This window comes from Alosa alosa, chromosome 19 (genome assembly GCF_017589495.1).
Source record: "Alosa alosa isolate M-15738 ecotype Scorff River chromosome 19, AALO_Geno_1.1, whole genome shotgun sequence".
In the NCBI taxonomy this organism is placed as follows: Eukaryota; Metazoa; Chordata; class Actinopteri; order Clupeiformes; family Clupeidae; genus Alosa; species Alosa alosa.
Window position 1 is genome coordinate 3,771,991 of NC_063207.1, and position 72,089 is coordinate 3,844,079.

At 42.1% G+C, this 72,089-nt stretch overlaps 2 protein-coding genes across 2 annotated transcripts; both read left to right on the forward strand.

Annotated features, from left to right (window-relative positions):
- The first annotated feature begins 26,588 nt into the window (after positions 1-26,588).
- LOC125284348 (olfactory receptor 6N1-like) lies at positions 26,589-36,628 on the forward strand. Its single transcript, XM_048228263.1, has 4 exons — positions 26,589-27,315; positions 31,957-32,136; positions 35,681-35,927; positions 36,391-36,628. The coding sequence occupies exons 1-4, from the start codon at positions 26,589-26,591 to the stop codon at positions 36,626-36,628; spliced, it is 1,392 nt and encodes a 463-aa protein (XP_048084220.1).
- Positions 36,629-44,420: 7,792 nt separating this feature from the next.
- Positions 44,421-45,377, forward strand: LOC125284349 (olfactory receptor 6N1-like). Its single transcript, XM_048228264.1, has one exon. The coding sequence runs from the start codon at positions 44,421-44,423 to the stop codon at positions 45,375-45,377; it is 957 nt and encodes a 318-aa protein (XP_048084221.1).
- The last annotated feature ends 26,712 nt before the right edge of the window (positions 45,378-72,089 follow it).

Sequence of the window (72,089 nt, forward strand, 5' to 3'; positions counted from 1 at the left end):
AGTGTCTTAAAATAAACACAATTAAGTGTGTGATTCCTACCGCCTTCCCCCTCCCTTCCAATGTCAAATTATCAGTTAGCAGAATAGCTGTAGTAAATAAAGCGATGTCTGTTCCATAAAGACCCGTGTTAATATGAATATTAATATTGTGTTGACATGCATACTGTCGCACATTAAAATTGCACCAATTGCAATGGCACAGGGTAATATATGGGTAAAAGTGTCGGCTAGCACATGTTCCACAGTTTGTTCCTCCCCCCACTGATTCTCTTTTAAGTGCAATGTAAATCCCATGGTTATTCTTCCTCACTTTAAACCAGCTTGTGGAGAGCTTGTTTTTTTTTTTTCATTTAGATTTTTTTTTAACCATTTAGATTAAGTGGCCAATGATTCCTGCCTCACCTTGCAGAACAAATCCCACAGAATTCAGTGGATGATCATTTAGAGGGCTGTCAGCTTGTTAACCTAATGATTAAGTTAAACTAGGCCTTTAAGACTATAGGGATGTGCTTCAGCTAAGCAGAACTGTGTAATGACTTGTAAATAAGTAGAGCTCAAAATATTATTACCATTTGCTCGGGGCAGGTCAAAAAGAATGTTGCCAATCAGACTAGAGTTACTCAAGAGACACTAAAGGACTTATAGTCTGTCCAACATAAATGTGCGATCCTGTTAATAAGGCGTGGGTGGTTGCATCACAGAACTCATTGTGTCAATATCAACCAATAGTGGCCATTACTAATCCAGCCCAAATTAAACAAGGAACAGTACAGCTCACATCACCGTGGTATGGTAAGTATGCATTTCTGTTGGCCCACTCTACAACTGAGCATGCTGTTATGATCTGATTTGATATTATATTGTTTGACATACAGTATATAAACAATTGCTTACTTGAATGTTACTACTGACTTTAAATATATGAATGTAGGGTGTATGTATAAATCAAATGTATGCAATCAAATGCAGATCCTTGGGACACGGCCCTGGGAGCGGTCGCCTGATTGAGTGGCGGCGATATAAAGGAGTTTAACCCAGGAGGCTGGGACGGGGGGGGGGGCAGGACGCTGGCACTGAGGATGATTGAAATTACAGCCGCTGGTCCTACCTGTTGCCCGGAGTTTGATACAGAAATGGGCCCTTTCACTAGGGGCGAGGTATTGACCGCTGAAGAAAGGAATACAGCATCGGAGGATGTGTGCCGGCTCAGCCAAGGCCAGGTTCCACCGCTTTGAAGTGGACAGATCAGATGCAGACGAGATTAGATTTCGTTTAAAAGCCTTTTTCCTGTGCGCTAATGGCATGAGACCAGTCGCTCGGAGGCCAGAGTGAGGTTAGTGGCGTGGAATTGAATGCCCCCCAGGATAATCTTGGATCTGAGATCCCAAACCCCCCTCCGTCCGCACCCCCTCCTCCACCCCCACGTGGAAGTGTCGCATGCTTTAAATGGAGAGAGTTGTGTATGCAAGGCGCAAGCCCCAGATTTTGCATGTGTTGTGTGGACAGCCTGTCATCTCCTGCACACTTCCGGGCCTGCGAAAAGCACTTTATCTTAAACCTAATATTATGGCGATGAATTTGATTCTGTGGTTTTTGCTGTTTATAACACTAGGGGGGAAAAAAAGAACTCCCAGTGACTGAACTCTGAAAAAGGGTCAAATTCTCTTTTGACAGTATCTAGTTTCTCATATAGTGCCCATAGTACCATGCATTGGTGTCTGTCTATACAGTCAAATCGATCTGAATGCTGCACTAGTATTGATACACGGCCTCATCATATTAGCGGATACCCGTCTGTTATGTGCACATGAAACATGCAGCAGCACAGTGATCAGTGTTGACCAAGTGTTTTAAGGTGTCAGCATAGTCGAGGTAACTAGCATATGTGGCCCTGAATGAAACTATTCAATATTCAAATGAACCTATTTAATATTATAATGTTTAATATTGTAAAATCCGGTCAGCACAATCCACAAGGTTTGTTTCCATTGTAAGGATGCATTTAACTTTAATCCCTAAAAGCGTGCAACCACTAAACTAAACTAAAAAACAAAGAAGAGCCAAATCTAGAATAAATAAATAAACGTCTGAACTTTGGACAAAGCTCATGAGACTGGCTTCTGCGGTGTGTTTCTGAACCTATGACTGTCTGGGTGAATAGAAGTAGCAATAAGATATGATTTCTGTCTAATTAAGAGAATTAAACCACTGAGTATTCTATCTTCTCGTGCCAGAGTCATCATAAGTATGGTTTGGGACACACTGGAAATTCAAATTCATCCTTAATCCAAAACAGACTGCTCAACAGAACAATTTAATTTACACTTCTTTTCACTCAAGTCTTCCTAATTTTTCCACTTGTCCCAGGTGTCAAAACCGCTTTGAAAAGATAGATATACACTCTACACAGTCTGCTGCCAGAAAAGCACTAATTTAGCTAGATTTTATCAAGCCCTTCTGAAAATCATTTAACAGAGTTAAGGTATTCTATCCCCTCCTGAGACGGGCTAATCGGTAATGAGGACTATTGTATGAGAAGCAGCTTAATTAATACCAGCGAAGAGGTGAGAACCAAGTCACCGGCTCTCTAATGGCCTGGCCTGCCAAACAGAACACTCTGCCACAGCGCAGAAGTGAATGAATGAATGAATGAATGAATGAATATATGAACAAAATAAAAATGATCATCTAAAATGATAGATTTCTATAGTACAGATTCAACAACCGCATTTGACAGTGCGGCGCAAGATCCTGAGTGTGATCGCCGGCTCCTCTTAGTCAGATTCTCTCTCTCTCTCTCTCTCTCTCTCTCTCTCTCTCTGTCTGTCTCTCTCTCTCTCTCTCTCTCTCTCTATCTCTCTCTACGGTCACCGTGTCCATATTGGCTGCGGCTCTGCTTCAGAAGGGCACCTGAAGACGTTCCAGTTAGGCCTTGGACACGCGTCAGCTCCCCCGCTCCAAGCTCACCCCTGATCCGCGCTCTAAAATAGCGCCACAGCCAGAGGCTCGGCGGGCGAGGGGCTGGGGGCACGGCTGGGCCTGGGTGCCCGTGCAGGCCTGGGCGAACACGTCAGATTGATTAGTGTGATATGTGGCCGTGCCTGACCCGTGGTTTGTGGGCAAGCTGGCTGGACTGTGTCCCCTGGCCGGAGTCCACCTGTTCTGCTGCCGAATCAAATTTCTACTCCTCTCCTCGCCTCTCCTCTCCTCTCCTCGCCTCTCCTCTCTTCTCCTTGCCTCTCCTCTCGCTTGTGGAGAAGAAGCTAGTACTGCTGAGAGGAGTGGCACCAGGCTGTTGGTCAGCGATTGCTACTTGCTACTCAAAGTGAGCAGTTTGAGATAAAAAGGAGATTTATTTGAGTTTTTTTTTTTTTAATCGGGCTTGGACTAGAAATAGATAGCTCCTTAGTTCATAAGTGCGTTCAGGGAGGTATTTGGATAGCCTACACAGAGGGGGCATTCGGTTTAGTTTTCTCTGTCTTGTCCTTGTTCTTATATGTTTTAATGTTTAAATGTTTGAATGTTTTTGTATTTATGTTTGTATTGTTATGCAGTATGCCGTTTACGGAGCGTGTAATGGTGACCACACGAGTTTCCTACTTGTGGATAATAGAGTTTACCTGGACATTGATCTCACATTGAAATTCAGAAAATAAATTGTTTTTACAACATTGTCACCACATTAAACACAATACATGATGCAATAGTGTTGAGATTGTCTTGTCTTTTAAAAAGAGAGATTTTGTAATTTAATAAGACAGATTTTGGAAATTCAGTAGCTTGAATCCAAGTAGCTTGAATTTCTCAAGAAAAGTCTGTAGACCACTTAAGAGCTCAAAAAAAAAAACAAAAAAAAAAAAAATGTTTTTTTCTTTTTTTTTTTTTCATTAAACCAGGCCTTTAACCAGCCTCTCTACCTGAGCACCTGGTCAAATGACTCAAATGGGTCCTGTGCTGTGTCACTGTGTGCTCAGGTAGGCTGGGGATGCTGTGCTCTCCTATTTCTCTCTATTACGAAATGGCACAGAAACACTCAGCAACTTCAAAAGTTTGCTCAAGTCGACAGAACTTGAGGTCCATGATGAAGCCTTCATGCTCCTGGCCAAGCTCCCCAGCGGGGGTCATAATTAAGCTGGCGGCGAGTTACAGGAGTCTACCCAAGTGGAAAAAGATGAAATGAAGGGAATCATTGGCCATCAATAACTAATTATAAGACCAGAACATCAATAGCTGTAGTTCTGCTCCCACTCCAGACCTTTTTCTCTCTCTCTCTCTCCCTCCCTCTCTCTCTCTCTCATTGAATTGCTTGACTGTGGTCAAAGTAATGGAGTAGACCGCAGATAGATCAAATTTACAGGATAATCAATAATGTGCCGGTTTGAGGAGAATTTCTCTCCTGCGTATCAATTCTGTTGAATCAACTAACTTCAGCCGTGCCTACTGGTCGGGGTTTGAACCGGCAACCCTCCAGTAACAAGTCCGAAGCGCTAACCAGTAGGCCACGGCTGCCCCAAATACATACATGTACTTAAAAAGGTTTTGTAACAACAATCATGTTTTCCATCTTATCATTTTTCCAACTTATTCAATGGACATCTTAGTTTGTAAACTATTAATCCATGAAAATTATGTTGTGTAGTTACAATGCATAAAGTATACAACATTTCTAGAGAGTCTAAAAAAATTTGCATTCTATTACAACAATATTGTTTGTTTTTTTCTTCGATCAGTGACATCACTCTTAGCTCTCATCTGTTTAAGATGAATGTTTCCGTCAGATCCACCTGGACGGAGATAACCTCATCCTTGGAGATGAGTCTCAAATGGATCCTCCACGGCCGATGCTCAGGTGAACTCAGAGATGCTTGAAATTGACATGCAATGACAGGTTATCTTTCCCTCATCACTGATGTATTCCAGAGCTACCTAACCATTGCAGTGGTTAATGAATTAGCTAAATATTCAAAGAAAAAAAAGTATGTTATCTTGCCTGACTTTTTGAGAGGGCCTTTGATGTTATGTCCCCCCCCTAAACCCTTATTGAATATGGTTCTTTGAGCTAAGTACAGTTTGTACTTGAAGAATAATCTTTTGGTACAAAGAACTTATTTTGTGACTAAGGTTTTTTTATGTTATAAAATGTAGAAACACTAAGGCAAAAAAACACTAAGGCAAAAAGACTAATCACCAGGCATACCCCCCCCCCCCCCCCACACACACACACACACACACAGACATACACACACACACACACACACAGGCATCAAAGGGAGAGAGACACATGCATCAGATAGAGGGGGAGAGAGAGAGAGAGGGAGACTACAGACAGACAGGCAGTGTGTGAGTGTGTAAGTGTGTGTAAGTGTGTGTGAGTGTGTGTGAGTGTGTGAGTATAAGCAGGGATGGATTACTGCACGGGCCTACCGGACCCAGGCCCAGGGGCCCAAGGGGTCAGGGGGCCCTGAAGCCCAAGCCTTTGCATGGAATCATTGCCTCAATATCAACAAATCAGGATGTAGGCTATGAATCTGATTGAATTTAGTATTGGCCATCCCCAAAATGCACCAGAATACAGGAAATCACATCAAACAAATAAAAAAAAATCTGGTGGAGGACCCCCAAACCCCCCTCCCACATATACGAAAATGAGTGGGGGGCCCTTAATACATCTGGGCCCAGGGGTCTGAAAGTTCATAATTCGCCCATGAGTATAAGCGAGCGGATGACAGACAGCCAGACTGGCGGGCGGAGAAGAGAGACCAGTGATCGGACCCTCAGGGCATCTCAGCCACACCACAGTCCTGACCGCTCAACAGAGGGTCACTGCCTCCGCCCTGGTGCTCCCAGTCACACACTGGTCAAAGAGATGTGCCACAGGCCACAGGGTGTGTGTGTGTGTGTGTGTGTGTGTGTGTGTGTGTGTGTGTGTGTGTATGCGTGTCTGTGCGTGTGTGTGCATGTGTGCTTGTGTGTGTGTATGAGAGAGTGAGTGTGTGCGCATGTGTGTTTGTATAATACAGTGAGTGAGTGAGTGAGTGAGTGAGTGTGTGTGTGTGTGTGTGTGTGTGTGTGTGTGTGTGTGTGTGTGTGTATGAGAGAGAGAGAGAGAGAGAGTGTGTCCGCATGCTTGCATGTGTGTGTATGAGAGAGTGAGTGAGAGAGTGAGTGAGTGAGTGTGTGTGTGTGTATGAGAGTGTGTGTATGACAGCATAGCAGTAGAAGGAAGTGTATGGTAAGTGTGACTAAGGCATGCTGGGTTTGTTAGATGGAGGTACTCTTGGGAGAGTTGGGTCTTCAAGATATGTGTGTGTGTGTGTGTGTGTGCGTGCGCCCAGAGGACTTCCTCTGCTGTGTATGAACAGAGCTCTCCTCAGAGAAGAGACCCCCCCCCAGAGTAGCCATCACCGGTGAACTAAACAAGCAGCACAGGCGAGTGTGTGTACAACAGTGGAGTTTGCTTGGCTCCATGCCTTGTTAGATTTATCATCTCTTTAATTAATAATGTTTTTACCAAGACGTCTGAACTGTGTCATTTCCATTATTGGAAAACCAAACGCGTTTAATGAATAATTTTCATTTTTGATCTATTATATCATGCTAGTTGATCTCTTTTCTGTGAGCCTGAGTGATAGCGTCGTTTTCTGCCCCTCGATCAAATTTAATTTGGCCTGCTTTTATATTACAGTGTTGCGACTGAAGTGTCAATTTTTGTTAGGCAATTAGAAGCTATAACCTGTGAAGCTAACTTTGATAGGCATTGTAATTGGATTGTTTCAGCAATAGCTTGAGACGCTTATAGCTTATTTTCTCTCCCCTTCCTCTCATTTCCATCTTCACCCCCCCCTTTCTCTTTCTCTAACTCCCTCTTTCTCTATCTGTCTGTCTATCTCACTTTGTCCCTTTCTCTCTCTCTTCCTCCCTCTCTCTCTCATTCTCTCTTTGTCCCTCTCTCTCTCTTCCCTCCCTCTCTCTCTCATTCTCTATTTGTCCCTCTCTCTCTCTCTCTTCCTCCCTCTCTCTCTCATTCTCTATTTGTCCCTTTCCCTCTTTCCCTGAAACTGTTTGGCAACAGCCACAGTGCTGTTTATTTGCAACCTCAAATGCTGTACTTATACAGATGTGTTTTACACCACAGATGGCTACAAGCAGTCTTGTCTCTCCACCCCCCCCCCCACGCCCCTCTCTCTTTCTCACTCCCTCTCATATTTCTGATAGTGAGTGTGTCTATATGTGTAACTTCAGCGCAAACAAAAGATAAGAGGGGAGAGTGACTGAGTGAGGCTGCTAGGGATGCTTGCCTATGCAGAAACCCATCCTTCTGTCACTTGACAAATTTGCATGGATTTGCAATATGCCCGTGTCAGACTTTTTTACGCTTCTGTGGCAGATGTTTGTCTATTCATCTTGACCTCAGTGTGGAAAAAGCATATTTCTATTTAAAGTTCTCAATCTCTCCATTAGAGACGCAGACTGCTTTTCCTATCCGTAGCAGATAGCGTGACGATTTTCCTTGGGTAGCATAGAATACGTCTGCTCTATATGTTGTTTACAGATGCAGTTATCTTATTCATTATCATTTATTGTGTGTGTATTCACATGTGATATTGGTTGTGGTATAAAGAGCAGAACATAATTATTTACAATGTATTTAACTGTATACGTCATGTTAGTTAAATCTATGGATGTGTGGTTTAGGCTACAGAGTTCAGCCAAATTCAATGACATAAACACGGTATTGTTCAAATACTTGATAATAAAAAATGGTACTCATAAATGTAAATGATTGTCACCTTTTCATAGGAGTCTGGTTTAGCTTGTTAAAAAGAAAAATGAGCAAAAGTAACAATAAGTGTTTAACACTGCCGATGACAAGGTGATGCTGTGAATGCATTTATGCCAGATTGTATGAGAGGAGAAACCTGCTTTTAATTCCTCGTGTCAGCCAGGGTGGAAGTACATTTTAAGTGGCGCAGACAAAGAAAAGGGGCCCTGCATTGGTAAGAAAGAAACACCACACTTGTTTGACAACCACCTATTTCTGCTGCTCGTCGACGCAGAGCAGGCTGGGTTTGGATGTCTTCCTCCCTGTGTTTTACTCAAAGTAGCGGACAGTGTGGCCTGAACACCCACTGGCAGATAAGGGGGCCCGTTCCTAAGGTGGGTGCATTAGATTAAATATGGCAAAAGCTTTCAGCTTGGCGCTTTCGGCTGGAAATCCAGGTGTCTTTGTTAAAAATGCACTCAGGTTGGAAAAGGTGCTTCTTTGCATGTAATTGCATGCATTTTTTTGGCACCCACACAAAATGAGCTTCCCCAGTCCCCACCTCCTCCCTTTTTCTGCAGGAGTTCGCAACAACTTATTTTCCCACAAGCACAGTAGGATAGGCAAAATTATGCATATGGTAGAATGCATCTGTGTTTACCAAACAGTTATGAGTACACTTTCTGTTTCCCCTTAAATTGAGCACACTTCTTTTGTCTCCTGAAAACTCTACTATGCGATATTGAGCACACTTCTTTTGTCTCCTGAAAACTCTACTATGTGATATTGAGCACACTTCTTTTGTCTCCTGAAAACTCTACTATGCGATATTGTAAGGGAGAAAAAAAAATCCAAATAAAAAACAGACCATGTCTTTTCATCATCACACCAGTGACTATTCATCTCTAAGGAATACAGTTAATACTTCTTTCATCATCATCGTTACACACACACACACACACACACACACACACACACACACACATACATGTACACACACACACACACACACACACACGCACACATGTACACACACACACACACACACACACACACACACACACACACACACACACACACACGTACACACACACACACACACACACTTAGGTGAGTGGCAGGGACAGAGAGAAGAAAGAAAGAGAGAGACAGAGAGACGAGAATGATGATGGTGGTGGTGGTGGTGGTGGGGAGCATCATTGTTTGTGCTTGATTCCCAAACTCCCTGAAGCGCCTGTGCCGTCGCTCTTGGCAACACCTGAGGTGACATGGACGCGGAGGGTTCCTCGGGGGAGACGGCGCGTCACCTCGCTGAGCTCTCCGCCACCCCGGCGCTCAGGGCCGCCTGCGAAACTACACCCCAGTAACACCGCCACTCACGGCCCGCACCCTCGCACTGGCTACGCCATACACGTGCCAAACAACTTCCTCCTAACGTGGCAACTCCACTCCTTTCTTTTTCTTTCGGTTGGAAGATGATGTATGCATGTGTAAAATAACAGACTGGGTAGCGCACTGTGTGACAAACAGCTTTGAACACAATCTTTTTTTTTTATTATTTAAAGTATTTTTGTGCAATAAGATAATTAGCACAGATACTATTCATTTCATATTTAAGTCAAAATCAAAGAAAAAAAAAATATTGAAATAAATGCTGAGGATGTCTCTAGAGGAATAAAGAAAAAAAGCCTGTCCTTCATCTTGTCAACAAAATGATGTTGAAAAAGATTATTTCTGTGCTGTACAATCCTGAGCGATCCAGTCCATTCGCCTCTACAGAGATTTGAGGAAGGAGGAGAGAAATATGGAGACTGTCTCCTCGTCGTTCCTGGGAGCACCTTTTTGTGCCAGTGGAGGGCAGAATTACATTTCTCAAAAGAAAAGCACCCCAAGTTGATTAAAACGAACCGGGGAACCATGCCTGCTAATTCTACTGATATGATTTGTCATCTCTCTTTCGCCCTATTTTTATTCCTTGTTGGAATAGTTGCCTAAGACCCCACTGCTAATATTACTCATGAGTGAAATAATAGCATCCATACACAAATACTGACCTGGCAAGGTTAAACAAATCAGAGAGAATAATTGCAGCATTTTCATCTAATTTTCATTTGTAAATTAGACAGTGAGGAGTAAGTGAGGCTCTTAAACTATGAATGAGCAGATATATCTCTCTCTCACCCACTTGTGATAAAAAGGAGGAGATTAAAAAAAAATACTACGTATCTATTTTGTTTGGATAATTCACTTTGATTCAACATTTTATCAAATTCTGACAATTCAACTTCAGAAGTCATTTTTTTAAGTCAAAATGATTTCGGTGGTTTATTCGGAGGCGAGATCTGTGTTGGGTGATTCCTCAGCACTTCCAATAGCTCTGGCGCTCGTTGCCTCCTGGCAGAATGGAGTTAGATGGATCTCAGGGAAAGATGCTGTTACGATTCCACAACCAGGTGGAACTTAAGAGCCTAGTTATATTATGCTAGCCAATATGTGCCGCTTAGATCAGCTAAATTAGGTGACACAGAAACAGGGGGTGGGGGTTCGAGAGGAAATCCCAAACCTCAAATTGTCTCCTGGCGCTGTGTATAAAAACTGACAGTCATTTTGCATTGTAAACCACATTCATTGTGCGCATTCAATCTGCATCAGTGACATCACAGAAGGATTGCTCACCCTCCCGTCTGATTGGATAATCTAGAAAAGCAAATCACGATGGGGGAGTGCAGGTTGCATGATAATAAATGGAATATGCCAATCAAATAAAGTCTCGTCCACACCTTGCTGGACACTGGACATAAGACCAGCGTCCCCTGATGGATGGAGATCAATTCAAGCCCCCACCACTGTTTCATCACATTACTTATACAATGGGCGAGCCCCAGCTGACCTCAGGCACATGTTTTCAAATAGTGTGCAGTTTATGGGTATAACCATTATCTGTCCGAACCTCCGCGTGAAGGAGGAAGCAAAAGAGTAACCTTTGGCTTGTACTTGTTTTCTTAAAACGTTCTGATGTGCTCCTGGGAAGATCCATCATGACGCCTGAAGTGAAACAATAAAATGAAGAATATCCAATGATGCTGTACGGAATATTTATATTTCAAATTCATTTGTAGTGATTGCCAATAGACTGAACACTTCAATTTGCAATATATAGTTTACGGGCTTAATTTACCCGGAAGTGTGTGTGTGTGTGTGTGCATATGTTTTCAATACTCGAGAGTATTACTGTAGATTTTGGCTCAACGAAACACAGCCAGTGGATGTGTCTGGATAACACTGCAGTAGATGGTCATTCTTGTTTTTACTCTTTCTTGTTTTTAGATCATTTATGGTATCAAAATGGCACTTGCAGTTCATCTGACATAGTCGCAGTAAAGAGGAAAAGGATTTCTGCATATTTACTTAACATATTTTGGTATTTTTTTGAAAGTCATTTTAGACTTTTTAGAGAGGCATTTTAGAGTTCTTAGGCTAAATAGATCGATGGTATGCAAAACATGATGAACTCCACCTCTCTACTGTTTTCCCTATAAGAGTTGAATCCATAATCTATGGCTGTGATATTTACAAGATTGTGACTGGTGCTCAATACATACATTCATTCATTCATTCATTCATTCATGTACATCTCATACTCACCGACTTTCTCATTTCAAGTTAATTTTTTATTGTTTATCAGATACTTTGTCTGAAACCCATTGTGGACACGTTGAAAGGCATTAATCTGAAGCTGAAATCTGTGTCGAACTTCATACATAATGCTTAAGAGCAAATTATATAACATTCACTTGTGTCTGGAACACAATATAGGAACGTATGAGAACATGAACAAGAAGATGTATTTTTTTTGTGCGTGCATGACGGCATCAGATAAGATTTTTGGTGGCTGGGAAGCAAGCAGAGATATGATCTTCAGACGCAAGCGCCTCGGAACAGTAACTGGGGCAGCGTTGTCACAGCATCTGTGAGATGCCACTGAAGTGTTTCTTCCCAGAGAGAGAGAGTGGGAGAGAGAGAGAGAGAAAGAAAGAAAGAGAGAGAAAGAGAGAGAGTTTGTGTTAATGTGCATGTATGTGTTACATACACCTGCATGCATGTAAATATATGTTTATGTAAGCCAGTGCGCATGTGTACAGTATGTGGGTGTTTACCTTTGCATCAGGAAGTTTGCATATGTGTACGTTGTGTCTGTAATATACAGTATGTTTAAGTCAGTGTGTGTGTGTGTGTGTTAGTGCATGCATGTATGTTAGTCTGTGCGTGTTGCATGAGTGTGTGTGTGTGTGTGTGTGTGTGTGTGTGTGTGTGTGTGTTTGTGTTTATGTGTATCTGTGTCGTGTGTGTGTGTGTGTGTATGGGGGAGTTGAGGGTTGCAGAGAGCGCAAAGCAGAGACTTGGAGACCGACTGCGGCCTACCCTGTGGCTTCCTTCCCTTCTTCCTGCCCCCCTCCCACTTGCCCCCCTCCCGCTGTTCCCCTGTGCCACCCCCCCCCCCCCCGCCTGTGCCCGCTGCTACCCGCCCCCTGCCTCTGCTGCTCCGAGGGTGCGGAGGTGTGCCCACCTGCAGGAACACTAGCGAGGACCACGCCAATGGCAGCGATGGCAGCCACGGTAACGTCTCCGGTGCACCTCGCGTGTCAGGAGCATTCCTGCGTCGTCGTCTCCTCCTCCTCCTCCTCCTCCTCCTCCTCCTGCACTCTCTCCTCCGCGCTCCGTCAGGCCAGGTGGGCTTCCGCACACACAGCTGTTCAGACACAAACAAACAAACAAAAGCCTCCGTGACACGCTGCTCAGCAGCAGAACCAAGTCCAGCGTCATCGACTAAAGAATGCAAAAATATTACATACGGAAAAAAAAAGAAAGATTTATTAAGAAAGTTCTATTAAGTGTTGCACGATGTTGTGTAAATCATGGTGAGCTACATAAAGATACAAATTCACTAGATTTGTATTTTTATTTTATTCAGTAAAAACTTATGGTCATGACCATTATACCAATAAGTGTTATCTAACTCCTAACTTTCTCTAAATCCTTTATTTCCACTTGATACAGAATGAGTTAATTAAAAAAGTGGGCAGATTTTTGTGGTACAGGTATGTGTGTTATTTCAAAATGATTCAAAAACATGTTATTCTTCAACTTTTACCTGCATGACAATAGCAACATTAAGGAAAACATTTAAATTAATTAATTTGATGCAGAAGTTTGGGGATTTTCTGGGAATTGTATAAACCTCTACATAATAGCTAAACACTTTGATTACCTCCAGAGAGCCTGGTGCAGCAACAAACAGATATTCAAATGAACTACCACCACCACATTAACTACCAATACAGTGTACAACACCAACTACCAAACTAGAATAGATAACCAGGTCAAGCTCAGATCCTTTAAAGTGTCAGCAAGTATCTAGACTGGGATGCAGACCCAAATGACTTGGAGGAACAGACACATCAATATGATGCTCTCATGATGCATAAGCATGATGCGTACAGTATATACTCTATACTTATTCTATGTGGCATCTCTAGTTCTAATTGCCTCTGTAACAAAGATAATTTTTGTTTGTTATGTTAACAATCCGTAATGATAATTTGATTCAGTCATTACTTTTTATGACATGACGATTAATAAAACACATCATTATATGGATCATATCTTTTGTACTGTGAACATTGTTCTGCTTCTGTAGTTTCTTTTTGTTTTGTTTGGTTTGGTTTGTGACATGTTATGGCACAGGCTATGAAGTGGGGAAGTACAAAGCAGGGGAAAAAGTGAATTTGAAAAAAAAAGAGTGAGGTTGAACTACAAGTAATTAATCAAAGATCTCTGAGGAGCACACAGTGAAAGAGAGGGACTAGCAGACCACTCTTGGGGTGGCAATGTACCAATTAACATTCTGTAAACAAGGGTAACAAAGACCAGATCTGAACAACAGAGTGGGCCATACATGGAACTTACCAATTATTCTTGCATAAGCAGTTTGCAGATCTCTCTTTCCCTCTCCCTCTCTTGGTCTCTCTCTCTCTCTCTCTCTCAATCTCTTCTCTCTGTATTTAGCATCAAAAACGCTTCTCTGAAGCTCTGCAAACAGTCCTGCCTTCAGCACGGAGCATTCTTTGTTTTCCCTGATTTAAAAAAAAAAAAAAACATATTGTAATCCCAGCAGCGCTAAATAATTTATAATGTGTGTTTTATTTTTCTGAACAAAAAATGAGTTGCCTCTATCTATGACGATTGATTCTATTCTATTCTACTCATCTGCATAAAATCGGGGTTTGTGAGGGAGGTGGAGTTGGGGGATTGGGACACAACATGAGTGACACAAAATAAGATTTGAATTGATTTCTTTAAAAGTACTAGTGGAATTAGCAGGCAATCTACTGTAAAAAACAAACAAAAAAAACAAGAAAAACACTGCTGAACGGGAATCAAATTCTCATTGCTGTGAAACATTTTTCGGAATTGAGCTTCTTAGAATTATACCCAGCAAAGACAGGAAAACAAAAGGCATTCTCTTGCATACACACATACAGACACAGACACACACACATAGACACACACATCCCCCCTTCCAACACACACACACACGCAAATGCACACACGCACGCACACACACACGCACGCACGCAACGCACGCACGCACACACACACACACACACACACACAGACATACAAACTCACACCTCCACATGCATCCACGCCCATTCACACTCATATACACAAATGCAAAAACAACTGCAACAAAGGCAGATCCACGCAGAGCACAGCAGAGCAGATCTTTGCTTTAAAGGAGGCGGCTCAGTCGCAAGCTCAAACAGAAGAGTGCAATCACACTTACTCCCAACTGCCGTTCTGTTTTTTGTCGTCGTTGTTAATTCCCTAACAGTGTCTTACCATGTTTACACAGCATTACATATTAATTGATTCTAGTTGACATCAGTTTACGTGATAATGTAATAATGTCACTTTCAATGTCAATGATGATTTGCATATTAATATAATGATTGACTAGTTGACTGTGTGACAGTGTATTCAGACTTTTAAAACTGAACTGTATGTTCAAAAAGGAACTGCAGCACAAATATACTGTATAATGTACAATGTATATTATAGAGTAATGTTTACTGTAGTTTACTGTATAATATACTGTATGTAAAAATGATAAAAGGTCCACTTCCAATTGTTCGTGGAGTAAGAAATGACAAGTAATTTAAAGTTCACTAAATATTTGTACTTATTTTACCCAGCATGCACAAGACAGTAATATAATCTGGAGAAGACAACTGCAGATTTGTTTTCAAAAAACATAAACTTCCCATGAGCACTGCATGTACATCTACCCTCTTATAAGTGATGACTATGGGCACATGACCGTAATACACAACTTCCCATGAGCACTGCATGTACATCAACCCTCTTATAAGTGATGACTATGGGCACATGACCGTAATACACAACTTTACAACTATAAGGTTTCAAACACAAATTCATAAAGCGCCAGGTTGGATTATATAATGTCCATCTTTGGAAGTAGCGTTTGATGGCCTCTTACTGTTTTACTTACACTCTGGTGCTCCTCTTACAATCTATTAACTTTAATTTTGCAAAGCATTCCTCCTTTATTTATAGCCATCCCATGCAACCCAGAGGCTCGATGGCCATGCATTGTTAATTGTTAATGCAAAATGCTTGTATCAAACAACACTAATGAATCAACTGAAACCCTGCACGTCAACCTAGCTGACGGTTTGTATTTTCATGTCATGCCCAAATAATGAAGGACTCGGTTGAATAAGGCAGAGTCTGCTCGGTGATGCTCTGAAATCATCCAACATGGAGGAAATCTCGTTTTGATGAGAGGATAAGCACTGTGTTTAGGATTTGGACGATTGTCATAAAGAGACTGACAGGCGGAACACCTGCCACTGTGAAATCTAGCAATTTGTATACTCCAGGGGAATAAAATAGCTTTGTTCAAGCAAAATTAAAACGCAAAAAGAAGGGGTGTGTGTGTGTGGGGGTAGTAAATAAATAAATAAACTCGGAAAGGTATTGCCACCTCTTATGTTTATCATAATACATGTACACACCCGTGAAGAACATGGTGACTGAGTGTGTGGTTTTTAAGACAAGACCGTGTGCTGTGAGCGGCTGTGTGAGCTGCTGGTGCATGCAAGAGAAATACACACTGCGGAGGAGGTCTGACACCAGCTCACTTTTACACACTCAGGCGTCAAACCGAACGTCTGAACGAGAGTTTACTATTTGTGTCTTCTGTCTTTTGTCTCTCTGCTGTTGTTGTTGTTGTTTTTGTCAACTTTACATGTGGAAGTTGTGGGAAGATAGTGAGCATTATACTAACAATCACAACTCTCAGGTCAGTCAACTCTAAGGCATAGATGTCAAATTGCTGGAGAATATGAGGGTCTCATGTAAAAACAGAACCAATATTTTTGTATTGTTAGAGAGTTAAACATGATTATTTAAAATGCAGTAAATGAAATATAGAAGACTATATATAAATATACAGTAGAAGAAATACAATAGATGTCCATATTTTGACTACACATTTGTTTCTTTCAAGGGACAGCATCAAATTATGTGATGCCATTTAAACCTGTGAACTGTTATCAACAATTCAATTCATCTGGTCTTTTTGATGTATGATGGCTGACTGACTGTATGTGGTTCTATGCTAGATATTGTACTCTAGATCCAAGCTTAACAATGCATGTTGGTGTTTTTAGTAAAATTCTTTCAGAAGTCAAAAATATGGATGCAAGAATTGCAATCTTAAAATCCATATCTATGTCAGTATTTTTTTTCTTTTACAAAAATAGAAATCACTTTAAAAGTTGTTTCTTTTGTGACTATTGATCCTTTTATATTCAATACCTGAGTGAAAGGGTGCGGTCTATCTGATTCTAAGCCTTAAGGTTAAGCTTTAACCAAAAGGAGAAAAAGGCAATATATTATTTTTCCTTCCCTTTCTACATCTTCAAGAAATTTAAGAGGTAATTAGCCCTTAATAAGTGTACAAATCAATATATATTGTATGTAAAATGTCTATATTGACTCTTCTATATTGATATGTCTATATTGGCTCTTCTTGGATAAATATGTTGTTGTATGAGACATATCATTATTTTTTCTTCAATAACACTTACAATAACCAAGATCAAAATAACTGAACTGTAATTGTGATTATGTGATGTTCCATGTAAGGTCTGTAGGCAAAGTAAAAAAAAAAAAAAAAAAAGATTGTGTAAAGCAGGCCCACTGTTTTATCCTCTCACCAGTGCTACACTGTCACAGGAAAAAGGAAGTCCACAGAACACCACACAAACCTCAAAAACAAGTACTGAGCTTTCTCTTTCCACTCTCCTTCTCCTTCTCACATGCAGTATCCTGTCCCTCCTGCTCTCTTACGGCCTCTTCTCAGGCATAGAGTACCTGTTCTGAAATAAATACTGTAGCCTGAGCTGGACTAGCAAGCAGTAGCCTGACAACGTGTGGGTTCAATTCCCAGCTTCCAGGATTGTGCCCTTGGGCAAGGCACTTAACCCCAAGATGCCCTGGGGACAATGACCTAATTGACATTATGTAAGTCGCTCTGGATAAAATCGTTTGCTAAATGAATAAAATATATAAAATATAAATACCTGCCTCATGCTTCTACAAAAATTATAGGCCATGCAGTGAACCCCAGAGCTGAGAACCTCATAGTAACAAAGATACAACTAGTATCTGAAAGCACAGGGATTGGGTCCCGTTCAACACTCTGTGAATGGATCTCATTGTGAATACAATTAACAGTAACATATATCTTAACAGTAACATATATCGTATTATGTATGTATTATGCTGTGTCTTTTCTATGAGAGTCAACGTTTACCTTGTATGAGGAAGATCATAGTCTGAACTGTCACTACTTTTATAAGTCTCTTTTTGATTGCTGAAACCCTAACATATGACACAATAAAGTCTGGTGTTTATAAAACTACAGCAGAATCACAGGGTTTTTGGTGTTCTGGTGTTAATAAAACTACAGATGAAGCAAACGGCTTTTGCTGTTTTAGTGTTTATAAAACTACAGCTGAAGCACATGGTTTTTGGTGTTTATACAACTACAGCTAGGGTTTTTGCTGTTTTAGTGTTTATAAAACTACAGCTGAAGCACATGGTTTTTGGTGTTTATAAAACTACAGCTAGGGGTTTTTGGTGTTTATACAACTACAGCTAGGGGTTTTTGGTGTTTATACAGCTACAGCTACAGTAGGTTTTTTTTTGGTGTTTATAAAACTACAGCTGGGGTTTTTTGGTGTTCTGGTGTTTATAAAATTACAGCTAGGGGGTTTTGGTGTTTATAAAACTACAGCTACAGCTAGGTTTTTTTTGGTGTTCTGGTGTTTATAAAACTACAGCTAGGGGTTTTTGGTGTTTATAAAACTACAGCTACAGCTACAGCTAGGGGTTTGGTGTTCTGGTGTTTGCCACTTCTTCCTTGTGGACCCAGAGAACACCTACAGCTTCCTAGACACACCTTGAAACAATTTGGTCGATGATAGCAAGAGACATCCATCCATGTTTCATATAGGGGAAGAAATATGCATTCGACCATCAATTGCATTATAGTTAAAGGTAACTAAGGTCATCTGAGTCTATCATGCTTACCATATCTTTCTAGCCATCCAGCTGACATAATATATACTGTACTACAGTATATCCATTTAAATAATTCAGCTATAATGTGAATTAGGCGTGGCTATTAAACAAAAATTACATTTACAAATTGGCACAGAGATGGGAGTAAGCAGGAGAATAGAGCTTATTTATATCTCACTTTGGATTGTACTCAGGCACATGGCAGATTGGCCCTGCTAGTGGGCGTCTGTTTTGTGCAGCGAGCATCCTGTGTGTTATTAGCACACTCCTGCCCAGATAATGTCTGACTGGGGGCCTGTAGCGAACCTGGCTGAGTTCTGGCTGAAGTCGGGTTAAGATCTGGCTGAGATTCACCTCAGAATCAGTTCCAAACGGAGAGCAGAACCATAACCAGTCCAGTCAACACACTTCATGTCCTGATGAAAGCACAAGCTGTTATATGAGGACATTTTTAAACTGTCCGGTTAGGATATATCAGCTAGATTTTATTTTACATTTTCAGTTAAGGGGCCCAAATTTGAATGGTGGGAAGTCTGAAGTTTAACTACAGCTAATTTCATAAATAACTTAAGGCAAAATCAATTAGCTAACTCAACACCATGGGCAAGACCTTGACAGCAAACATTGGTGCAAGATTAAAGCTCCCACATGCCACATGGTAGCTATAGTTCATGTATGAGTTTTGCTTTTTGATAGACTTTGCAGTTTGTCCGCCATTGAAATTAGGGCCCAAAGAAGTACCCTGGTTTGGACTCAGTCACATGGAAATACACAATGTCACTATCCTGTCTGGCTCAGCCATGTATCAGAAGTCCATGTACACACTTTCCAAACGAGTTCAGGGGAAGAGAATAAAGTTGTGTATGAATATGTTTGCATTCACAAATCTATTCAGACCGAAAATACAATAAAATAAAATAATTATGTTATATCTTATGAGAGGTAAATACTATTTTGTACCACTAAATTTGGCACAAAGGCCACCTAGCATCATATTGGACTCAGATCTGTTAACGTGTGAAGGAAGATTTGATTCTGAAGGGTTAATTTCACCTCACTCTGCATTCTACTGTGGACTTCAAAAGTAGCCTACCATTTAAATCAGATTCCTTGGCAGGAAAATTACATTTAATGAATGTTTAGCCGTGAAAAACAGATGGTCTTCTTATAGAAAAATGCAAAGACTCAGCCTGACTGTTAGGATGCTGGTGTGAATGTTTTCAGTGCCAATGGGTACCCATGGTGAATTCTGCCTGATTGTTCAAACTAGTCTCTCTCTCCTTGACATGAAAATTATACTTTGCAACTTCTAAAATGCTCAGCACTACATAACAGTTGACTTATGTACACTGACATACTTAGTGTAAGTGTCTATAAAGGGTCTTAAGCACAATGTCTCTTTAGCATAATCTCTATATGCATGAAAGGGTTAAACATTTCAGATAAATTAATGAATTATTTAATCAATCTATAGATGTCTTTATCTGACCTTTGGATCTTTGTTTAATGTTCTATTTCCATTTGGAAAGTCCTTGGAAATACCATGAGCATCTTAAAGGAGGCATTTTCTCTCTTTAGCTTCTCGTATCTTCCTCTACTTAGCCTTGCTCAGTTTAATGGAAATAAGTGTATCTGAAAAAAGTGCAAGTTTTCTCATTTATTTAGTTCTGTAAATGCATTCTTAATCATATAAAAATTAAGGAAATAAGAATAATTAAAAAGTGGAAAATTTTAGCACTTTCGGGAATGGGTACTTCCACATGTCATTCTGCTTCAAAGAAAAAAGATAAATGATGAGACCATTAAAAGTGAACTAATTAAGGAAGGATTCTTTTAAGAAGTCATTAACTGCAACCTCATTTACATAATGATGCATATTAATTAAGTTTTAATGAATCTGAATTTCCACCAAGCTGCTTTTCTTTGGCTGTGGAACAAATTGAACAAATTATTTAAAAGTGTTCTTGAATCTACTTTTCACACCAAAGGGGAGAGAATGCAATCATTTGTAGAAAATCATATATTTTTAGCCAAACCCATCTGTTAATTTTTTCCTTAAATGTAATCATTTATCCTTTGTTTTTTAAACCTTGGGAGGAATTGTTCCACCTCTATGTCGGGGATCAAAAATAAATATGGTAATTTTGGAATAATACCATTACAACTAAATAGGGATATTTCTGTTTCATAGTTTGCTGCGTTTAAAAGCAGGTATAGATGGGAATATTTACCTATTTTGTTGGCCATGACATAGTGCTTCTCACATTGTGTACATTTGCACTGAATTGCACTGAACAATTGTGAAAAATGGCAGTGTTTCCTACATAGTGATGTCTGTTCCATAATGCTAGCAGTCACTACGTGCTCTTTGTTGGCTGATCGGCAAACGGCATCATAACTGCATTATCACCAGCACTTCCAGCAGCTGCTGCTGTTTGAGGTGTGCTTGTGATGTGCATTCAGCCATACACACTTACCAACACCAATATTGTCCTCTTTCATTGTACACACATGTGCTCACACACATGCGCACACACACACACACACCCATGCACACACACACCACACACACACATCACACACACACAGCCCAAGGGAATGACGCTGCACAGAGTGGGGTATTTTAGTCCTTTGTGTAATACAACCGTTGGGGGCACAAGAGCAGCACATAGTAATAGTAGCCTCCACAGCAGTTAAGTCAGACACTGCATCCGTATGGTGACTGCAGATCCCCCTAAGTACCAGGGTTCACCCGGGACTTCTGCCAGTGTCCGCCTCCAATGCACTGTTTATTGATGTGTTTTTGTCTCTTTAAAGAATCACCTTTTGTGCGCAGGGTTGGAAGCTGGGGGTTCTTTTGACAGCAAGCGTGTCTTCCTCCTGGGAGGTCAGGAGCCAGGGATTCAGAGGAGACAAGCTGGCGATGCAGTGTAACTGAAAATGGAAAGCAGATGTTAGTTAATTAGGGGAAATGTGACTGACAAGACTTGAGCAGAGAGGTGCTGGAGCTAGCCGGCACCGAGCAGCTGTTGTTGCCGACTTCATTGTCAGTCTTGTACACAAGTCACAACATCCCCACGGAGGGACAGGCGACGCAAATGCTGACAATTATCAAAATAGAATTAAGCATGATTGAATCACAGCGATATTTTTTGTTGTTGGTAAAAATACCATCCACCCCTTTCCTCCATGTTTTGTTTGTCCTTACTCTTGAACACATTTTTTTGTCCGTCCTTGTGGCGTTGTTGATTTTTTAAAAAAATCAAATCAAAGTTCCTTGTTGTTTAGAGTAGTGTACAATGAACCCCAAATTCATTAGCAACTAATTTTTCTGTATTTAAAGAAAGCATTCTACACAAGCACAGATTGCGACAGCATGGAAATGTTAAGTTGTTTTCAATTGCTTATAATATTACAGAAGTCAACTATAATACCATTAATAGAAACTTGAGATATTCATCACCACATTGTTCACCAAGGTTGGATGATTAGGCTCCATCTAAAGTGTGATCATTGTGTAAAGAAAAGACCATAGTTAAATTAACATACCAAATCAGTCAGTGGATTTATTTATTTTGTTTTAAACTTTACCTTTGCTATGGAATGCATGGTTGACTGGTTAAAGACAAAATCACATGTGAGTGAGCAACACAGTCACACCCCCTCCACACAATCTATGCAACTTGTTCTTTTTCAGGATTCTCCCCTGGAAAAAGTACAATGTTTACCGCTACCTTGTTTTTAATTGTTTCATAACTGGGGGGAAATGGCTTAAATGTGTAAAAAAAAACTAAAAAAAAAAACTAGTGTCATTTAGTTTATGTACTTCACATTTTGTATGTGTATGTTTTGAAAATGTTTGTCGCATGTGATAGCTGTCTTACGGAGCCCAGGATGTGTCTTTGCAAGATAGTTTTGTGTAGTTTGTGTCATTTTAGTAAATTGTACACTCATTTTACTAAATTGTGGTCTCATTTTACTATTGTGTGCACAATTTAGTATATTGTGTGCTCATTTTACTAAATAGTGTGCAAGTTTTACTAATTAGTGCACTCATTTTACTAAATTATTACTAAATTGTGCGCACGTTTTACTATACTGTGCACATGTTTTACTAAATTGGGCGCTCAATTTACAACAATTAAAATGAGAGCACAATTTAGTAAAATGAGTGCACAAGTATCAAGAGTACAAGAGTAGCCTACATTTTCTAAATATTGCATTACTGCCACAGTGCTTACATTTATGTACAGAAACGTCCTATATGGAGAAATTAAAATTGTTAATGTTAATACCTTGGAGAATGTAAAAGGAATTGAAAGTAAAATCAAGTCATTTTCATCTTTTTACCATGTTACCAGGGATGGGCAGTATTTCTAATACATGTATATAAAATACGTATTTCAAATACAAAATACAATTTTGTAATTGAAACACTTGAAGCGAAAACTATCATTAACTTGTTCAGAAAATTGAAATAGTCTGGCGAGGTGGGGCCACAGGTTGGCACATTCCCGGGATGGACCTGCTGTGTCTTCATCCATTGTTCCGTCCATGGTTTCGTCTCTTATCTAAATCTGACCATGGAGTTGACTTTGGCGGACAGCTAAAGGTGATTGCTGATAGGCTGTCCCAGTCAGTGGCCAAGTCACAATCCAATCACGTTTGAGAGGTAACAACAAATTGAGGGTTTCCGAGATTTTTCTTTTTTCTTTTTTTTTATAAGAAGTAACGGGTACTCACGGTTATGGATAGAAATGTAGTGGAGTAAAGAGTACAATATTTGCCTCTCAAATGTACTTGAGTAAAGTCATGAGTACTCCCCAAAAATGATACTCGAGTAAAGTACAGATCCCTCAAAATTGTACTCAAGTACTGCACTCAAGTAAATGTACTCCGTTACTGTCCGGCTCTGGAAACGTGAGCACAATTTAGCAAAATGTGCACACAATTTAGTAAAATGAGTCCACGTTTTCTGGATATACACCAAAAAATATCTTACAATGACCCCTCCAGTGTTTCGTAACTGTGTGGATCTATTTCGACCTCCCTCAGACCGTCACCACGGTCTACACCTTGAATGATGCCATCCTTCTATCTTTTCTCGAGACCATTATATCAACAATGTCATGTGACTGACCTGGAGGCTGTCCCGCAGCAATATAATGCATTCAGGGACATGCCTCTTCCTCTTGCCTGGAACGCCTCAGCTCGTTCCGAGCGACAAGAGATGGTGACGGTCATCGGTCGGTCTCATAGATCCATAGTTATGGACATAACTTGCGTACTTCATGAGCAATTTAACTGAGACAAATGGAAGTCTAATTTTAGACACAATTTGCATATGCAGTTTTAAAGACTTTGGTTACTTCTTTTTTTTTTTTTTTTGGGCTTGGGCCCCAGACTTCACCCTCTTCCTATCCTTCCTACTATCAGAGCAGGGTCATCCCAGCTCTTCTGAGAGGATTTCTTCTCCTAACACCACTAACAATCTAACACACTTAACTTGCACTTACCATGACCTTCTAACACACTTAACTTGCACTTACCATGACCTTCTAACACACTTAACTTGCACTTACCATGACCTTCTAACACACTTAACTTGCACTTACCATGACCTTCTTATCTATCGCCTATCCCTCTTATCTACATCCATTGACTTGAACTGTCTCTGAACAGTGTTTCTTTTACTGTATTATGCAAGGTAGTAGGCTACCTATTATTACACCATTGTGTCATATTCTCACTGTACCACGACTGCTCTCTAAAGTTTTAGTAAGTCACTTTGGACCAAAACATCAGCTAAATGAATAAATGTAATGCAAAACATGCAATGGACTTGTTACTGTAACTCTAAGTAGCTGTTGATAAACACCAGACAAATAACAGACAGACAGACAGACAGAAAGAAAGAAAGAAAGAAAGAAAGAAAGAAAGAAAGAAAGAAAGAAAGAAAGAAAGAAAGAAAGAAAGAAAGAAAGAAAGAAAATGTAGATTTGTTCTTTGTATATTTGGTTCCATATCTTTTTTGGATTGGTGTGCTGTATAACCTACATTTATCATTAGTTAAAAATGCTAAAAGGATTGGTCATTGGTTAAAAGCGTATCATAAGATGCTAAAAGGATAAGCTAATTTGCTATAGTTTTCAGTTTTCTTTGTGTGTTTGCAATTGCAAATATTTAGTTTTCTCTTTATCATATGAGAAACCAACATCTCATCTACTTAACTAATTTCAAGGCCCACATTTCTTGTCTGACTGAAAGCTTAAGGTGAAATTAAAGTTGAAGTCTTCATAATAAGCTCTCAGTTATTTATTTTCTTCAATATGGTGATGGTTGGCAGCAAATCTCTAATCTGATTGATCTGAACACTAAATCAGCCAAGTCCTTTCCTTAGCATAGTCTCATCCAATGCTTTAGAGTTTCCTTAGAGGCCTCTTGTGCTTACAATGTTTACTGTTTAATTAGTAACTTTGCTTTGTAAAAATACAAACTTATCATTGGTAATTGTACACTAGAGAGAGATACATCTTGGAAGCAATTAACCACACGTGTGGGTGTAATGATTGGTCTCAATATGACCTAGGACTAACTGGGAGGAACTGTTTGTTCTTAAGATTAATTATGATGTGGCAAAACTTCTAATGGCTCGTGTAAACTTTTTAAAATGATGTCATTGTAACTCTTCTAAGTGTCCTGGACTGTATTTAAAGACTGTGTTTACTTTGTGCAGGATGGAGTGCTCAAAACTGGTGTCAGGTAACGAATGAACGTTCAGGTTAATCAGATAACAAAAAAAGAATCTAACCAAATGTGTGTATAGTTCTTTCAATTGTGAGTTACTTTAAACACCTTTTTCATGTTCTGTTATCTATCAATTAGCAGAGGTATCTTTTTCAGGTTAAATATTTATGTTGTGCATGTGATATGGCTAAAAAAGTTGCCTTTTTTTTGGTTCCATTAGGTAGACTGATTACAATGCATTATCATATATAATGTCATTTTGAAACATATCTATGTGAAAATGTGTTAGAGTGAACATAAACTGTTACTTTAGTAATTATGTTTTACAACTCTATCAGTTATTATGATGTTCAAATAATATGTGGATTTTGTATATAAAAAGAGGTGAACTTTAAAACCTGCAATCCACCAGCACCTTTTTAAGTTGGCTGTGCAAAGGGATCTCTTTTATTTTTCAAATATGTGGATTTTGCTTCTGTTGGCAGGCTGTTACTTGATTTGATGCATATCAGAAGTATTTTCCAACTAGATTTGGACCATATTTCAAATACTCACCGTTTCCATTACAATTACAGTATCTGCTTTCTTCAACTGTCAAGCCTTTACCCTGATGTGAAACTACCTATATATATCCATGAAAGATTTATGTTTTTTTACATTTTAGAGGCCAGGTCATTCTTATAGGGACGAAACAAAAGTAACAATGTTATAAATAAATGTATTTTAATAAATAAAATTATTTGACTTTCATTTGCTTTTTATATTCATTATAATTGTATTAACTCTCCTGTTGTGTTTGCGGTCAAATTCGACCGATTGACAATTATTTTCTCTCAAAGAAGTTTCATAACAATTAGGGTGTCTTATTTAACTTTGGAACACCCATTGTGTTCCCGATCAAAAATGACCATGAAATGGGCGAGGAAATGGTCAGTGTATAAAATTGAATCCAGGAATATACCTGTTGATCAGATGGACTGTATCTGTGCTTCTGTACATTCACACAACCCCTTCACTCCCCATCTTTGCCTCTATGCCAGCACCCACTGGAACCTTTCCCAGTTGAGTAAGTTGATACAAAGGTCTATCACAACATAAGATGATAATATATGTGTTTATATAGATTTATAACGTTATAAAGTCATAATGCAGCGGCCATTTTTGACCGGGAACACACAATTAGTGACCATAACATGACCACAACAGGAGGGTTAATTCCACTTTGTACAAAGGATGGCATAAATCATTGTGAGATGAATGTGAAAAGAGAGTATTGCTAGTTTCAAAATGATAATTTTTGATCGGGACACTCACTTGAGAAAAAACTGTATTCTCTAAGTATAAATTGTATTCTCTAACTTCCTAAGCCTTTTTGTCCTATAGGTATCAGTGATCTTCTGGCAACATGAATGTCTCTGCTACAGTCACATTTTTCATCATAGAAGGACTGCAGGAGAAGAAAATGCTCATGTTTGGTGTTTTTCTAACCGTGTACGTTGTGGTTCTATGTGGCAATGGCATGATTATATATCTGGTGAGGACAGACCCTAAGCTTCAAACTCCTATGTATTTCTTTCTTCATAGCCTCTCTTTCTCAGACATAGTGTATACATCCGTAACTATACCAAATATGCTCTCTGGCTTACTAAAAGAGGAGCACACCATCTCCAAAACTGGTTGCTTATTGCAGATGTACTTTTTCCTCTCTATGGCTGTGACTGGTCGCTCTATCTTAACGGTCATGGCTTTTGACCGATACATGGCTGTGTGTAACCCACTGCGCTATGGTTCCCTCATGACCCAGCCAGTGTGCATCCTCCTGGTTGTGGTCGCGTGGTGCTTTGGGTCTGCAACCGTCCTGCCATCCCTTTCCCTGGCCGTCCCCCTGCCCTTCTGCGGACCCAACATGGTGAAGCATGTCTTCTGCGACCATTCGTCTGTGGTGAGGCTGGCGTGCGCCGACAAGAGCGTCAACAGCGTCGTGTCTCTAACCCTCGCGCTGTTCGTCCTCATTGGCACGTTCTCCCTCATCCTGGCCTCGTACGTGTGCATAGGTAAGGCTGTGCATGGCATGGGGCGGGTGGAGAGGACAAAGGCGTTCACCACCTGCGCCTCTCACCTGATAGTGGTCTGCATCTCAGACGGTCGGCCACGCGGCGCGTTATCGCTCCTACCGCGGGCCACGTTTCTCCCCTGACGACGATGATGGTAAGCGGTGCTGTACTCGGTTCTAACCCCTCTGCTCAACCCCATCATTTACAGCTTGAGGAACAAGGAGCTGTGGGAAGCCCTGACGAGAGCCCTCAGTAGATGTCCTGCCGTGCCGAGCTCTCACAGGAAAACGATCCCTACTTTATCCTGACAGTGTCAAAATTATCGTTTCTAAAGGTGACACAACAGCCTTACTAAGTTTCATTAATCAGGGGCGTTTCATGTGTTGAGGGATAGTAAATTACTTTTTGTTTTATCCAAATTTATTATACAGCTCTTCAGAATGCTGCAGAAAGTTCCATTGGCTTTGAATTGGCCTTCCCATTATTCAAAGGTCCTATTTGACCACTGCAAAAAAATAAATAAATGAATAACTGCTGTGTATATATGGCAAAAGGTTTTGTGCTTCTGATTCATATCTTTCATATCATTCCACAAGTTATCTGTTCACACATCGCCATGGACGTGAAAGTCAGCAACTAATACGATGCAACACCTGAAACTCTCAAGTTCTATTTGTGTGGCTGTTTGTATCCCAGTTAAAGCCACAACACTGTAACACATTTCACAAATTAAGAAGAACATACTGTTTTGTGTGAATTTTCTTTTCTCGTTTGGCAATTTAGCTGTACAATAATCAGGATAATGTATTGTCCGCCAGTCATTATTGTTAAATAATTCCCCACAGGATGAACCCGGACCCCGACACAAAGCGGAAGGGTCTTGCCTTAACCCGAGGGGGGACTTTTTAACATTAACCCTTCTGTCGTAATTCTACTATAATACATTATGTGTATTAACATATGCACGAAGTACACTGAAATACATATGGGATATGTATAATCTCGCTAAACTTTTTATTTGCAGCAGTCTGTCCTGATCTGTCTCCAATGTTTAGTGTCTGTGTTTATCAGTTGGTCACTTTATGTGTAAGAGGTTGTGTTTTCTAATACATGTAGAGAAATACAGAATGATAGTAATTACAGTATATAGTTTTTTACGTTATTGTACTGTCACTACTATAGACCCTTTCAACAATAAAAACAAAAACAATGCTTGAACGTTCTATTTGGGCCCCAATCTACTTCCTCTACATTAAGATAACATATGGAATGTTAAAAAGGAAGTGTTGTGGGGCCAACTATGATGCTGATAATGGAACTCTCTTGAAAGGGTCCATACTGCAGTTCCATGGTAATTGAGTTTGCATGACGGTCGCTGTACATTATAAGTCTAGTTTTTAGTTTAAAAAAGAAAAAAAAGGGCACTCCCACGGTAAGATTTAAAAGCCTTAACACTGCCAACATGTTTTGACTGCTCTATCAGGGTATGCTAGACAGAAACAGGTGTGCACATTTATGAATCCATCTACAAAACAAATCTATTCACATGGCCAATTACACAAAGAACAATATGAGTATGATTAGATAAGTAAATAAAAAAAGATTATTACACTAATGACATCAAATAATAGTACCGGTAATTACAAAATGTACAGAGGACTAGCTTACATGAAGATACTCATGAGCGTATGCTCACACACCAAAGACAAGAGACAAATGCATTAATAGACATACACTGACAAAAGACGTGTGTACAGTAGGACAACTTGAATCTATAGCACAGGGGGGAAGGTACACATCCCCATTCAGGCCTAGAATGGCCTTTTAGGTTAATATAATAATCCACGAGTTCACTACTTGTGCCTATTTTTAGATTTTCTGGGATAGGCCTAACCTTGGTGGCCATCACTCTAAAGGAAGTTAGGTTGGGGTGGTCTGACTTTTTTGCCTAGACACAAAGTGAGCATAACAACAAAATGATTGTGGCATCGTGGCACGAGCGGATGAGTGTCAATATCCATTCTCGTTGGGAGGAACACTCCCTTTAGAGTCACAATATATTTATATTATACAACAAAAGCATTTTAATTTTCTAGGCTACAGGGGGGATAAGTCACAAGAAGTTACTATTAGACGCTATTTACAGCAGAGTAAAATATAAATATATTGCGACTCTAAAGGGAGCTCTACAGTCACCAAAAATACCTAAACCTGCATAGTGTACCTTTAAATACCTAAACCTGCATAGTGTACCTTTAATTTTCATTACATTACAAATATTGAGAAATGTATACAAACATTTTTAATGTAAATACTTTTATTTTCATGACTCGTTGCAAATTCAGACAACATTTACATTTCAGAAACGTGCTGCAAAACTCAACACAATGGAAGTATTTCCGGGGACTTAAAAGTGATGAACACCTCTGAATAGGTGGCGAATGGGTGTAAACCTTATTACGTACAGACAGTAAAGGAGAGGAGATCATCACTCTTAAGCGCCATTAAAATGTTAAAATAAACCCAAATACTTACATTTCAGAGCCAGTACATTTTAAACAGGAGCTGTCGTTGTCACACCCGTTTGCCACCTGTTCAGAGGTGTTCAACACTTTTAAGTGTCCCCGGAAACACTTCCGTTGTGTTGTGAGTTTCGTAGCGCGTTTCTGAAATGTAAATGCTGTCTGAATTTGCAACGTGTTTTCTAAATGATGTGCACGTGTTGTCAAAGGAAAATGAAGATGTTTTCTTAAGTTGGTTGTGTTTTATCTATTTGCACGAGTTTTGTTGATTTGCATCCGTTGTAATAAGTTGCACGTCGTTTGCACCTGTCAGCCTCCGTATGTGTGGTCCTAATACTCTGTCATACTCTTTCTCTCCCCATCCTGTCATATACACAAACACACACAAAAGGTATGTATGCTGTATATGCAGCCATAGCATCTAATGATCTAATGATTTTTGTCTATTGTCTAAAATCTAATGAGAGCCCTTTATGTACATCTGTCCATTCAATGATACACAGTGGAAGGTTTGACAAGGAGGAACTCTGTCAAAAGCATTCTCCAACTGCACTGTTATTGCTTCTTAGGACCTAATGCCACCCTATACAAATCTATTCAATCCTTGCAAAACCCTCTGAATAAGTCATTTTGTCAGTGCTTCCACTACCTTACAACCACATCAATGAATGGTTTCAGGGTTATGCAGACTTAATCATTTTAATTTCTAAAGTCAGACAATTTCATATTAAAGAAAGCTAAAAGTCTGAATAGTACAGGTCTTCAGGTAGGCCTACTGTGCAAAATGTCACTGACACACATAGCATATGTTTGCAGGAGCTGCACCCTGCTTTGCAGGCCTCCAGTGCTTGGTCCCTGACACTCAATTTGTTGTTCAATTAGTAACTTTGTTTTGTAAAGTCACAGAATTATCATTGGTAATTGCCCACCAGAGAGGTATACAGTACATGTTGGAAGATATAAAGAGGATGCATGTTTTTAATGACTATGTTTTAACATTATCTAGTCCTAATTGGGGTAGCAACTGTAGACAGAAATTAATTGCAGTTAAGACACGACTCCTAATTGCTACTGTATATGGGAGCAGAAGTGATGTAAGCATAAGTCTCCAATGTGACCCACACTGTATTTAAGTCAGTATGTCTGCAATTGTGAGTCATGTATGTGGTAGACACCAACTTGTTAGGTGTGAATGGATATTTTATAATATGCATCTTATTGTATTTATTACTGTGCTTTTCCTATTAATATCAATATCTGCAAAAATGTCAATTGTTGACAATTGTTGTCAATTGCATTTTGCATTCAGCATTACTGAATGTATATTATTCCTCTTATCATCATTGAAAATGTTACATTGATTACATTGAAATGCAATGTTTTTGTATGAATGTATTCATAAGACTTTTTACTGGAGAGATCTCTCCATCAGGCTCTATATCCAGTTAACTTGAAACTGTACTCTGTTCAAATAATGGTCATGTTAAAGGAATGTTCTGGACCAAAAACAACCTAGGGTCTATTTTCAGAAATTGGTTGAAAGTGTTATTTGACATCATAATATTTTGTATTTTGCATTAACATCAAATCTGCTTACAGTGAAAGCGAACCGGGCATACACTCACATCAAAAACAAACTATTATACACCACTGACCATGTTCAAAATAGAATGACACTTTTGTGGTAGTGTAAAGGTTGTCTACAGACAAATCAAAGTATTGTAAACGTTGTAAGTGTTTTGAAAGGTTATACAAATTTTATTTTATGAAGGGTGTGTTTTTAGGTTACCTTAGCTGTCTTCCTGTCATGGCCACTTTGAAAGAAGGCTTAACAAGTCGATTAATGAACATTCCTTTATAACAGCTTTTTGTCCAATGTGTTTCTTTTCCAGGTATATTATTAATCCACATTCTGGGAATATGAAGATCTCTGCTCCAGTCACATTTTTCATCATAGAAGGACTGCAGGAGAAGAAAATGCTCATGTTTGGTGTTTTTCTAACTATTTATGTTGTGGTGTTATGTGGCAATGGGATGATTATATATCTGGTGAGGACGGACCCTAAGCTTCAAACTCCTATGTATTTCTTTCTTCATAACCTCTCTTTCTCAGATATGGTGTATGTCACAGTATCCATACCCAACTTGCTATCGGGTTTACTAAAAAAAGTAACCACCTGCGCCTCTCACCTGATAGTGGTCTGCATCTCGTACGTGTCGGCCACGTGCGTGTATGTCTCCTACCGCGTAGCCACGTTCTCCCCTGACGCACGTATGATTGTGGCGGTGGTATATTCTGTTCTCACACCGTCTCTCAACCCCATCATTTACAGCTTGAGGAACAAGGAGCTTTGGGAGGCTCTAACCAGAGCCCTCAGTAGATGTGATGCCTTACCCTCAGCTCGCAAAAAAACCCTCCCTGCTGCATCCTAAAGCTACTGTATAAAAGAGGGTTCACCAGGGTTCACCAGTTTCCTTAATCAATAGTCTTACTCTTGAATATTAACAGTACTGTTTCTTGTTTAAGTACTGCTTGTTGTTAAAAGTACATATGGACAATTGTAATGCAGTGTATAAAACAAAATTCACAAACTTCATATATAATTTTGTCTTTTGACAGTTTATCCCCACAGAGCTAGGCATATTTATCTAATCTTTATATAACTTATCTACTGTATGGATGCACGATAACATATAAAACAAGATATGCTGTGAATGTGCTCCATAGGTATTGAAAATTTGACATAGTCAATGCATTTGCAATAATGCGTCATTGTACCTTAAAGGATTTACTTCAAGATAAAGGCCTAAGCACATTACGGATTAAGGCAGCATCTTCAAAATGTCTAAATGTTTAACCATATACTGCTGTAAAGTGCTGGATAATAATATTATTCGAGCCTTTAAATGGGATTTATTTAATGTTTCTGTTATAGTTACCGGCGCCATGATAGTTTAGACAGTTAAGAACATTGTGCAGTGGTAATGCTTTTGAATTACAATAATGGCATAACAGTAATGGTGTGCCTAATGGCGTTTCTAAACGCACGATGGTGAGGAGCATGACACAACTTTCCCCGCCTACAGAGTCACTCCTATCAGGTCACTTATTCCCAGCCGACCTGTTCCTTCTGCAACCGGTTTGCGCTCTCGCTTTCCACCCACCACTTCCCCTCATGCCTCCCATCTTCATAGGTTAGGACTAGCATGGGGGTGTACGCATGGATCCTGCTTAGGTTAGGACTAGCATGGGGGTGTACGCATGCATCCTGCTTAGGTTAGGACTAGCATGGGGGTGTACGCATGGATCCTGCTTAGGTTAGGACTAGCATGGGGGTGTACGCATGGATCCTGCTTAGGTTAGGACTAGCATGGGGGTGTACGCATGGATCCTGCTTGGTTAGGACTAGCATGGGGGTGTACGCATGGATCCTGCTTGACTCCTGCCTGCGCATTAGGCTAAACTCCTGCATGATCCCTGCCATGGACGGGTTATGAACTTCCGGGCCCCTGGGCCCAGATGTATTAAAGGCCCCCCACTAATTGTCGCATATGTGGGAGGGGGGGTTTGGGGGTCCTCCCCCAGAACATTTTTAATTTGTTTAATGTGATTTCCTGTATTCTGTTGCATTTTGGGGATGGCCAATACTAAATTCAATCAGATTCATAGCCTACATCCTGATTTGTTGATATTGAGGCAATGATTCCATGCAAAGGCTTGGGTCTTGGGCCCCTGGGCATGGGCCCGGTAGGCCCATGCAGTAATCAATCCCTGATCCCTGCAAAGTACACACTTTTTGCTTGCTTGTCTTTTTTTGCAAATTGGGAATGTGAACTGTTGATATGTTCTGTTGGTTAGGAATGAACTGTAATGTTGTCTCTGCAAAACATTTGTGTAAACATTTATGACATAATGCTTCTGTTATTAAGTGACATTTGTTTTTAGGGTTAAAAACATTGGGATTAGGGTTAAAGGTTAGGATTAGGGTTAGGGTTCATGTGTCATGACAGTGGCAGGTCACTCTTATGTCGATACTGTCAAGTAAAGTGTTACCATAAATATAGTTCATACATACAATGTGGGTTAGGAGGATAGATAGAACTAATACTCCCACTAGTATGATTCTTTGGCTGCTGGCTTACAGTATAATACAGAAAATAATCATTCTGATCAGGTTCATCCCTCCATAGCTAAAATTGCAAGACATTCTGGTGTTGACAATTCCTAAAGACAATGTTCCGGTAATGTAAAAAAAAGAATAATCAAGAATAAATAGTGGCAGAATGATAGTTTCTTTTTTCCTTGTTTGCAACTCACTGCCTTATTCAGAAGTTCTAAAGGGGAGCTGTCCATGCTGAAATATCCCCAAATGTGTTATATTAGGTCACATCACAGCTGTCATTTGAACTTCATAGTAGGACCACATGCTAATTTACTTAAAGATCAAAAAGAAAGACTTTGACAACTGCATTTAACGTCATAAACCATTCCCTAGTATGCCTATGACACATACTGTACACAGACATACATATTCATATTTGGTTATTGCATATGTTGCGGACATATTAGGCTTAGTCAAGATGTCTGATATAATGCCAGCTCTTTGCCATTAGTGAGTGTTCCACCATATGTGGTATAGCCTACTGTCTGTGCAAGAGTGTTTGGGGTATCATTGAGGAAGAAATCTGAGAAATAGGTTAAGCAAGATAGTGAGGAAATGTGCTTCATTTACATTTAATCATTTAGCTGATGGCTGTATCCAAAGCAACTTACAAAAAGGGAAACAATCAAGGTACAGTCACAAGGACATGTTAGCGCAGCAATGAGTAGGTGTACTACTCACCATAGACTGTACACAGAATCTTGTGACAATTCTAGAAGGGTGACGGTCAATTGGTAAATGTTGCATGTTCATTGTCCAGTTGTTGGTATGCTAGGAGAGGAGGTACTCTCTGAAGAGCTACTGTAGGTCTTCAAACGTTTTTTGAAGGTAGAGATAGAGTGATGATAAAAGTGCTGATTTAGACGGAAAGGCTAAGCTACATGTTGCATTAGGCCTACTCTACTGTCTGTCTATCAGAAACTATGCCGCCAGCAAAGTGTCACTTCATAACATTGCCAGTTGTGTCAATTTTGGGCACATTTTAAAGGTACACTATGCAAGATTTTCACCTTTACGACGCCAATTTGATGGTAAACAAACTTGTAATAGCCGAATCATTCACCTAGCATAGCTATACAGCATAAAGTCACTACCGAGAAAACCAGCCATCAACTTCAAGAACGACAGCCCGACAAATCTTGAGAGAACCGTGAAACGTTACCTTGTCAGCAGATATAGTTCTTTGGAGTTTTTGCCTGTTGTTATTCCTTCACCTCCACAACAAAAGCATCTTCATTATGTACAGGGGGGATAAGTCACAAGAAGTTTGCAGAGTAACACATAAATCGTGACTCTAGAGCACCACAGTCGCCAAAAATACCTAAATCTGCATGTATTAGCAAAATACTGTGGCGATATCACCCTCAGACAAGATTCAGCTTTGACCCGGACGGCCATTTATTGGAATAGGCAGACTCAAACACAATCAGACACACAGATAACTACATAGGGCTACACAGGGGTAGTATCAGCCGCACATGTAACACACAATAAGGGTTTACCACAAACATCAACACGAGGATAAACACATGAGGTACAACTAAAGAGACTAACACGCTAACAAATACACAACATGGTAAACGTAACTACAACTATTATAACCGACATTACACATTCTAGCATTCACTCGCACTGCATTCTGGGAGACACTCATTCAACGTTAAACATGTACATCCACCGACGCTACATAACCCCCTCCCGAGCCATTGTCGCCCCCGCAATGACAGCTCAGCTCACCGCCAAGGGGCGTGTAAGCAGTCCCAGTGCTTAGTCCAAGTGACCGGAAAGCCTCCGGCTGCACGATAACCCCTCCCGACTGGAAGGGCTCTCGGCTGCCTCTGTCACGTCAGTTCTTCCCCGAACAAGCACCAGAACCGGCCAGACGTGGGTCGTGGTGTCGCTTGGGCCCTCGGTCTCCCGCCGTGCAGCTGCGCTACCTCAAACAGCAGCAAACAGTCCCACTGCAAGCCGAACCCCCGGATACGCTGGAACCCCTGGACGTTCGGTAGCCCCTTCTGGCTACTGTGACAGCTCGTGGCCGTTGCCACCTGTCCACAGTGTGCCGATCTCCAGGCGGTCAGCAGTCCACGCCGAGGTCCCTCCTCGCTGCCCTCTTTTGTAGAACGCTTGTCGGCTGTCTCTCGAAAGCACAACGATGCTCCACTGTGGCGGAAATGGAGACCCGACCCTCCCAGCAGGCTCGGGACACACAGGAACTCACACACAAAACGTGAAAACATTGCGCAGACTTGTGTCAACGCGGCGCACTTCAAACTTCAAACAGTCCACAAAACAATAGCTCCCAAGGCTCTACAGGTCAACGTTACCCCTCTTGGTCACTAGCTGGAGCACCGCAAGCTCCCGAACTAGCAGCTATGACGCCATCACATTCTCGACCGGCAGCTGACGCTCTGGAAGTTCTTCAGTAGCTGGCAGTGTAAACCCGGCCGCTGTGGTCGTGTTTCAAGGTCGTCAGAGAGTTTGCGCTCTCTATGGATGAGATCCTCGGATGACGGCAGCATCGACATCGGCGTTGAGCCGGGAACTTCTTGCCAGCCGCGGACACTTCCGCGACATCAGCCGGGCTGGCAGCTCCCGTCGGCTGTGCAGGGCTGGTCCCGCTGGTCGCCTGCACAGGTCCCGCCGGGCCGAAGGTCCTCCATCCTCCGCAGTGGCGAAGCCTCCAGCGAGCTGGCTAGTCCTTAAAAGGACCATTGGAACATCTGCTGAGCTTCGCCGCCATCTTGCTGGTCTGGTCTTCGGCCTTCTTCTCCATCTCGATCTGGCGTAGATCTTCGCGGCCTGGGAGGGACCCATCCCACTTCTGACACCAATGTAACAAACTGCACAGATGTCTTAGAATGGTTTTTATTGGTTACGCACCAAAACACACGAACGTATAATGCCGGGCCAGACCTGGCCCTTATGCTCCAGCACTAAACATCTATGTGAGGCTGTATCTACAACGCACACTAGTTAGACCCGGTGATGAACACTGTAATCAACTATAAACATAAACACGACAGTCAGGACGCACAACATTGGTAACTTGCATGGTTAACATTAACATTCAACATAACACATCAACCCGAACAGCATCATGGGAGCACAGTCATGAACAGCTAGGCTGAGATCATTACACAGCCCCCTGAGACTTAGTCCATGTCCCCTTGACTCAAGTCTTACCCTACGTCAGTCCATGAGCCTGGCTGGGACGCGACGCTGGCGTTGTGGGCGCCCCGCTGTCGCGGCGGTGACTTCCGGTGAAGGCTGCACGGTGACCGGTGTTAGAGCCACAGCTCCATTGTCACCAAGTTCCACAGAGTCAGTGTCAAAGTCTCCACGACCCTCAGCTGAGGCCAGGGGTCGATACGGGGCCAGTCGATCACGGTGGAGAGCCACAACTCTCCGACGCTTAATCAGTCTCACACGATAGACCACATCAGACAGCTTCTCTAAGACATCGCACGGTCCGACCCACTGGCTAGTGAGTTTCGGGGAAATGCCTTTCTTTCTCTCCGGGCAGTACACCCAAACTTTATCGCCGGGCTGGAACTCCTGGCCGCGACAGCGCGTATCGTAAGCTCGCTTTTGACGTATTCCAGCTTCACTCATAGCCTGCCTGGCCAACTCGTGGTACTCCTTTCAGTCTCGAGTAGCTGCTTGTAGTATTCCAGCCCTGGCTTACCTCCAATCTCCGCTTTCGAGGCGAACCCGAACCGAACACCAAGTCCACTGGCGCGGTGCATTTGTTGACTCTCGCCCGAACATCAGAGCTGCCGGTGTGCATTTAGTTGACTCCCATTGCACCGCTGCCTCGAAATTCCGCCCTTGGTCGCTGTGGAGCTTTCTCCGGTGCCCCGGAACCGCAGAACATCTCAGTGACCAGTCTGTCCGCTGTCGTGTACTCTGATCTGGCACCGCATACGCCCGCCACTTAGTGAAATAGTCCATGGCCATGAGCACGTAGCGATTTCCCCGCTCTGTGACTGGCAGTGGGCCCATGACATCGACGGCTATCCGCTCCATGGGAGCCCCGACTGCATATTGCTGCAGCAGAGCATGCGAGCGTCGCATGGGGCCCTTCTTCGCTGTGCAGGCGTCACAGCAGTGAACATGCAGTTCAACGTCCAGCCTGCATCCCGGCCAATAGAAGTGACCTCTCAGCCGACGAAGAGTCTTTGCAATGCCGAAATGAGCCGCCCCCACTGCCCCATGCACATGTTCCAGTACACAGGCTCGTAATCCAGCAGGAACCAGCAACTGGAAAATGTCAGATTGCCTATTGGGAGCTCGCCAGTGTCTATACAACAGTCCTTGACGTGCTACTATTCCCGGCCACTGTGAATAAATCGCTTTGGTCTCTGGATCGAGTGCTGATACGTCAGTCCATGGCAGTCGCTGACCGGCTTCGATCCATGACCACACTCGGCCGAGCGTGGCGTCTTCCGATTGTGCCTTCCGGATCTCCTCCCTCGACATCACGTCCACCGGCGACTGCGCGTCCGTGGCCCCAGCTGCCGCTCTGCAGTGCTGCGTTGTGGCGTTGGGCTGCAGTGCGTTGTCTCCGGTCTCTCGATCACTGTAGCTGGTAGCGGAAGGCGGCAAGACGACCTCGGGGTGCTGTTGGCGAGCGTTGACTCTCTCGCTGGCGTGAAGCAGGCGAGCGGTGGCTCTCTTGATGGCTCGGCACTGGCGAGCGTTGAGTCTCTCGCTGGCGTGCTGCTGGCGTGCTGCTGGCGAGCGTTGGCGAGCGTTTACCCTCTCGTTGGCGCGACGCTGGCTAGCGTTGAAAACAGCGACTCTCTCTCTCTCTGCCAGTGGTGATGCAGCCTGTAGCCGACGGCGGACTCGGTTGAGCCGGCGGCCAGGCTCCTCTCCCTCGGTGGCAGTGTTTGCACTGGTCTGCTGCACCGGACGCCTGGACAGGGCGTCCGTGTTGCCGGAAGGCGACCGCCCGTGTGAATCTCCATGTCGTAGTCCTGGGCGCCTCAACCAGCGAGCCAGCTGGCCCTCTGGTTCTTTGAAGTTCAGAAGCCAGGTGAGCGGCGTGGTGCGGGTCCGTTTCAGCAGGAACCGTTTGTCGTGAGAGGTAGGTTCGAAATGGCGCCTGCCACCACCACAGCCAACAGTTCTCTCTGCGTGTGTCACGAGTAATTCTTCTCCGCCGGTCCAGTGGCGGCTGAAGTATGCGACCACTTCTCTCGCCCTGCTCGCCTGCTTGTGAGAGGGCGGGCGCCGGCACGCCCACGCCGCTGGCGCCGGTGTCCAGGATAAACGGCAGTCGAGGGTCAGGAAAGCGAGCACCGGGCCGCGATAGCGCCCTCCCGCCAGCTGAATGTCAGCGTCGCACTCTCGTGTCCACTTAAGAGCTGGCCTTTGTGTGTCAATCGATGCAGCGGGCTGGCGACTGTAGCAAAGTCCCGGCATAAACGCCGGGTAATATGACGCCAGGCCCAGGAAGCTCTGCAGCTCAGCACCGTCGCGTGGAACAGGACAACGTCTTACCATCTCCACCTTAGCTGGGCCACTCCGGCAGCCCCAAGACATGGCCCAGGAACCCGGTTTGCCTCCGGAACAGGTGGCACTTTTTCGAGTGCAGTTTGAGCCCAGCACCTCGTATGGCGTTGAACACCTTCTCCAGATGTCCTATGGCACCGGTGAAGTCTGTTGCATGACACAGGATGTCGTCCAGGTAAACCACGCAGCATGTTCGTGGAATGCCCGCCAGGACACACTCCATCAGCCGCTCAAAGTTCGCTGGCCCGTTGCATAGGCCGAACGGAAGTACCCGGAACTGCCACAGCCCTTGCCTGATGGTAAACGCTGTCTTCGGCCGAGCTTCCGTGGCTAACTCAATCTGCCAGTAGCCACTGCGTAAGTCCAGCGAGCTAAACCAGCAGGAGCCGGCAATGCTGTCCAGCGCATCGTCAATGCGGGGAAGCGGATAGGAGTCTTTCCGGGATACCTGGTTGAGGCGCCTGTAGTCAACACAGAACCGCCACGAGCCGTCCTTCTTCCGGACGAGTACAGCCGGCGCAGCCCAGGGACTACTGCTTGGCTCTATCACTCCTGCCGCGGCCATTTCCTTGATCTTTTCTTCAGCTGCTTGTCGTTTGGCGAACGGTAAGCGATGAGGCTGAAGTCGAATGGGCCGGGCATTTCCGGTGTCGATATCGTGTTGGACCAGGCTCGTTCGGGTGCAGTCCTCATCTCTTGCGGCGAAGATGTCGGTGTACGCTGTTAGTAGTCTCCGCACCTGGCGACCCTGTGCTTCACTCAGCCCCTCGCAGCTACGAGTCTTGTCTCTACAGAGGGCCGCGCTCTCTGAGCGGAGAGTGGTGTTTGCTCAACCCGCTCTCTTGGCTCTTCCCTGGTGGGCGTGAGCTGAGGCGGCCTCAGCGAGCGGACCTGGATGAGACCTGTTGTTTTAGCGGGCTTGAGTTTCGCGGGCTTGTGTGGGGAGGGTCGGAGTCTGGGATAACGAGTACTCTTTGCGAGTTCGCTTCCTGCGGACTTGTGTGGAGCGAGTTGGAGAGTTCTTCGTCGCGCCAACTCTCCGCACTTCATGCTCTGTTTTCCCCGCCGTGTGCAACACTACGCTGCTCGTCCCCAAGTGTAGTGTGAACCGGGAAATGTCCACCACAGCCCCCCATTTCTCTAGCACGTCCAGGCCGAGAATGCAATCATCCTGAATGCTAGCCAACCAAAGCCGGCGGCTCGCCGTCTCACCGTTGATGCACACGCACACCACTTTTTGTCCATACAGTTCCGCTCGCTCTCCGGTAACTGTTGTGATGCGCGTTTTTGTCTTTTCCCAGCCTCTGGGTCTGGCTACCAGCGTGCCGGGTAAGAGACCAGGGCGCACAAGCGAGATGGTGGAGCCAGTATCGATCAAGGCGCGACACCGAGTCCCGTCTAGTGTGCAGTCCATAGCCCCTCCTGCCGTGCCACCTTCTTCTAGTAACTGGGGCGCGAGTGTGAGGGGTGCCGGGGCTGGGCAGTACCATCGCGATGTGTCCCGGCTCGCCACACCGGTGGCATCCGTCTCCGCTGGCCGGCCTCTTCCACTCGCGTGGGCGGCGTTGTGGTGGCTGTGCCGTGGTCTGCCGCGTCACCTCCAGTTCCTCCCCGTCTTCCTCCATCGATGTCTGGCGTACGCAATGCCTCGACTCTGTTGTGCGGAAGATGTTTTCCACCCGTTCGGCTTCCGTGAGGGCCGCGGACAGCGAGCTGGGGGCGCTCAGGCGAAGGTGTTCTTTTAGCCGCTCTGGGTGGATGCCTCGCACGAACGCTTCCAGTGCCATCTCTTCATGTAGACCCTGGCTGTACGTTGGGTAGCCCCGCCGGGCATACAGCTGCAGGTCAGCCGCAAACTTGCCCAGTCTCTCGTCCTTGTGCCGCCGTCTGGAAGCGAGTTGTTCTCTGGCATCGCTGATGAAGATTCTCTGGCCGAATCGTCGTTGCAGAGCTGCTTCGATTAGCGGTCCAGCTTTACTTGCTCCGCCCGGTGGCAGGTCTTCTAATACTTGTAGCGCGTCCCCCTCCAGAGCCAACGCCACCTGTACGCCCGTTCTCTTCGCCGACCAGCCATTCAGCTCGGCTGCCAGCCGGACCTGTACCAGGTATGTCGCCAGCGGCCTTTCGCCATTGCAGTGGGGCAACTTTACGCTGGGGCCATTGCAGTGGGGCAACTTTAAGCTGGGGCCATTGCAGTGGGGCAACTTTAAGCTGGGGCCATTGCAGTGGGGCAACTTTAAGCTGGGGCACCATTGCAGTGGGGCAACTTTACGCTGGGCCGCCCTTCTACCGCCGCCGTCGCACCGGGGACCGGCCGGTTTCCATCGCTCCCGTGTGGAGCGGATTCCAGTGGCGGGATGCTGCCATCTGCCCGGTTCGTTTCCTCCTGTTGCCGAGGGCGGGTCTCTTCGTCACGGTCACGCTGCAGGCTGGCTCCGTCTGCTGGGCCCAGCAGGTGGCCATGGGCGAGCGCACTGTCGAAGAGCCGTCTTGGCAGGAAACTCATCATCGCCAGAACATCAGTTGCAGCCTTCTCCTCCTGTCCAGTAGGGGTTGTCATCCCATTTCTGACACCAATTTAGCAATCTCACCCTCAGACAAGATTCACCTTTGGCCAGGATGGCCATTTATTGGAACAGGAAGACTCAAACACAATCAGACATACAGATAACTACATAGGGCAACACAGGGGTAGTCTCAGCTGCACATGTAACACACAATAAGGGTTTACCACACACATCAACACGAGGATAAACACATGAGGTACAACCAAAGAGACTAACATGCTAACAAATACACAACATGGTAAACGTAACTACAACTATTATAACCGACATTACACATTCTAGCATTCACTCGCACTGCATTCTGGGAGACACTAATTCAACGTTAAACATGTACATCCACCGACTCTACAGTACGTTTAACTACAATTAATTATATAAAAGGACACAATGGAAACGCTTCAAAATCGTAAGAGGGACTTTACAAACTACTTAGGCTCACAAAGCTTTCAGAAAACTGGGCTGACTAGACAGGGCTCCTCAGACAGGGTTGAAAAGGGTGCTGTGGTGCTTCATCCTTTTAGTATTTTGACCAAGGTATAAAACACATGTTTTATTAGGACCTCAAGGTCTTGATAAAACATCTGTTTCACACTTTGGTCAAAGTTTGTTGCCATTTCTGGTGGGTGCCATGCATCAAGGGGTTGGTGTTTTTCTGGTTATGTTGTTGATTGGATCATGGCCACAGCAACGAAAAGGAATGACCAAAGAATTTGTCGGTATTATTGCTCGAGAACCCATCATAAGTGTGGAGGGGGTGGGTCTGGGATGCCATGCCGGGCAATTGGGGTAGCCGTGGCCTACTGGTTAGGGCTTCGGACTTGTAACCAGAGGCTTGCCGGTTCGAACCCCCGACCAGTAGGAACGGCTGAAGTGCCCTTGAGCAAGGCACCTAACCCCTCACTGCTCCCCGAGCGCCGCTCTTCTAGCAGGCAGCTCACTGCGTCGGGATTAGTGTGTGCTTCACCTCACTGTGTGTTCACTGCGCCGGGATTAGTGTGTGCTTCACCTCACTGTGTGTTCACTGTGTGCTGAGTGTGTTTCACTAATTCACGGATTGGTATAGATGGAGAGACCAAATTTCCCTCACAGGATCAAAAGATATATTATACTTATATAAACTGTTGAGCCTTCTAGAGGTGTTGGTAAATATGCTTGGTTGTTGATTGGCCAATGGCCACTGTGGGACGTTTAACACCTCTACTGTGTATATCTGACATGAAAGTATGTAAGAAACTATACAAAATTGTTAAAGAGTGTCTATAGTGTCCATGTAAGAAACTACACAAAATTGTTAAAGAGAGGGTAAAATATGTCCTCTTTAATTGATCTGTTTTTGTCACTGACAACATTCGCATCACCATTTATGCCATGAGTTTAACATTTTAGTTTTAACAGTGAAACGCCGTAATAGCTGAATCCTATTTGAGACCCCCTAGTGCTGGGCGCATCCCTGGTAGCTGATCTCATGTTGTAGGCCTAACTTTGTTTGGTGAAATTATCATTGGTAATTATCCCCTGGAGACATACATTGAGGAAGCAATTAGGACACACACAAGTGGTATCACTGAAAGGTCTCAATAAGACCTATTCCTAATGGGCTACAGGCTGTAACTTCTGCAGTCATTATAACAAGGCAAGATTTAATTGTTACAACAACTTTCTGAAATGATGCAAGCAGAATTCTCCAAAGTGACCCAGACTGTATTTAAGAGAGAGTTTTCTGAGCCATGTGTGCTGTGGATGCTGGCTGGGGACCAGGTGTGAATGGATATGATGTTAAAAGTCTGAACGCAATAAGCATCTTATTGTTTAGGGCCATTTTCTGATTCTACCATTTCTGTTCACTCTTTGTGAATGTACTCAAGAATTACCTTCCTAGATAGAGCCACATACTGTATCCACAGGGCTATTACTGTAGCATTGGGTTGTATGGAATTTTAAAGCCGTAGCCAAACAGTAGCCAAATGTTTCGTCAGTGATTCCTTGTTGGTGGAATTGAGTTACCTAATATTCAACATTTTTGTGATAGCTTTGGGAGTTTCAAGAAATATTTAAAAACTTTCCTGTTGACCTTCCACTTAATTAATCAATGTCTGTATGTTTATATTTTTTGTTAATATGAAAAAATATTTTTCATTGTTGATATTTGATATTGTTATTATTGTTGATATTGTTGTTATTATTACTATAATTATTTTGCTTAATTTGTAGCCTTTTTGACTTTATTTGAAACTATTATTTTTTACTTAGGTATGTGTGCATTTTACTTAGGTATCATGTAGCATTGCGTTCCTCACTAGATAGACATGCAGTTGACTTGAAATTGTACTGTGTTTGCCTCCTTCACTGCCTTCTTTTAATGTTTTTTTTGTTATTGTTTCAGATGAAGTATTAATGCATCGTCTGGCAAAATGAACGCCTCTGGTCCAGTCACATTTTTCATCATAGAAGGACTGCAGGAGAAGAAAATGCTCATGTTTGGTGTTTTTCTAACTATTTATGTTGTGGTTCTATGTGGCAATGGCATGATTATATATCTGGTGAGGACAGACCCTAAGCTTCAAACTCCTATGTATTTCTTTCTTCATAGCCTCTCTTTCTCGGATATGGTGTATGTCACAATATCCATACCCAACATGCTATCTGGTTTACTGAAAGATGAACACACCATCTCCAAAACTGGTTGCATGTTGCAGATGTATTTTTTTCTCTCCATGGGTTCCTCTTGCCGGGGCATCTTGACAGCCATGGCTTTTGACCGCTACATAGCCATCTGCAACCCCCTCCGCTACACCACCATCATGACCAAACGCTTGTGCATTCTGCTGGTGTTTGCGGCATGGTGCTTTGGCTATCTGTTGGTCTTGCCAGCATGTTTTCTCGCTCTCCGTCTAAACTTCTGTGGACCCAACAGGGTGAAGCACGTCCTCTGTGACCACTCCTCTGTGGTGAGGCTAGCCTGCGGCAACACCACCGTTAACAACATCGTGTCCCTCTTCATGGCGATGGTCATTCTCCTCGGAACGTTTTTTCTTATCCTGGCCTCGTACGTCAGCATCGGCATAACGGTGTACCGCATGGGGCGGGCGGAGAGGGTGAAGGCATTCACCACCTGCGCCTCTCACCTGATAGTGGTCTGCATCTCGTACGTGTCGGCCACGTGCGTGTACGTCTCATACCGAGTAGCTACGTTCTCCCCTGACGCACGTATGATTGTGGCGGTGGTGTATTCTGTTCTCACACCGTCTCTCAACCCCATCATTTACAGCTTGAGGAACAAGGAGCTTTGGGAGGCTCTAACCAGAGCCCTTAGTAGATGTGTTGCCTTACCGAGCTCTCACAGGAAAACAATCCCTACTTTATCCTGACAGTCTCTAGGCAATAATTGCAAGGTGATGTTTTAGACAAACTCAGTATCCTTAATCAATGTCTTTTATCTGTTTTGGTCTGTTGTGAAGTTGTTGTTGTGGGAAAACTCGTATATACTATTGTCTGAACACTGCTGTGCAATTGCCTTATATTTCTCTTTTGAATGTATTTATCTAAAACCTTCACTTTTCTCTAGGAGTTGTTATATAGACACATATGCACACATAGACATGACAAGGTGTATTTGTATTTTATATAATCACTGTGTGGCGTACGGCCTGTTGAGGAAATTACATGTTTATTGTTCTGTTTTTAACTTACATATTCACTTGACAATCAAATAACATTCAATGCACTTCAACAAGACCTCCCAAGGATAAAAGACAATTGGCAGTCGATGTACATAAAATCTCCCACCATCCTCTCCCACTTAGCTTCAGGAGTATACAGGAGTATTTTTGTTCATCCACATATAAATGCCATATCAAGGACTTCTCAACAGACCTTGTGTCTCCTCAAGCAACTGCACTCTAAGGTTTCATCACACGCCACTAGTGTGAGAACATGGATCTCTGGTCTGCATTGTCAGCCAGTGAAATTGATGAATTGCTAGACATTAGCCCCTATTCAAACAACAGATGTTAATTCACTTCAAATGTGAATTATCTGATCATTTGTGTCAGGAAACATAATATGAATGGCACAGATTATCTCAAATTTGGTTCCTCCCCTGGTGCACACAATGTCCTTTGTTCCTGCAGGTAAAGGGCTTTGGGGGTAGAGGGAGTGTTGTGTCCATTAAGAAGCAGTATGTTGCAGTGTCTCATTACTAGCTTGTACACACTCTCCTTAGGGCTGTGATTCGGAGATTGATGGGGGCCTCTCATTTAGTAAACATTAACTATTTTGGCATGAAGCATCTATTCTCATTTCTGGCCATGCCTTTGAAATTCAGAAATCACGAGCATGAACGTCAGCCAGGAAAATGTGCATGACCAAATGTACAGTCATTCACCCATTGCTGTGAGAAGGATACAAATGATAGTAAAGATAGTAACACTGATAGTATAGTATGATAAAAACAGTAAACAGTAAAACTGGCATTATTCTGATTTGAAATAGTATATTTTATGAAGTCAAACAAGTAGGCCTATCACAGATGGATCTGCAATGTAGGAAGATAAGCAAATGATCATATCCAGCAAATGTATAGATAAATGTATAGATTAAATTTAATGTTTGTATTTTTTATATATTGTAGGTTTAGTTGTTAGAAATGACTTACAGGAACGGAATAATCGTAAAATGTGATTCACCTGATCCATTAAACAAAACAAATCTCAACACAACAAAACATATGCCTGTCTTTGTTCCGCTGACCAGAGAGCCCCATTTTGCCACTGTCCATAGTGTGAGCCGTCCGGTTCATTGTGAGCACATTACAGCTGCCTTCAATTCAATAACATGTTGGCTGGCCAGCCTGGCGTAATGGGAGTAATTGCACGTGACAGTGTTGTGTGGTCAGATAAACCTCTCTGAGGAACATGAACGCTTTATTGGGCAGTAGCGAACGCTGTGAGCAGTAATGACGGAGAACATCCCGGCCTAATTGATGATGCCACAAGTAATCTCCAGTGCTTATTGCAGTGGTTAATGGTCTTGGAAGCAATGCAGTCCAGACAGCACTTAACTCTAGAGCTTATCTCTGGCTCTATCCTGAGGTCTGGACACAGATACAGTGACCGATCAAAGGCGAAAGAATGAGCTTACATTTACACACAACGTTTACATTTTAATAAAATATTCCAAAATTATTTGATTTAAATAGCAAACTCAAGTCTCACAACCTTTTCTTGTTTCTTTCCTTTGTTTTAACTCCTCAGTGTGTGTGTGTGTGTGTGTGTGAACTCAAAGCAAACAAACAAACAAACAAACAAACAAACCAAAAATATGTGAACATGCCCTTGTTCCATAATCTGAATACACCCCTAGTCTGCAGGATCCGCACCTAAACTGTGCCAGTGTCTGTGGCCGACCACGAGGGCTCCAATGTGTCCAATCTGAAAACTGTGTGACCCAATGGCATGATTTTATTGCACTTGACCAGTCTGAAATTAGATGAAGATGACCTTAATTGTGATAATTTTATGTTGAGCCCATGACAGCCTGCTGGCCTAAATTTGCTGGACCTATCATGAGTAATATTACATGATCGCTTTACTCCAAATTAATGAATGTAATGAAATAACATTGTAAGAGAAGTCATCTCCCAAAAAGTGATACAATTATTGTAATCAGTCGTCTGAATGTATTTTCTCTACATGCTCATATATGTGGTTAATTGTGATTGTAAAGTAGTTTGTGAAGCTGTGACCATATTAAGCACTTACTTTATTCAGTGCTGTGTACAGGCTCTCTTCACAAATCATTTGCACATTAGCAAATCATTTATAAAAAGGAATCAGAGACCCCAACATTGACAAAGTTGGCAGGCAGACTGATAACAATCAGTGGGTCACATTTCCAGTGGCGTTCTGGCAACTGTGCCATTATGAAATAAAGCTCACCAATAGCCAAAAGAAGCACATCATTATGTCAGTATGTTTGTCTGACTGGGTTGGCTTTGCAGATGAGTAGACTTTGTTTGTGTGTATTTTCTCAGAGTAAACTAACTGCCCATACAGTAGGTTCATGTGTCCGTCACGTCACCACATCCTGCTGCCTTCACAGTGTGCCTACACAGCAGACTAAACACAATCAAACAACACACAAACACACACACACACACACACACACACGCGCACTGAGAATCACTTCTGCCTGAGTGTCCGCATCACTTGTCCTTTTTTCCAAGACGTCCCTTCTTTTTTATATATATTCTCGAGGACTCTCCTTTCTTCTCTCCTCACAGGCAATCACCCCCTTCTCATATACATCCGAACAAATTGATTCCCTTTTTACGAGGGAAGATAAAGACCATGGCAACAGAAATACCTGTAAGTGAGACATAATTAGAGTGTGAGACGCCCCCCATGGAGTCTATTCACTAGTCCCAACAACATGCATTTAAACCCTCAGTCCCCATCCACAGCGGCGGGCAAATAAGCTGGAAATGTGATTAAAATTATAGTTCTTTGGCTCTTTCTTCATCTATTAAGATAAGCATCTTGTTCAGGACATTTTTATATACATATAACGAGGCTCGGGAATAATTTAACATTTTCTTCCCGCTGCTCGGCATAAAAGGACCCCGGTGGAGGCTCAGCCCATTTGTACCTGCACAAAGCCACTGGTATCAGAACAGCAAATGGTTGCGTGTGTGTGCCACTGCATCTCAATGCCTCCCCTCTCTCCCTCACACACAAAGAGATTAGAAGAATCAAGGCCTTGTCAGTGCATTGTTTTCATTTTTGGACATTCTGTTCTACACTGATCTTTTTTTTATTTTGTATTGGCCTACATTCACTATCTAAATACAAGTAAAATGTTTCTATTTTAATATGATTACACTGTTGATTGCCTTCATGTATTTCAGACATTATTTATCGTTAAACTCTTTTGGAGAGAAAACATTTAAAAAGCATAAAGTAGTGAAGTTTTCTGCTAATCTAATAATACTGCCTAGTGGCTAATTACCAAATATTCAAGGTGCTGTCTTTAACTCTTTGCAGACTGTGCCGAACATTCCATTTTTTCATACTCGATGGCCTTATGGCACAAAAAGGCTTATTGTATGATTATGCTACATGACAAAGATACAATATACCCACCACTCTAATCAGGAGAAATAGCCCTTTCAAATGGTATAAAATATAATTAATATGTTTGAGGAGAACATACATAATTTTAAAAAAATATCTTTAAAATTCAACCCCAAAAAACACGAAAATATCAGTTTGTCAAGATTAATCTAATTTTTCTCCCAATTTCTATTGTAGATAGAGAAAACATAGAGTGTATGGGAGATTCACAATTTTGTCCTCTACTCAGTGATAAAAACAGAATCAATGTGTCACCTTTTGTTCAAAAAAGTTATGATAAATTTATTAGACCTTTGCAGACGGCACCTAAACATTCCGTTTTTTCATACTTGATGCCCTTTGTGAGACAAAAAGGCTTATTGTGTGGCCATGCTACATGACAGAGATAAGATATACCCACCATTGTAATCAGGAGAACTAGCCCTTTAAAATGGTACATATCATAGTTAATAAGTTTGAGGGTAACACACATTGTTTTTAAACAAAACCTTCAAAATTCAACATCAAAAAACGTGAAAATATCAATTTGTCAAGATGAATCTTTCTTTTCACCTAATGTCTGTTGTAGATATAGTGTGCAAAGGATAGCCAGTGTTGTGTTCTCCTCAGTGAAAAAAAACAGAATCAATTTATCACCTGTGTGTGCATTGTCACAGCTGTGGCATGGTTGTGTGTGTGTGTGTGTGTGTGTGTGTGTGTCCATCTAAGCCTGGCAGACGATGGGGTGTAAATGCTATTGGAGTTGGTGTCTCTGACTGTGTTGGAAGGATAGGCAAAGTGTATGCTTTCTACCTGACATGGGACTTGACCAAACTCAAAATAAAGAAATTGTCAGATAAGAAATATAGAAATTGAATTACAAATCTAACCAAACTATTATCACTATAGTCCCTCTCATTATTGTTATAAGCAACACTCTTATCACAACCAGAAATGTGCTTGTGCCCAGATGGACGCACACACAAACATGCTTACCCAGCTCAGGATGATGGAAGATTATCTCCTCCTGTAGCACATAATTGTCTTCTTCTTCATCCAGAAGCTACCCATCCATGTCCCATGTCCATGCCATCGTGGTCCTTGGGGTCATATTGGCCATCAGCAGTCGGCTGCTTTCACCCCAGTTGCACGTACTTCTCTCCCTCCATCTAAAATAACAAATCACAGGTCTGATAGTGAATAGGTTGTTTAGTTTTATCTTACATTACTTCCACATAATCTTAATCACCACCAACCATGACTCTTTTCACTAAAAGTATTATTGTCACTGGAGGACTCCAATATTGCTTGGAGAGGTAACATTAGTCTCAGAGCTCACTACAGTAAGTGTTATTGCCTTGGCTAAACCATACATAGCATACCAGCTTACAAGTAAAAATTTATTTATTAACATGAGTCAGGAGATATGACAGAACACATCTAAACAGCATATGCATACACATACACATACACTAAACAATACTAAAACACATTTATAACAAATCTTCAGTCATGTATTCATTTATAAAAATCTTCAGTCAATGAATAAAAATAAAATCTTTACGCTACACCATCGGTGATCAACACAGTCTTCACGCCGGTAACGTAACATTAACGTCGTCATTCATGTCAGATGTTTCTATCTAAGTAAGCTAAGCAACTTGGCTACAAACAACTGTAAATTGTGCTATACATATTACGAAGGAATGAAAGGTTTATTTGACAATAAAATACCGATTAGGTCTACTTGACATAAAGTTGGCAGTCATGAAGCACGGGAGTGAACTTTATCGCGACTAGGCGTCAAGGACATGTTGCAGCCTCTCCTGATGCTAACGTTACCTAACTTAGCTAGTTTTCTATCAGATGACAAGCAAGCAACATCGTTCAAAATAGAAAAAATCGTTAAAGTTTCAGTCTTAGTAGGTCTGTAATCTTGGTTGACATATAGTAGCCCCCCAAAAATGACTGAAAATTATGAGTTTACTAAAGATTACTGTGTGCTAAAATACCAGCTGTCATCAGCTGAAGTGAACACACACACTCATTATGTTACGGCCATGCATATAAGGTGTAATTACCAGCAAAAATAACTTTTAAAAACGATTTTGAAGTAATAACATGGATAACAAGTAATAATAACATAAAAAGACTTGTTTTTACCTCAGATGATCCAGTAGTTTCTCCTTTAGACGACGTCAAGATCAACGATGCATAGTGCTTCCTGCTGTTTTTCCTCTAGTGGAGGGAGATGTCAACTCTTGATTTTTCCTTCACGTGGTAAAAGAAATTCGCGCCACAAATCCCTTAACCAATCATATCGCCAGAAAGCCTATGATGTGACGTTTTTGAGGAAGTTTTCAGTGATAAAATTGGTTGTGGTATGGCGGAGTTATTAGACTGAACGTCATCGGTACTGGGGTACCGAAATTAGAATGGGCCGTCTGCAAAGGGTTAATACTACTATAATACTTAATAATAATAATAATAATAATAATAATACTTAACTGAGTGTTATTCTTAATTGTTAACAAGGCCCAACCTTTGTACACATATCTCTCACCCTTAGCCCAGGCAAATGAGCATTTCTGAGCTTTGTTCTCGTGGCAACAAGAAGACTTGCTACGCAGTATTACAAGAATACTTAGCATACAGACAAAAAAAAACGAACAGAACTGTTATGGCCTTGTCCAACATGTCATATTTGACACTTGCATTAGAGGGCAGAGACAAAGTTTCTCCCTGTTCTTCAGTGCCAGCTCAGCTGTAAGTGATGTATCACCTGCTATGCGCTGTGTTAGGTGTTGTTATTTAACCTATCACTGGTACTAAAGGCATCCTGATTAGCCAGCCACACTGCACTTTTACACTGACACGGCGGCGACGCTGGTGAAGACATGCCACTATTGCCTTCATCCTATAGCGTCAAGAAGCAAAACAAAGTTCACGGCTCAAACAAATAAAAAAGAAAAACAACGTTGAAACAATCTCCCCCTGTGGACACATTCCTGTACGTCTTTTGTGAAAGGCTTTCCAGGCCCTGAGAGCTGCTACAAAATGATGCCATTTGATTTGCTCTGCCTATAAATATGATTCTCTAACAAAAGGATGGCACCACGCCATCGGAACTCCAAGCCTAAAAATGAGAGCTCGGGGGACTCGTGTCTTTATCATGGCATATATCACATTTCAATATTTCTGCTCCCACTTTCCCTATGTCTCTGTACCTCACTTCACATAGTTCTTTTGTATTAAAATTCTGGGGGAAAATGAAAGAAACAAAGAAGGAAAAAGATGTTGTTTTCCTCCACTGCAGTGGGCTGAAACCAAGCTGATGTGAGCACCTCAATCTTTAATGATGCACTGTCCCATGGGTCCCTTTTTAAGTGACATGTCTGTGTGTGTGTGTGTGTGTGTGTGTGTGTGTGTGTGTTTTCATGAAAACAAAAAATGAAGACACACAACAAACAACAGTACAGCTGTGAAAATGTATGTCTTGAGGACTGATCTGCACAATAAATAAATAAATAAATAAATAAACAAATAAAAATAGCACTCACACATTTTCACTGTTTCACTATGCGACATTTTGTTGAAAAGTATTAATGTATTATACAGGTGAGTGCGGGTAACTCCTTTGCTGTTCCCCACTGGCCTACATAACCTTGAATAGAACAGCACAGAGCACACCTATAATAAGCTATATCAGACTTTCAGGCTTTATGAAAACTTATACTACACACTTCGTCATCTTAAAGAATATACAGTACATATCTCACACCGGAAAAGTTTCCTTATAAACCCAACGCTGCTGTCTAACCCTTCTTAAAATGCCTTGGCAATATGTCAACCATCGGCTTCTATCATTTCAGCGTTGTAAGGCTCAGTGAAGCCAATGGTGATGAGATGATCTGGGATGAGATGGGCTCATTTCTCCAATGAGATTGATGAGCAGATGGGACCTCGTGCTCGTACAAGTACGCATCACTTCCTCCAGTAGTCTCCCCCAGAAGTGGTTCTCGTGAGTGAGTGGCCGATAAAGACCCTGTGGTGTCGTGAAGACCTGACGGCACCAGTGAAAGCTGCCGCTATGCGGAATGGCCGTCCCGATCTTATTTTTTTTTCTTCCTTTTCCTGTGCTTCATGCTTCTCTGGAGCACTTTTGTGGTTGGCATATGTTGGACAGGCAGGCAGATTGTCTGTCTGTTTCCAGGTGGGATGTCGAATGCATCTGCTTCACAGCAGCCTTGTTCAGGCGCACGCAAATGTGGCAAGACTTGTTCGACATATATGCCATGAAATGAAGGCACTGTCTCCGGTCTGTTTGTACTTGAATGCCCATATCAACAGAAACACAGTGACAGCGGGCATTCAGTAAAGGACGGGCCTGACACCAACTGTTGTTTCGATCTGATACGATGATACAAACTTACTTCTTCTGATTTACTAAAACAATTTTCCTGTTTTTTTTTACTCCACTATGTTCACTTTAGGCATTGTTAGCTGAATCAGATTGAAATGGAATAGGGATTATATTACCTGATTAGTTTAGAAAATAGTAATATCCAGTTCTTTAGTATTCAGATTAGCCTCTAAAACAAACACACAGATTGTCTGAAAGATGCCCAAATGAGTGACATTATTACATGATAATACACTCAATCTGCATAGCTCTATTCAGAGCAGGATAAAGGAGATGTATCTGTCACACCCCTACATCTGTGTTATTATTATTTTTCATCATGTAACTACCACTGCCATTACCCTGGCACGTCTTGGGTCATAGAAGAAGACATTATAAGGATGCAGTGTAATCATTTGAATTAGCGGAGTAAATGCATAGCAATCTGTTAAGTGTCGATGAGATACTGACCACGTAAGGTCGTAAAACAGTAAGGTAGGCTTGATAATGGGGAGGGGCTAGGAAGGGTCATCTGAAAATGTTTTATATTCTCATTCAAATGCAGAGATTACATTTGGGATCCATTTGAACGCTTCTCATTTTTGGTGGCTTTGGGAGCAGTTCAAATAAGCATATCAATGCTGTAATTTGCAACACTTTTGAGCACAACAAAGATAGCAAAAATCTCTGTAGTGTTCGGCAGTCCCAATCTCAGATGGTATTCCTCAACATCTCAAAACATCTAAAAAAAAGAAAAGAAAGAGACAGTCTGAATTCCATAGTGTCATGGACATGTGCTTTTATTTTGCATTTGTGGGGTTTAAATTGCATTCACGGCGGCTGAAGCCCAGCAGTCAGCCCCCCTTCAACCCGTCCCCCCCCCATCTCATTTCTTAGGCAGAGGCAGAAAGCCCCCGTGCGCGCTCTGACAGTGGCCGTGTGCAGTGGGAGAGAAATGGCCCTTTGTCTCCTCTGCTCCTTGTCACAGAAGGTCGCGCAGGCTTACCCCCGGAATAAAGCCCTGGCCATTGTTATAATTTGCATTGATGCATAGAGAGGGAGATAGGCTGGTAGCAGAGGTTACACGGTGTGAGGGTGTCTATGCATGGCAATTCCGTCTCGGGATGGACGCTGTATTTCCTACACACCCCAACACCCCGTCCCCCCCACCAACCCCCTGCCACTACCGCCACCACCCCCTGAGGAATTGCAGACCCCCCTCCAAGGTCACAGCCAAGGACAGTCAAGCCAATTAGCATGCAGATCAAGCCCCCGATGTAGTTTAAGGGTATTGCTCTGATGCAATCACATTAGTTAGGCCAGTAAAGAAGAATCTGCTGGATGACCTCAATCACTGGGTCTGCCGGAGCAAAGGAGGTGAGCAGGGGTGGAGGGGAGGAGGTGAGGAGGAGGTGAATAGGGACAGGAGAGGAGAGGAGAGGAGAGGAGAGGGAGGAGAGGAGAGGAGAGGAGAGGAGAGGAGGGAGGAGAGGAGAGGAGAGGAGAGGAGAGGAGAGGAGAGGAGAGGAGAGGGAGAGGAGAGGAGATGAGAGGAGAGGAGAGGAGAGGAGAGGGGAGGAGTGGGGTGGCCCCGACCATGCACTTTTATGAAGCTCATTTTTCCCATTTTCACCACAAGGCCTCTAATCAATAAACACAGGCTCACGTATATGAGCAGACAAGACTGCATACACACACACATACAGGCACACACACACACACACACACACACAAATATATCTGCATACACACGCACACACACACACACACACACACACACACACACAAATATATCTGCATACACACGCACACGCACGCACACACACACACACACACACACACACACACACACACACACATACACACACACACACACACACACACACACACACACATATATCTGCATACACACAAAACACTTAGGTGCCCATGCATATACAGGCACCTGCAGACACACAAGTTCAGAAGAATGGGTAAGTCATTTGCATATATCAGCATGCCTGTCTGCAATGCTGGATTTGGAAGAAATGGTCAAATTGTTAACATGTTTTAACACAGCAGAAGGTGTTTCCCTTTAAATCGAAAAGGTCAGTTGTGTGCACCCCTAATGGGTACTCTCAAATTCAAAAAAGGCTCAAATAGACTTAACCCAGGACAAAAAAAAAATGTATTTCAGGAAATAGTGTAGCACGCCTCTCAGATGAATTGGAAGAAATATCCATACTCTTACATGATTCATTGTTTAACATTGTTTTGTGGTCCGCTGCCTGGACCAAGCGGCGGTACTCGGCGTGAAGTGGCCTTTGAGGGTAGAATGCAATTTACCACCACAGCCACCACCTCTCTCCTTTTTTTTTTTTTTTTGTAAAATCTGTGTCCGGGTTGTAAATTTTCTCCAATTCTCCCTCTTTCTCTCTTTCTCTCTTTCTCCCCTTGTCGGAATTAATGAGATCAGGTTTGATCAGGGCAGCCAAGTGTTCCGCCAGAAAAAAAAGAAGAAAAAAAATAAAAAATCCCACAACTGCCTTGTGTCCTGTAATAGCATTTGCATCTAATGCATACATAAATCAAACATCTTTCTGGACATTTTCATATGCATAATGTCATTTCATCCTGTTTCTTTCCAGGGGAGCATCTTGGCAGAGGGGAGGGGGCACATGTAGATGCCCGGGGAGGTTGTAGTTGGAGAAAAAGAGGGTGTTTTCCCCCTCACTACCATGCCTGCTTCTAAAGGCTACCATCTGTTTCGCTGACTGTGTAGAAAGAAAGTAAGGTGCATGGATAAGGGTTAAATCTGTTTGTGTGTCTGATGTTTTCATTGGAATAGTGAAATGTGTGTTTTTTAAAAAAAATGTATATGTAGTGTACAATATATATACTGTACTCAGAGGGTGAACTTATTTTAGACTTTGTTATAATGTAAATGACCTTGAAACTGTGACAGTTACCTTGAGAGAGAAAATGGAAGATGTACACTATGTCATGGTGACATTAGTTTAATATAGTATGTGACTTTAAGGGGGGTTTGAACTGGATGGTTTAGGCACAGTCGAGCCCCAGTATGCAGAGGAGGAAGTCCAAGTGGATCTGAAGCTGAGCAAACCAATAATTCTACTGAGAGGAAACTTCAGCAGAGAAGGTCAAGATCGTAACAGTTGTTCCTGTGGTTCTACACACAGTGCTGAAATATTTACTGATTATTATTTATTTTACAGTATTCACATTTCTGTTAATTCCTCTCTTTAATCCCACTACATTTATTCATACAGACGGCTGTTTGCCACCAAGCCAAGGCAGGACACGATATCACCATATCACTGGAGGTCAGCACAATAGGGGCTTTGGAGAGAAGAAAGAAAAGCACGTGCAAATGAAGCTCTCTGCACGTATTGCATTTTGGGGTGTCGTTTTATTTTTTCGGCCAGGCGGTCTTTAATTTTCGGAGCTGGACTGTGTTGACAGTGGGATGACCGCCCTCCTTCTCCCCCCAGTCAGGGCAAATAAAAATACATTTGCATTTTCATTTTGAGATGATTCCAGAACCTTTAGCATTACATGGAGATTTATGCAACAGCTTCACATGATATTACATTTACTCTACTCATGAAGGAGATTGTCCATAACTCACCATGAGGTGAATCTGTTTTCCCAACCAACAGTAATTAAATATCATATTTTCAATCTGAAAGTTAAAATAAATCATTTTTTATGTTTGAGGAGTCCTTGGAGAGAGAGAGGGAGGGGAGAGATGGAGAGAGAGAGAGAGAAAGAGAGTGCACATGCTAGTGTAATGCAATGAGCTCAAGCATAAAGATGGCTCTGCACCAGCAGAGAATTAACAGTGGGCAGGAAGCCAGGAGGAGAAGGGAGACCCTGACAGAATCAAGTCGCTCTCACTCTCTCGTCGCGTTTTCCTCTGAGCAGCAGTCATTTACTCCTGCTTGTTTTGTGAAAAGCATTTTTCTTTGAGCACCCTAGATTCCACCCTTTGCGCCCATCCCACCCCCTCTCAAAGTATGTTAATAATTTAAAAAGTATTAATTGTCAGCATTAAGACATTGTGCTCGCTGTTAGTCCGCGCGGTCCTGACAGGCTGTCACGTACAGAGGCTGAGAGGACTCTGACAGCGCTGGCTTGAGAAGTTTCTCTGCTAAAACAATGCCATAATTGCCAATCAACCTGACACGTACATGGCTTATTAAATGATAATAAGTGTCCAATGCGCTCAGGGATGGCCATGACCATTAATACAAAGTGTTTGCGACCTCAACAGTCTCAAAGTGTTTTAATGTGATGTGATCATGAGTCCAGCTTCACACATCAGAGCAAAGGCCGTGAGCAGTGTTTTATATGTTTTTATTTACATCACAGTGATGTGTTGTCCCTTTTGCTGATAGTAATTAATGTGTGATGATTGTTTTTTTTTTCCGTGCATTCTGTTGTATTTATGTCACGGGTAAGTAAACATTTTACACACGCACACACACACACACAAATAAATGGTCATCCCAGCCAGGGAAAGGTTTGTTCTGTGCACAATTAAACAATCATTAACAAACAAACATACAAACAAACAAACATTATCATTATACTTTTATAGTTTAGCAACAATATACCTGATGTCATTTCAAGTACTAAGAACATAATTAATTTTCACAGGAACAAAAGTGACTGTGGCACCAACAAACCAACAACCAATAAAAATTAAGACCAGGAAACTGTTTTTTTTTTAATCCTATATGAAACTTTTAAATGAAGTGTTATCAAAGGAAAATGCACGAGTAAAGTCTGAGTCTTCAAGCATCGCCAAAGCATCTACCCAACTTTTCGAAGGTAGAGTCAGAAACTTCAAGCACCTCTCTGCTTCTCCTTTCTGAGGCTGAAATGCGCAGAAGTGGATCGGCTGAGCTGAAACCCACTGGCCATAATCCAAGCACCGAAAAATTGCCCAAAACCTTGTGTTGTACCATCCCCAAACTAAAGCCCAGTTCTGCTTACACTGAGTGATGCTGGCGATGAAATGACTTGCAGTAACCCTTGCTGACATGCCTTCCTACATCTGTGGGTAGCACATCTTTCTGTTTTCACGTTTTACATTTAACTCTGGCACACATTTAAAAAGGGATTTTTGATTGCTTTATGTTGTGCCGAAATGCACACCCTAAAATGTTCACATAATGGCGTTTTACAAACGGAAGTTTGGAGGAGCGTGACAGGATTTTCCACGCCTCCTTCAATCAGTCAGGTTATTTATTCGCCTCCTTTAATCAGTCAGGTTATTTATTCGCAGTCTACCTGCCGAAGTTGCAGCATCGGCGTCACTCCCATAGTTAAAGAATAAGGGGGTGTATGGCGGAATCCTGCCCGACTCCTGCCTGCGCAGTCGACTCCGGCACGATTCCGCAAATCCCTTCAGGACCATGGCCAGAGACCTCGCCAAACATGCTTTTCTATTATGCTTTTATGTATTATGCTTTTATGTCTTTATGCAAATTCAGTAATGTGAACTAGTGAAATAACACTTAGTCCATAAGTGTTATTATATTATGTTCTCATCACAAAATCATCAGACACTAAAAACAGTGATTATGAGGGTTATGTGCAACTCAAGTAAACTGAATTGTATCATCATGAGATGACCTTGCTCTTGTATGAAATTAACAGGCAGCACTTCAATTTCTCTCTCTCCCTCTGTGTATGAGTGTGTGTGTCCGTGTGTGTGTGTATGTGTGTGTGTGTGTGTGTGTGTGTGTGTGTGTGTGTGTGTGTTGTGTGTGTGTGTGTGTGTGTGTGTGTGTGTGCACGCATGCCAGTGGTTCATTGTTGGCGGCAGTACTTGAAGACTCAGGACTCTTTCATTACTTACTATTATAGATGATAATAACATTTCCCTCCCTTATTTTAGACTCAGTGGGAAGATGGCCATCTGCTGCAGTGGTTCATTTGTCTGTGCCTGACAACAGAAACTACACTTCCAAAACCATTGCATTTGCTCCCGTTTTTGTTTCAGTAGAGCACCCTTGTTGGTTTGAATGAAATATACCACAAATATTGTACCGGTGTCATTGTTGATGGCAATACCAAAATGCCACAGAGTCTATAGTATACTGCAGTGGTTCCCAAACTTTTTATGTCATTCTCCACTTTGTAGGTGGGGAATTTTCAAGCCCCATCTGACCCCATAAACCCGGCAAAATAGTAACGTTGGTTCCACATTAGCCTACATTTCCCGTCTCAGTTCGCTGGATCAGTTGTTATTTTAATTCATATGTCGGTCTGTTTATGACTCTTATGTTTGTGTGTGGCTCTTTTGTTTTGAATCTATGATCTTACTTGTCAAAAAAAGAAAAGCATTATTAAAGATAGGCACAAAAGGACACATTTCTCCTTCTCCCCGCGACCAACATGTGATGTGTCTATTCCCCACTAGTGGCGCCTGCCCCACACATTGAAAACCACTGGTATACTGCATATACATTACAATCTGGAAGGTAAGATAAATATAAATGTTACAGTACATATCATGCGTTTGATATTTTAAAGTGATTTACGTATATGATTGCTATGAATATTCAGATGGTTATCACAGCATCACATACGAATTTAAATAAATGTAAGTAAATCAGATAAGTAAAAGTGAGACAGATCCACCCCTATGTCTACAAGAATACTCTGCCAAGCTCACGCAACGTTTTAAATAGCTTAGACCTTCCACTATCTCACAATGCTCTTATAATGTAAGTATTGACATAGCATGTATACAATCTCCTCTTGTCAAGAGGTTACTCTCAAAAACAGCTACAGTACATTATGATTGACAGGACAGTGTTGGTTGGTGTCAACATCCGGAGCTCTCATAGCCAGCCGTATGGACTGGTCGTCCAGGGCGACCGTCTAATGAAGGGTACGGAGCTGGCAGAGTGGCCAGAGAGGCCGAGCCTCTTAATGACGCAAGGGAAGACCGTCTCTCTCGACCTCTCTCTGAGCGCCGTCGACTGACAGGTCGGCTGCAGGCATTTGCTCGGGGTGGCGGCTCTCAGAGGGTTTCAATCTCCCGCAAATCCATTTATATGTTTGCCACTGATTTATGGCCTTATTCTAACTGTCTTCTCCATGCAAATGCAGGGGGCTGGGGTGTTGGAGTGGGGGAGCTCAGAAATATACATAATGTGATTCCCAGGGTCATCCTTCCCGCCTGTCACAACACATTCCAGCCATGGAGGGCAGGGACTCAGGGAACTGCAATTGCTTTTGCCAGGGTGGAGCCTCGTGATGGCCAAGCTCTGCCTGATTTTTTATGCTTTTTTTTTTTTTTTTTTGTGGTTTTATTTTGGCGTTTAACCAAATGGGTCAGCTGTTTCTGAGAGGTGGAACAGCCATGTGTTTAATTATTGTTCTGTTTGAAGTCACCTATAGTGTTCTCAATAGTGTATCTATGGGGCTAGCTCTTGATCTGGGTGTGTGTCATTTGTGAGTGAAAAAAACATACTTCCAGGAAAGGAACCAGGCCTCTATTCTATCCTATCAGTATTCTTTAAGTGCTATATGAGCTACGGTCTAGTCCCACAAATCAAGCTTTAAAGTGTGAAATAGCTACAGATTGTGAAGTAATAATCATTCAGATGTAATGTCAAAAGCATGCTCTGCATTGCCCTGATATCCACCAAACTGAATAGAATACTATATGTTCAGCACATACTTTGCATTGCCCTGATATCCACCAAACTGAATAGTTTGAACTGAACAGATAGCGTTGAATACTATACAGTATGTTCAGCACATACTTTGCATTGCCCTGATATCCACCAAACTGAATAGTTTGAACTGAACAGATAGCTTTGAATACTATACAGTATGTTCAGCACATACTTTGTTGTAATAGCACTTTGTGCCTCAATGCGACACGTTGCAATTTGCACGTCATCACAAACATAATGTGGGTTTAAGACAAGACAAATCCTACAGCATTCTACACATAACCGCTTTAATCCAGAATGACTTCAGATACGGATGGATATATATATATATATATATATATATATATATATATATATATATATATATATATATATATATATATAACCCAGAACCAAGGTTTAGGCCTCACAGTAGACAATGTGCATGCCCAATGTACGTTAAAGGAGAATTTCGGCTATTTTTCACATAGCTCTCTGTTTCTCAAGGTCCCCGAGCACTGTTCTACCTAGCATGGCAGCTAAAGTGCTACACGTTTGAGCCATATTGAGTTTGGCTGAACTCCTTCAGCATGTAGGGAATAACGTGCCATACTTCCTGGTCTAAAATCAGAACTATCTGATGTCTTCATCAGGTTAATTATCATGAAGTAGAAGTAGAAGAAGAAAAAAAAGAGAGGAGGAAAACTGTGCTCTCTCTCTCTTTCTCTCTCTCTCTTTCTCTCTCTCCCTCTCTCTCTTCAGCTCTCTGATTAAAACCCAAGAAGGGTGTCAGCTGAGCAAATTTAATTGGAGAATGTTTAAGTAAATCAGTGTTTTTAGCCCTCTCCCCAGTTCCTGGGAGAAATTAGCTATTCCGTTCACCGCATAAATTTGCAGGTTTCACTCAGGCGACACTGGAGGGTGTTGAATTTTTTATGACAAAAAAACGCTCTAATAATTGTTGAACAGATGTAAGTGTTGGAGAATGGGTTTCAGCAGACCTCATAAAATAGGATTAGCATGTTAACCCTAGCAGAACCTGGCAGGAGCACAGTGGAGAATGTCAAGGGGCATATGAGGGCCAGTCACCACCACGACAGCACGCCGCCCGGGCCTCGCTTAATGCATTGTTAATATTTCACGGCACAGAGCTCGGAAATCATATCCAACCACAGTATGACCCTAATGGTGATTGCAACTGACCATTAAACGTGTCCCAAGGTCTCCATAGTACTGCCGGATCACTTTGTGAATGGAGGGTGTAATGTAATGGTAATATCAAACACTCTGAGCTGTTGATTGTGGTGTGGATTGGGGGTCTGGTCTAGTAGGACCTGGTTATGGGCATGACCGGAGCACTCAATGCTTAAAGTGATTTTTATTCGTGCAAACTGGGAGCAGCTGTGGCCTACTGGTTAGCGCTTCAGCCTTGTTACCGGAGGGTTGCCAGTTCGAACCCCGACCAGTAGGCACGGCTGAAGTGCCCTTGAGCAAGGCACCTAACCCCTCACTGCTCCCTGAGCGCCACTGTTGCAGGCAGCTCACTGCGCCGGGATTAGTGTGTGCTTCACCTCACTGTGTGTACACTGTGTGCTGAGTGTGTTTCACTAATTCACGGATTGGGATAAATGCAGAGACCAAATTTCCCTCACGGGATCAAAAGAGTATATATACTTATACTAACTGACTAACGTTTCGACGCCCATGCGTTTTCTTTAGACTCTGAACTGACTCAGTTTGCACAAATAAAAATCACTTTAAGCATTGAGTGCTCCGGTCCTGCTCCTTGGCTCCTGTTAGACCTTGGATCTCCCTTTTTGACTGCTGCGTCTTGTTCCGTGAGCACCAACCAGGCTGAAGCGCAAGTGACCCCCTTCTACTGGTTATGGGCATGTTTAAGGGCAACACTGTGGGGCTATTGGCTATTTGCTGTTAGTGGGAATACAAATGGGTTTGTTCAAAGTTAACTCTCTGCTGGGTGGTAGAAAGTTAATACAACTAATGTCTTCTTATACTAAGATGTGCAGTCACACTGACCTTCAGAAAAGAGAACTATTAAGACCATTAAGTTATAGTGAAATTCAGATGTATGGCTTGACCACATCCAGCCGTCATACGAGGTTTAAATCTATAAAGTTACTGAATTAATCTTAACATGTCCTACATAAAGTTGATGCTTTTAGAAAAGTAGAAGATATCCCAGGATGCCTCTTGATCTAGACTGGTCCCAGAGTTTGTGAATTATTGAAAAGATGACCCAGACATCAGTGAGGATGGTTGAAGCTGACCTCGAAGTTTATTTTAATCCCAATCTGACATGAGTGGAACTTGTGGGAGGTCATGTTCCTCGTGTTCGTGAGTCATGTGCAGGAGATCCTGATTAGCTGATTGCAATATTTACACAAACACAATTGTGAAGTTTGCCTGTATTACAGAGTACTTTCCAATGCTGACTTTAGTAATACCTTTATTTTGTGTCCTTATTTTGCTCAGAAATGGACAAAGAGGAGTACAGGGCGTCACTTTCAAATCAATTATATTCAATGGGATTGAACTGTTTTATTTATATTGCCACGTAACATATGAATCACACATGAAGTTCCTAACAAAAAAAAGAATTTTAATTTTAATTTGAATATGTCTGAGCTTTAATTCTTTAAGTATGTCAGTGTTTTAGCTTTTGACTTACTGTTGCGAAGTCAAAATAAGGCCACAGCATTAATGTACTACATATATATTACAATACAGTAATGCAATAATACAATATTACGCCTACAGAACAGCATGCATTACTCAGTTGGATGCAGTGTGATCAGAAAGTCATTTGTTTCTGTCTGGTGCAAGCCTTCTACTCTTACCCCTAATGCAAGTGTATAATAAGCAGCGGACTTCTCTTGCATATTGCAATGCTATATATAATATAATTACTTAATTTCAGGACCCTTTTCATTACTTGACAATTAATTATTCAATAATTTAGAGTCTAAATACCAATTAATAGAACATTGACTGATGAAAGATGTATGCAAACATCATAAATATGCATTTGAATGTATTTTTATTGGGGTGTTATAAAGTAATTAATATAATTGCAATTGTTAAGACAGTTCTCAGAAGTGATCAGAAGTTCAGCTTCTCAGTTCTTGTGCAGATGTGCAGTTATCTCTGTCCATAACACACATCTTATGACACACACACACACACACACACACACACACACACACACACACACACACACACACACACACACACACACACACACACACACACACACACACACACACACACACACTCACACACACAGACACAAGCAACTACAAAGCAAACCAATAAGGCAGATTCTATCTGGAGCCCTCTGTATTAACTTGCATCAGTTGGATTTGTTTCAGTGAGAAACAGCCCTCTATATTTACATGGAGCGGGAAATGATCATCTGTGCAGAAGAGCATCACTGCTTCAGAGGGTAATCTCTATATTTCCTGCTATATTGCACTGTGTCAAGAGGTTTGTGTGTGTGTGTGTGTGTGTGTGTGTGTGTGTGTGTGTGTGTGTGAGTGTGTGTGTGTGTGTGTGTGTGTGTGCGTGTGTGTGCGTGTGGTGGGTGTGTGTGTGTGTGTGCACAGCTATCGAAGGTCTGAAATCCTTGGAATAACAGTTGATAGGAAAGCTTTTGCCTTCATAAGTCATCTTAATGACAACTCTGTCGGTGCCTGCAGTTTTCCCATATTAAACAGCGAGACCACTGTAGGATGCAGTGCCATGAATCATCATGGTTCATAATGATGAGGGCGTCTTTATAGTTTATCCTGACTAGATCATCGTCGGCTCCGTTCCATTGCTTTGTGTGCTTTGGACACATTTACTTTGCTGATGGACCGGGCTCATTAATGAGCTACATAAATGGTGAATGGAGAAAGTCACAGCAGTGGCTGAGTGTTTGCTTTGGCAGTGTGGCAATCATGTAAGCTTTAGGAATAAAAAAAAATAAAAACCAGGGAACATTAAGAGGAAGGAGAAGTGCGGAGAAGGGAAGCCATCTTTTCTAGCTCAGGTAGCTTTATGTGTCAAAACCTCATTACCCCCACTGAGTGGAAACACACGTTAGAGCCATAAAATGCATGAATTCATATGTCAGTGTTATTTTTTTCCCTTTAACCCATTTTTTAATTTCTTTGTTTAATTTACTTGCCCATTTTCTGTACTTCCTGCCCCCCCTTTCCAAAAAAAACGAGGTACCCCCTAGGAGGAGAAGCAATTGGATGTATGTGTGCATGGTGGCGCAAACTAGATGTAGGCCTTGGTCCATTAGGATAGCCAAAAGGTGCAGTCGGAGAACCCAAGTTGATTGGCAAACAAAGTAAGACAGAGGCACTTAGGAAATTCAATTGCATTTACCCACCACTCGCTTTTTTTTTCAACCAGAATTATGCTCCCGGACTAACAGCTTCTATTAAATCAACCAGCGCCTATTCAGGTGCTAATTGAGATGAAACCGGGGTTTGTCAAGGCAATTATACCAAATAGCTTAAAATGGCTGGAGATGGCCTTTGAGAGAGAAGAAGCTGCAGGGGGTGAGTTCTCTTTTATGATCATGACACAAGTAATAATAGGTAAAATTATCACTGTATCACATCTGCAAAGATGATATGATATCTATATATATATATATTATTTTTTTTCAGACCTCATCAGCCCTATGCGAGTCACCAATGTAGAAATGAAATTTTAAGGAGCTAATTTGGAAGGCATTAGGTGTCATTGCGTTAGCCTGCAATTAACACTGCACAAATGAGATCGTGATCAAATCATTGGACCCAGGCACTTTAAGTGTGCTTCCATGGCTAAGCTCTGCCACGGCTGCATTAGACGTGAAGTCAGGAAGCCCGGCGCTAAGCTCTGCCACAGCTGCATTAGACGTGAAGTCAGGAAGCCCCGGTGCTGTGAAGAATTAAAGTAACTGCACGCATCAAGTCTTTGGGTGGGTAATGGGAATGGCAGCTAGGCACATTTACGTAAAATATCAAGTCATCAAGTAGTTGAAATAGTGCTAGTTTATTCACATATTGCCCATATGTCACGTTTGAATGACATACTAAGGTTTGCATATTTCAGAGGAGCTGGTAGTCAGGGTGACCAATGCACTGCACATCTTGGGCATATTTGGGGAGTGGACTAAAAATGGCAAAGCCAAATCGTGCAGAGTACTGCTTGACCGAGACAAGGATCATTGTATAAGTATTGTATACCGATGTCAACAGTTGAGAGCGCTAGGACCAGTCTTGTCTATATGGAGGTAGCAATGAATCAAAAGGTGACTCTATGATTAAGGTAGATTAAGGTATGTTCCCCTTAATTTGTTGTTGTTATTGTTTTGGGGTTGTTTATTTGATCTCAACAGTTGGTGTGTACCTACACCAACAGCAAAACAGTTGGCTCATAATTTCAAGCAGTGATTTAATCTTGCCAGATGAACAGTGTTGATTTATGGCACTTTGCCAATGGAGCCAAAATCTTAATCTTGACTAATTTGAGCTCTTTTACCTTTAAGGGTGTAGCCGAACCGTCACACCGGTGTGATGGGAATGTTGGAAAATTAACGCTCTAAAGAATGTCTGGGTTCATTGAATTCAACATAGAATTTAAGAACCTTGAATTGTTGCGGAACAGAATAGAATGTTCAAAAACCCACACCTTTAAGGGTTTAGAGACTCCTTGCAAGTTTCCCACTGAGGTCTCAGAAAGACATTGTTGATGGCAAGGGATGATGTGCTCATTTGGGGATGTGACAGAAAGCCACACATTGGTTGCTGAAGCTATTACCGATAGGACTTGAAATGTATTTCAGGACATTGAAATATACAGTTCTAGAAAAAAGAAAATAAGAGACCAATGCACATTTTTCCGATGTCATCCTACGGTTGCTGAGTGATATTCAAATAAGTTGACAGTCATATTCAAAACTAGATGTACCGCATAGCGGTACAAAATATGACCGCCGCTCAGTCCTGTACATCCGTTCCGCGAAAATAAATCACACTTCAATTTGTCTCCATATTTTACTCCATCCCCCACTCTTGAAACTTTTGTGTATGCTTGTTTGGCATGCCTGAGTGTGTGTGTGTGCGGCTGCACAGAAAGTAGCCTACTGGTGCTAACATGTCACATGTAACATGTAGATTGTAGAATAGCCAAAGAAGATGTAGCATTGTTATAAAACCTTTAAACTCTCTAAACAATCACAAGTAGGGCAGTTCATCACAGTTCATCCATTGCAACTGGATTGATGAAAGGTCACTTACACCTGTAGGCTACATTGTATTTGGGAAAAGCAAAGGTATCAGCATAATGTTATTTATTTATTTATTGTTTATGTATTTATAAACAAAAACATCTCTGTCAGTTCCATGCCGTTTTCAACAGCTATCAAAAACAAAGGTCATTTTTGGATGGATGGATTTTTTGTGAATGTTTCTTCTTCTACATAAGATTTGTGTCATCTTTAGTTCATGTAATACTTTATTGTCAATGCACAAATTAAGTAACAGTAGTCTGAAACGTTATTGTTAATGCACAAATTAAGTAACAGTAGCCTAGTCTGAAACGAAATGCTGTTTTACATCTAACCAGTGGTGCAAATAACTGACATGTCCAAATGGGCCTTGATGAAATGCGTCACTAGACTGTTCATACACATTTTAACGGGCCAAAGTTGAAGAGCTTTGGTCCGTTATTGTTCGAGCAAATATAGGCTGATTCATGTTCCCTTGCATTGTTTAACTGAGGTCCATGGCTAGTCTGGCTTTCATCAGACCAAGCTCAATCTTTTAAGAAATCAAAAAATAAATAGTGGGCAGATCAGGCTGGGTTCACCCAGCCTAGTCCATAGGCACCCGATATTGTTTAATTTTCCGATTGAGATATACACGCTCTGGCTATTCTAAATGCAAAATGCATCAGGGAGTTATGACAAAACGGTAACTAACAAACTAGATCCTAATAGAAAGCTGTTAGCTTCCTAAACTACAGGTAGGATTATAAGGTAGGCCTATTTACAACATAAATTGTCAATAGGCTATGCTGGTTTACACAAATAAAATCTCCTTTGGAAACCAATGGCTTACGCCTTACAGTATCAAGCGGACTTAAACTGCCATATCGTTGGCGAAAAGTTGTAATAACATTCACGCAGCTCCATGAGTCAAGGAAAGCGAATGAAGTAGCCACTTCTAAATGGGACCCACTACACAGTAGCTTAAGGTGTTTTGCTAAATCAGCCATAATGAAATGAAGGTGTCATTGTTTGGATACTTCACACACATGTGCTTTTAATTTCACAGACTACAACTACCAAGCTGTAATCAAAGCACATCGATTCCCCCTCTCACACCCTGCGCACTTAAAACAAAATAAACAGGCGTCTCAGTCTCACGCATGTATAGGCAAAACTGTATCAGACCGTTGTAACGTTGGTAAAATCTTCCATTGCACAGAATGATTTTGTAGCACGTGCAATAAATGACAGTCGAAAAGATACAAACAGTGCTGCTATACATTTGCTTGGTATAACCGCATTTATAGTTTTCTACAAATGCAATCAATCAAATGCCTCCATCACTCAACCAACGCTTAACGGTAACATTACCTAGGTCCTTATTGATATTACAAGATTAACGTATTCCTGCAGTAAAACCAAGCATGTCCGATAAACATCCTCAGATTTATTTCGGCTTCAAGAAGAAATGGGAATTACACTTCATGTGAACATCGCCCTATCCTTATTAGATGTTCGGCTGCGGTAAATTACAGTCCTTGTAGGAAGCGTCCATTGTTTTTCCAACCCACTTTTTAACTTCCAACAAAATTACGTCTCACTGCAACGATCGCCATCTAGTGGACAAACGACTACTTCTAGCCAGTACTGAAAATGCAGCCATGATGATGATGATGAATATTTATTTTGGCTTTCTTTTAATCCTACTGAATTTGTAATTATGTATCGGCCGTTCTAATACCGATAGTATGTGGGTGCCTGTGTGTGTGCATGTGTATATGTGGTGGTCCCGGGGGGCGAAATGAAATTTTTCACCAAATTTCATGTACCCCGTGGTTCGGGTGTCCCGGTATCAATGACCAAAAATTCAGGGAGTAGATGATGGGAAAAATTCTTGAATTGTGTGCATGTGTGCGTGTACAAATTTATGTTTATGTGTGTGGGTGTGTGTGTGTGTATATGCGCGTTTCAATGTGTTTGCCTGCGTATGTGTGTTTGTGCATGTGCATGCATGCGCGCATATGTCTACTGTGTGAGTATGTGTCATAATTATGATTACTGTAAATGTATGTGTGTGCGTGTGTATCTGTTTATGCACCTGTGTGCACATGGAATGGGTTAACATGACCCTGGAGGCAAACATACGGAAAAAATTGGTCATCCTAGGCCCTACAGTTCTCAAGATATTCACAGAGAACTGTGGTTCGCCCCTACCCTCCTTTTCGGGGTCCAGTCCAGCGGGGGCTACAGATCAAAACGAAGAAAGACGGTTCCATGCTATCCATGTGGGGGTACATGCCCACCAAGTTTGTGTACCCGGTCTTTCAGTGTCCCGGGAATCCTTGTTGGTGTACGTCACTAAATGTACACATAAATTATTTTATTGTAAGGCCCCATGAACGAAAAGTACACAAAACTTGGCATGCATTCGGAGGGTGTCATAATGATCCTACACTTTTAATTTCGTGCAGTTTTGACCTTGTCAGCCAGAGATATTGTGATGAAAACACCTAATTTTTGCTTTTAATTTTTTTTAACTAGGTGGCGCTATACATTAAATAAGTGGTAATGGGATGGGTTGACATGCCCCCTTAAGACCAACATACGTAAAAAGGTGGACCTCCTAGGCCCTACGGTTCTCGAGATATTCACAGAAAACTGTCTCCGCCACCTACAGGCCAGTTGGTGTATAGTAACATAAATTAATTTATTGTGTGGCCCCCATGAACGGAATTCCACAAAACTTGGCGTGCATACAGAGGGTGTCATAATGATCCTACACTTCCAATTTCGTGCAGTTTTGACTATGTTAGGTCACAGATACCTCATTTTTACTTTTTTGTGTTTAACTAGGTGGCTCTATACATGAAATGAGTGGTTATGGAATGGGTTGACATGGCCCCTTGAGATCAACATACAAAAAAAACGGTTTTCGAGATATTCACAGAAAATCTGTGTCTGCCCTACCGCCTTCGGGGGTCCAGTCCAGCGGGGGCTACAGATCAAAACAGCGATAGTTCCATGCTATCCATGTGGGGTTACATGCCCACCAAGTTTAAATGTACCCGGTCTTTCAGTGTCCCGGAATCATTGACGGAAATTTGGGCATCGCGAAAAGAAAAAAAAAAAAAAAAAAAAAAAAAAAAAATCTGACTAAACCTATATGACCGCCCGCTTAAGCTGCGCGGCGGTCATAATAAAGGACCACTGCAAATTTGATTATGACCGTCAACTCATTTGGTGACATTTTACCGGTACTCATAATATACAACAAACAAGCTAGGAAGGAGTAGGAAACCACTGGTCAGGCAAGGGTTCATCTATACTGATGTTATGATTAACTGTGAGATATTCACAGACAACACAATCCATATTGCCGCTCTGACCAAAAGCCTTTTTAGCCAGAGGACCACTTGCACATAATATGGTCTTCTGGGTTCTCCAGTCCCTCAAAACATGACTAGAGTATCTCCACTTGTTTGTGTTTATACGGAAATCCAAAAGCTCAGGTTCAGGAAAGAAGAACTTATTGAATTCAGAGAGAATTGTGGGACTTCTACTGATATCAACAGATATCACATTACAGTTCTCTTACTTTTCTATGAGTTCTCAAGCTTATAGTCTGAATGAGTGGGTGAGTGTCTGAGTGAGTGAGTGAGTGATGTGTGAGTGAGTGAGTGAGTGATTGAGTGAGTGAGTGAGTGGGTGAGTGAGTGGGTGATTGTCTGAATGAGTGAGTGAGTGGGTGAGTGAGTGAGTGAGTGAGTGAGTGAATGAGTGAGTGAGTGAGTGATGTGTGAGTGAAAGAAAAAAAAGAATAAGAGGGATAGAGAAAGAAAGAAAGAGAGCGACAGGAGAAGATAGAGAGTGAGAGGAGAAGATACAGTACAAAGAATTAGAGCATTTTTAAATGCTTAGCAGATAACCAAAGTAGCAGTGATTTGTTTCCCCTTTCAGTTCACCAAAGTTTTATTTTCATTTTTCATTAAGTCCTTTGTTAAATACATCAATAGCACTCTGACCTGAACCTCTTTCTACCTCCCCGCATGCTTATTCAGAACACTTCCCACATTTGCATCAGAACTAGCGCTTTCAGGTAGTGATACTCTCCAGTCTGGGATGCAGGGGATCACGTAAACCCCGGGGCTAATCTGAGCTATTGTAGTTAAGGAGGGATTTATGAAAGCATATTTGGGGAAGTGTGTAGCCCACAGACCAACTCCTTGGGTGGATTTGGGAGGGTGTGCACACACTTGTTTACCTCTTCGTGGCATGGCACCGTGTTTTTTTTTGCCTTATCTCATTGCAAATCCTCTTCTGCATCAACACGTACAGTAAAACACATTCCCATGATCTACACACTCACTCGACTGGAATCAGGAACATAACCTGAACCAGCCAAAAAGTTTTTGAAGTTGTTTTCCTTGGGGCTTAACAGTTTGTCTGAAATACAAAGTCAAGACAACTGATGATGAATGGATGAACTCAAGCACAGTGGTGAAGTTTCTGTCTCAGTCATTCTTGTGTGTTGGAAAGCAAGTCCATTTGCAATGGCCAAGCTACAAATCATTAGCCTGGGTGACCCTAGACAAACCTGTGAGCACATTTGGATTTGCTCAGCA

Bases quoted from the DNA above. Each gene is read 5' to 3' on its own strand.
- LOC125284348 (XM_048228263.1), top strand. From the start codon at position 26,589: ATGAATGTCTCTGCTACAGTCACATTTTTCATCATAGAAGGACTGCAG. The intron at 32,137-35,680 runs GTAGATGTGATG...GCGTGTAAGCAG, and splicing joins GGCTCTAACCAGAGCCCTCA to TCCCAGTGCTTAGTCCAAGT. The intron at 35,928-36,390 runs GTAGCCCCTTCT...TCGTGTTTCAAG, and splicing joins CTGGAACCCCTGGACGTTCG to GTCGTCAGAGAGTTTGCGCT.
- LOC125284349 (XM_048228264.1), top strand. From the start codon at position 44,421: ATGAACGCCTCTGGTCCAGTCACATTTTTCATCATAGAAGGACTGCAG.